At 40.9% G+C, this 62,470-nt stretch overlaps 2 protein-coding genes across 3 annotated transcripts in view; one reads left to right on the forward strand and one right to left on the reverse strand.

Moving 5' to 3' along the window:
* Nucleotides 1-6,302, forward strand: part of crmp1 (collapsin response mediator protein 1) — a 10,126-nt gene extending 3,824 nt beyond the window's left edge. The window contains exons 7-14 of one of the 2 annotated variants that reach the window (XM_030729702.1): nt 582-650; nt 735-855; nt 933-1,089; nt 2,587-2,728; nt 2,820-2,990; nt 4,104-4,283; nt 4,637-4,802; nt 4,916-6,302. In XM_030729702.1, coding sequence (XP_030585562.1) covers nt 582-650; nt 735-855; nt 933-1,089; nt 2,587-2,728; nt 2,820-2,990; nt 4,104-4,283; nt 4,637-4,802; nt 4,916-5,007 — 1,098 coding nt within the window. In that variant the 3' untranslated portion in view covers nt 5,008-6,302. The remainder of the gene's footprint in view (nt 1-581; nt 651-734; nt 856-932; nt 1,090-2,586; nt 2,729-2,819; nt 2,991-4,103; nt 4,284-4,636; nt 4,803-4,915) is intronic. The other variant, XM_030729711.1, reaches the window with a different exon arrangement.
* An 11,178-nt stretch (nt 6,303-17,480) lies between these two features.
* On the reverse strand, nt 17,481-60,197 carry LOC115784556 (protocadherin-7). Its single transcript, XM_075074396.1, is given in 13 exon segments — nt 17,481-21,548; nt 23,112-23,313; nt 49,183-49,962; nt 54,735-55,911; nt 57,856-57,973; nt 57,976-58,098; nt 58,101-58,335; nt 58,337-58,724; nt 58,726-58,952; nt 58,954-59,046; nt 59,048-59,086; nt 59,089-59,130; nt 59,132-60,197. Coding segments are annotated over 13 exon segments (4,113 nt in total). The 5' UTR covers nt 59,282-60,197; the 3' UTR covers nt 17,481-21,009.
* Between the last annotated feature and the right edge of the window lie 2,273 nt (nt 60,198-62,470).

Consider the following 62,470-nt stretch of genomic DNA (forward strand, 5'->3'; position numbering starts at 1 on the left):
TGCCTTTTTAGTTCCCTCCAACATGCACTGCAGCTTAGAGATATTCTTGTTACATAATGCTGCAGCTCTCAGAAAGAGAAAGCAAGGATTAATACTGCTGCAGCTGCAGCTGTTGAGAAAGACAGGTTTATCTCAGGCCACCATTGACTGTTATTATACTAATGATGATGATGATGATGTAATGGTGATTAAGTAGGTAAGGGTGAAGGTGCTGATAATGCCATCAGAAGTGATGACAAGTATTAGGTGTGGTCATGGAGATGATGGTCCAGATTAATGGGACAATTATGGCAAAACCCTTGATGTATGTGAAGATAAATTGTGGTAATGAATGATAATTATAGTGCTGACAAATGATAATGACATATTTGTTAAACTAACTGCAATATAAATAGGGGGATAGGTGATGAAAAATCATATCAACCCCATAGAGAACAAACAAACAAAAAAAGGAGCAGGGTGGGGATCTGGTTTTTATCTAGCATTTTAGACAGTGACTGAAGCATGCAGGAGATTCCCATTGGGCTCTAGCATTCAGAGATTACAGTGCATATTTAAATTTTTTTTTTGTTTTGTTTTAGGAACAGAGAAAAATCCTCGGAATGGGAATTACAGGCCCGGAAGGGCATCCTCTGAGTCGTCCGGAAGAGGTGATTTTTCTACAGCTTCACTTTTAATCAATTCATCTGTCACTGTATAGATTCTTGACTCTGGTTAATTCCCTTTCCGTGCAGGTGGAGGCTGAGGCGGTGTTCCGTGCCATCACTCTTGGCAACCGTGTGAACTGTCCTGTCTACATCACAAAGGTGATGAGCAAGAGTGCAGCTGACACTATCACTCAGGCCCGGAGGAAAGGTAAGCCTTAATCATATAATGTTCATTTCTGTCTTTATTATGGATGAAATTTACTGCTCTGCTGTCCTTCTGTTCAGGTTCGGTAGTTTTTGGAGAGCCGATTACAGCTAGCCTGGCCACTGATGGTTCTCACTATTGGAACAAAAACTGGGCTAAGGCTGCTGCCTGCGTGACCTCTCCACCTTTAAGTCCTGACCCGACAACCCCAGACCATCTTCACACTCTGCTGGCCTGGTACAAGTCAAGTTCTTTTGAACAATGAATGGATATTGCAAAAAATACAGTAACTGTAGCAATTTCAAGACACTTTTTTTTTTTTTTTTAACAGAAGACTCCAGTGCTTTACAACAAAAAGTTTTTATGACGTGTGAGAAAATGTTCAGTGTCAAAAGTATTTTATAAACACTAGAACAGGTAAAAACTTTGAGAATTTATGTACAGGCAGACAAAGAGCTTAATTTAGCTGCAGTATGACCTCCGCTCAATGTGAGATGCAAATGAGCTGGAAGACACAAAAGGAGACACTGCAAGGATCTAATGCTTTTTTTTTACCCTCACGTACTCTTTGGTATTCATGCCACAAACAACTGTTAGTATTATGCAGAATTTTAGATCAGCCTCAGTGAAAAAGAAAAACAGATGGAGAGAAGGTGAAGGTGTGAAGAGAAGCAGGAGAAAAGGGAGACTTAATTACAGACTAAGGACTACATAATCATTTAGAAGTCACTTTACTGCACATTCAGTCAAGTACATGATAATGGTTGGTTAACTTGTATCCATGCATGAGTGTGTGTCAAGGCTGAACTCGCCTCAGGTATTACCTCAAACGTTCAGTACCCACACCCATCGCACACAGACAATGCACAGAACTTCCAGCTGCACACTTTTGAATGCCCCCGATTCCACAAATAGCACTGAAACTAGAGTCCTCTATCATCTGTTGCCTTGACTACCAAGTGTCTCCCTCCTCCTCCTCCTCTATTTCTCCACCCTTCGTCTGAAACTCCTACTTCTCATGGTGGGTCCATGCTGTCAGGCTAGTGGTGTGATACTGCTGTTCTCTCTGAGCCTCTCCTGAAGCGACAGGGTGTATTTTTAGGTTCGTTGTCAGAGACATGAACACAAGAACGGCACTTTTTCTCAGATTTCGGCGAAGCCCATTATTTACATAATAAGCACTTTCTTGGCATTAAGGTGATGATCCCACAGCTCACCATTACAGGGTAATCACTGTAATTAACAAATAAATTAAAGGCTTTATGTCTGAACCGTGACAAGCGCAGTTCTTTATCAGCCAGATTCAGCCCCATGTATTCAAAGTTAAAGTGAGTTTAAGTCTTGTCAGCTTTTTTTTTAATGATGCAGACCAGACTAAACATTAGTCTAGTTACTGATTAAAGGAGAGATGCTGCAACTGTGTTGCACCATTCTGAGTAGTTCAGCTGGCTGTTTATCTGCAATAGGCCACTGCATGACTTGACATACTTTAATTTACATGCTCAAGGAGGACACCTGGTGGATAGTGGTAAAGAAAATCTGCGTCTTCCGTATGGATTCTTTAATGTAAAAACGGTCTTTTTTTTATTTGCAGCCATTTCTGCAGACTGAACTCCCTGTATTCAGTAGACATTTAAAAAACTTGGTAGGATGCCTTCTAACATTAGACAGGTTAATTAATGCAGCCTTAAGTGTTTGCTGATGATTTCAAATCATTTTGTTGCCTTGACACAGCGGGGACCTCCAGGTGGTGGGCAGTTCTCACTGCGCTTACAGCACTTCCCAGAAAGCTATTGGTAAAGATGACTTCACCTTGATCCCCGAAGGAATCAACGGAGTTGAAGAGCGAATGGGCTTTGTCTGGGATAAGGCTGTGGTGAGCAATGAGGGCGTGTTCTCTGTGTATCTTTTGTGTAGCTGTGAGGTTTTTGTGTAGCACCCTAAGCATCCACTTCTTTTTCTCTAAGGCCATGGGGAAGATGGATGAAAACCAGTTTGTGGCAGTCACATCTACCAACGCTGCTAAAATCTTCAATCTGTACCCACGTAAGGGTCGGATAGCTGTGGGCTCTGATGCTGACATCGTCATCTGGGACCCTGACAGCGTCAAAACCATCACTGCCAAACTTCAGCAGTCGGTGAGGACAAAAAGAAAAGAAAGATGATGAGAGAAAAGAGAGGGTGGGTAAATCAGAGGGAGTAGAACTAATAAAATAGGGGAGTGGGGGGTGGGGGCAAGAGAGATCAGAAGGTTTCATGGGAGACTGCAGAGTGTAAAATAGGATAAGAACCAAGTGGAAGATCACAGGGGAAGAACAGAAGCTTGAATAATAATATGCAGTCAAGTCTAGCCTTATTTTGCTCAGTATATACTATAGATGTGTGCTTGAATAGTATAAATAGTACATTATATATAACCTCCCTGTTTTAAATGTTATTACCTAGATTAAGTTGGAATAATATTTGGTAAAGTCACATGAGACATTCTTATTTTGCTCAGGCTTTAAATTAACACGGGTCTGAGCACATGTGCAGTCAAATGTGCATTTCTACTCCCACTTAAAATCAATGATGGCCAGTAAAATTCCATATTGTGAAAGTGACACTGAATCTATTGAAAATGACACCAAACAATAACCAGCTCCAGCGTTCACACTGTGGACTGTGGATTATCAGGACATTGTTGTTTTAATCCTTTAAGCATCACAGATGAAGCCTTTTCACCCTCTTCATGTGTGAATGGCTGCAGATGTCACACAGACAACCTTCACCTCCACAAATAAGACAAAATCTATCTGCAAAACAAAATATGCTATAGAAACATGGCAAAAAAAAAAAAAATTGCCTTGAGCAATGTAACACAATACATAGTAGTTAATGTACTTCGGTCTGTTCTGCCACTCCCAAAGGCCCTAATCCAGACTGGAGCTAGATTTAAGTTATAATCCTCCTTCACCCCTCACCCATTTTGTCATCTCTCTACCCATCCCCCTGAATTCATACTGTCACCCCTCCATATGCCCCCCCCCCCATATTTATCCCCCATTTTCTCAAATGCTGCATTTTACTGCATCTATTAAATGCTCCTACAAAAAAAGCTAGCTCTGACTGCACAGAGAGGCTAATCACTGTAGATACTGCTGCTTTGAATGGGGAGCAGTATTTGGGGAAAATGAAACAACTTTCTTTTTTCCCTTCTGTTAAAGTCCCCTTTTCTGTCCTTCTTTGTCTTGTTTTTTCTCTCTATGCAGGCTGCAGAATACAACATCTTTGAGGGTCTGGAATGCCGTGGAGGGCCAATGCTGGTGCTGAGTCAAGGTCGGGTGGTTTATGAAGAAGGAAAGCTGCATGCTCAGCAGGGCACCGGTCGATTTATTCCACGCAAACCCTTCCCAGACTCTGCTTACCAGCGTGTAAAGTTCAGGAATCAGGTATAGTATCTCTATCTATCTATCTATCTATCTATCTATCTATCTATCTATCTATCTATCTATCTATCTATCTATCTATCTATCTATCTATCCATCCATCCATCCATCCATCCATCCATCCATCCATCCATCCATCCATCCATCCATCCATCCATCCATCCATCCATCCATCCATCCATCTATCTATCTATCTATCTATCTATCTATCTATCTATCTATCTATCTATCTATCTATCCATCTATCCATCCATCCATCCATCAGTCCTGTAATATAGTGACTAATGTGTTACAGGCTGTTTGCTTCTAAAGAATGAATAATAATTTGTTTGTGTTTCTGTCTATTTTCTGTTCAGGTAATGCGTAAACAGAGTGTTACTCGAGGGATATATGATGGCCCTGTGTATGATGTTGCTCTTACTCCCAAATACATTACTCCTGCTCCGTCAGCCAAAACTTCTCCCACCTCTCACCAACCACCGCCAATACGTAATCTTCACCAGTCCAACTTCAGCCTTTCGGGTATGAAAAATAATATATTTTGAAAGAGAATGTACTGTAAATATCCAGTTACATTAAGGATTTCTGCTACAACTAGATACATCGAATATATGAATTTTGTCCTCATTTCTCAGGTGCGCAGATTGATGACAATGTCCCCCGTCGGTCTGGCCACCGCATTGTAGCACCCCCCGGTGGTCGCTCCAACATCACCAGCCTTGGCTGAACACATGCCTGCGTGTGAAGCACGGCTGGTGTGGGGCTTCACCTCTTGAGTGTGTACGAGTATATGTGTATGACTGAGTGTGAGCACGCTGGCATGAATGAATATCTCTGCATTTTTGTTTTGGTACAATGTGACATGCTCTTTGTAGACCGTTACGGTTATATAAGTTTGTCATGGTCCCTTAGAAAAAGCACATTTCTATTTCTAATACAAAAAAAGAGTGTGAGTTACAATCAGCTAAGTAATATAAAACAATCAAAAAAATTCATGTTCAGGGCACACACACACACACACACACACACACACACACACACACACACACACACACACACACACACACACACACACACACCAAGCAGTGACCCCAGTGTTATGTCGTATGTTATTTCCTTACCTGTGAGCATGACTTCCTTCTTGTTCTTCCTCACCTCCCACATCTTACTGTGTGGGTCTGATATGGTGCTCCTTTCCACCCACATGGTGGACAGCTCAAGAATTAGCCGATATTTTTTCCTGCACTTGGTTTTAATATCGTGGCAATCTTTGTTTCATTGTGGCTCAAGCGGATCAGTTATACTGCATGGACACGTCTTTAGATGTTACACTACTTGTGGTTTATTGTTGCAATGGAGGAACACTTAAAAATATACCCAGAGCACATTTGTATTCAACAGCAGAAATGTATTCTTATATTGGTATATGTACGCTTTGAAAGACCCTAATGACATCCACTGTGGGTAGAGACAGTTGTTACCTAGTTAAAAACGTATTCATGCAATTTAACATTACTGTAAGTTGTGAAAGGAATGCAAAATTTTCTCCACCACCAGATACTATATGCAAATGTGTCAGTATTCTCGTACACTCTGTGTGAAAGTAGATAAGCAGTAGCAAATACAGAAGCAAGTGAACTAAATGAAGTTCTAATTGATGCACTTACATAATGTAGATTTTCACAAAAAGTGCGTGCATAGTTTTCTGCCAGTCACTCTCACCAGGATAAAAACTTTGTTGTAATGACATGCTGAACTCATTGCTGTAAAATGACTTCAGCTTCCATCACAGGTCTTTAAAACTTCCCTGAAAATGTTTTTTTTTTTTTTTAAATCTCTTCTTATTCCAGTTGATTCATTTGGGCATTTTCCTCATTATGGTACATTTAGTATTTCTGTGCCACACTGGTTTTGTTACTTTTGTCTGGTGTCTCCAATGGAACGCTTAATAAAGACTCGACTGTTGTCAAAAATGATTGTAAAACAAACACACTTGTGAGTTATTACTGGCCATAAATGAAATTCACATCATTTTTTCATGCCCCGTCTTTGCCTTTGCTGAGTTCTTTTTGGCAGTTTAGGATTGGTGAATACATTTTGTCGGGTTTAAATCACAGGTGTCATTTATGGTATTATGGCTGCACCATAAAAGGAAACTTTAGCACAGCCGGTTTTGGTAAGTTGCAATCATATGAGCTATAATCAATTTGACTTTATCAAAGTATTTTTAGTGTATTGTAAATTGTTTAGGATAAGAGAATATTGAAATTCATTTCCTCTTTTAAATACTGTATATTATACATATGTGCATTATGATAAAAGCAATCTGATGATCTTGGGTGTCAGTGTGACACAGGAAAATCACTGCCAACATAAACTGCATGTAGATAGTCATAAAAATTTGGGCATCTTGGGTGTTAAAAAGATTTGGATACAAGCCTAGAAACAAAAAAATAACTTTATAAGTATTAAAAAACTATAACTGATGTATAAATAAAATTATATAATTTAATATTATAATTTATAATATTAAATTATATCATTTTATAAATAAAATGATATGATTTAATATTATAATTTATACATTTCAGTGGAAACAGCTGCTAAAACTGACCTTGAAATGAAAGGAACACAGGAATGAGAACAACAATTTGTTACTTCAAAGGCAAATGTTTTTCTCTATGAAATTATTTTTTCTTTTGTCTGTACTTCTTGTGCCAATGGCCCATAAGCATATTCAATACAAGATGACTCAATTCATATCACAAGTTTCTTCAGTTGTGTTTTAATATTGCATTTCCTCTGCCAATGAAAGCACCAGAAGCTAATCTGTATCTGTGTGTAATATGGGAAAGATCAGCAGAGGGCGTTCTGGGTGGGTTTATTTGTCAGTACACAGCTCTTGTAGCATTACGGTCTATCCAGCTTACAGTCAATGGTGACAGCAGGCACACAGTAGGGTTCCATGTCTGACGAAAAAGCCTTTCATGTCTATGATGGCAGAATGTTGGGCTGTGCTGAAAAGCTGTGCTGCTTCAGAGAAGTCTGAGTAACTGTATTACTAAAAGATGTTCTTTCACTTAATGATGGAGTAGATCAGTACCAGTGAGGTATTTTAGCAATATTTTTATGCACTTCTGAGGCATCATCATCAGGCACATGATTTATTCAGTTATTGTTTGCCATGGGTCCCAAATTAAAGTATCACACAGTATCAAGGGAGGCAGGTGTACTCTGTCAGTTATTTGAAAGAAGAAAAAGATGACATCGCTGCATTCATCATCTTGATGGGGAACTTCCCAGACTGGAAGCCATCAGAATGTTGGAGACATCGGCAGATTTATCAGAGACAGATAAATATCCTGGTTTAGCCACACATGAAAAAGAGAACTGATGCTGCCTCATTCTAATCCAAGCAGCAGTGACCCTCCTGGGAGTGAAAAAAACCTCCATCTGCTGATGTGACTGTCCAATGCTCAGCTTGAAAATCTACTTGAAAAAGGTGTTACCTTTACTGCCAAAACACAGACAGGAAGGTAGCAACTGTTTGCTCCTCCTGTCACATGCCAGCATGCCCTGAGCAAAGCATGAGGTAAATAGTGTCCTGTAGCTACCTGCAGTGTGCGTTTAGCTTTAGTTGTTTTTTTTTTTTTTGTTGTTGATGTTTCCTGTCTCTGTACAGCCACAATGAGAGTTGGTTCACATTGCCAGCAGTAAGTCACACATGTTCTGGTGGGTGCTGGTGTCCACCAGGGCTGCCATTTATCACTGATTCTGTTTATTGACAACATTTCTCGATGCAGCCAAAGGGTGAAGGATGGAGGATTGAGGGTGTTGAGTTTGATGGTCTTGGAATCTCATTGCTGTTTTTTGCAGAAGTGCTTCTCTTGACTTCATCAAGTTATGACCTTCAGCAGGCACTGGGGTGCTTTGCAGCTCAGTATAAAGCAGCTGAAAGGAGAATTAGCACCTCCAAATCTGAGGCCATGGTTCTCAGCCAGAAAAGAGTGAAGTGGCCTCTCTGGGCTCCGAACAAGTTGCTATCCCAAGTGGAGGAGTTAAATATTTTGGATTTTGTTTACAAGTGAAGGGACAGTGGAGCAGGAGATTGACAGACAGATTGGTGCGGTCTTGGCAGTGATGTGGATGCTACACTAGTCTGTTGTGGTGAAAAGAGAGCTGAGTGAAACTGGCTGATCTGACCACACCCTCCCTTATGGTCAGGAGCTCAGTGTAGTGACTGAAAGTCAATTCAATTCAATTTTATTTGTATAGCACCAAATCACAGCAAACAGTCATCTCAAGGTACTTTGTATTGTAGGTAAAGACCGTATAATAATACAGGGAAAACCCAACAGTCAAAATGACCCCCTATGAGCAAGTACTGGGCGACAGTGGGAAGGAAAAACTCCCTTTTAACAGGAAGAAACCTCCGGCAGAACCAGGCTCAGGGAGGGGCAGTCATCTGCCGTGACCTGTTGGGGTGAGGGGAGAGAGACAGGACAAGAAACATGCTGTGGAAGAGAGACAGAGATTAATAATAACTAATGATTAAATGCAGAGAGGGGTATAAACAGGGTAAAAAGAGGTGAATGAAAAGAAATACTCAGTGCATTATGTGAACCCCCCAGCAGACTAGGCCTATAGCAGCATAACTAAGGGATGGTTCAGGGTCACCTGATCCAGCCCTAACTATAAGCTTTATCATAAAGGAAAGTTTTAAGCCTAATCTTAAAAATAGAGAGGGTGTCTGTCTTCCAAATGCAAGCTGGGAGCTGGTTCCACAGAAGAGGCGCCTGAAAGCTGAAGGCTCTGCCTCCCATTCTACTCTTAAGTATCCTAGGAATCACAAGTAAGCCAGCAGTCTGAGAGCGAAGTGCTCTATTGGGGTGATATTGTACTATAAGGTCTTTAAGATAAGATGGGGCCAGATTATACAAGACCTTGTATGTGAGGAGAAGGATTTTAAATTCTATTCTAGATTTAACAGGGAGCCAATGAAGAGAAGCCAATATGGGAGAAATCTGCTCTCTCTTTCTAGTCCCTGTCAGTACTCTAGCTGCAGCATTTTGGATCAGCTGAAGGCTTTTCAGGGAGCTTTTAGGACAGCCTGATAATAACGAATTACAATAGTCCAAATACATACATACATTTGTGTTGTATAAATACAACACAATCAATGTTTACTTGAAATGACTGAAAACTAAATGATATCAGAATCAAAAGATAGTAAATAAGCTGTTAAATAATAATGTGAATTGCATTTGGGATAAAGTTTTATAATAAAGCTGCAAGTTGAATTAAAGAAATGTAAAGATTTTCATTTTAAAATATATGTAAGTTTAAAAACATACCAATGATAATCTATTTTTTCTTTAGATGACATTAATTATGTAACTAATAATGCTTTAAGTAGAAATAAGGTTTGCTAATATATCTGCTTCTTTTAAGTTAAAGTCAGTGTGCTATAAATTGATTATGGTTCATCTGTCTGATGTTTCATAATGATAATTTATCATTAATAACTTTGAGGTAACTAAAGTACATAATGAATAATAATAATAATAATGAATTAACAGTTTACTTTAAGTGCAAAACAGTCACATATGCTCACCCTAAATTGCAGCTGCTTGCTAACACAACACAGTCAGTTAAACTGCAATTCTGCCTTTTCATTAACAGTTCTAATAAAGTGCGGAAAGTAACAATATGAAAAAAAAAAATCATGTTTAAAGACAGCCCTGTGGTAGATTAGTGACCTGTGCAGGGTGTCCCCTGCCTCTCACCCTATGACAGCTGGCATAGGCTGGATGTTTAAGGACATGCTTTCTGTATTCATTCATGTAGACTGTAATTTATACAACCTTGTATTTAATAAAATGGAGTACTGTGTAAAATAAAAACCGAATGATCTCTAAATAATTTTACATTTAATTAAAAATAGAACAAAGATAACATATCAAATGTGCAGACTATGGATGTTAAAGCCGATTTTTTTTTTGTTGCAAAACAAATATACAGTACTGTGCAAAAGTCTTGAGTTATCCCTAATTTTTATATTTTTTGACAGGAAAATGAGACAAGGATTTATTGAAACATGTGCAAACATACATGGAAATACAGCAAAAACAGAGTTTCTACAATTCTAACAAGCCTAGAAATCAATATTTGCTACAATCACCTTTATTCTTCAACACAGCCTGAACTCTCTTAGACAAGCTTTCTTGAAATCTTTTCCCATGCTTGTTTAGGATTTCAGCTGCTAAAAAGATTGGAGGTCTCCTTTGTTATGTTTTTCATTTCATAATGTGCCAAATGTTTTCAAGGGGTGACACGTCTGGACTTCAGGCAGGCCGTTGTTATCCTTTCAGAATGTGGTTTGGCGTTGTTTTGCCAAATCATAATAAGCAAGGCCTTCCCTGGAAAGGACTTTGTCTGGATGGCAGCGTGTACTGCTTCAGAACTTTTATAGCATAGCAGGCAGGCTCTTAACAGTGACAAATGCTCATGAAGAGAAGCTATAGATGGACAGCAATTCAAAAGAAAAGCCTTAGTTTGGTGTTGGTGACCATGTGATGCCAGAACAGCCTGAGTGTGCTCTGGCAATAACATCCATCCATCCATCCATCCATTTTCTTAACAGCTTATCCAATTCAGGATCGTGGAGACAGCTTTCATCAGGAGACAAGTATAGCCCAACCCAGACAGGTTGCCAGTCTGTGTGAGGGCCCCTGGCAATAAAATATCTGAAACTCCATTGGAGAGATGGGGCACCCATGGGCACCCATCCCACCAATACCAAAAGATATTTCCTTGTTTAGTGTTTTGATGGAGAGTGCGGTCTAACAAGCTGGTCCAAAATCTCCAACAGTGGTTTGAGCAGAGATGTGGTGATTGCGAAGGAGATAGCAAATTACTGACAACATTTCCTTTTCCCCTTGGGGCCCTATGGATTGGAGCGCTGTCATCCTGGAAAAAAGGACTAATCATCATGATAGATATGTTAGGGTGAAGGTGATCACTCAGAGCAACTCTACATGAATTGGCACCGTGAGTCTGTTTTAAACATCGCTTCATCCAGTACATGTGTGTAGTGAACTACATAGTGAATCAGCCATTATGTAGCTTTGTCCCTGCACCCATTAGTATGGACCAACATGCACTGATGTTAGTTCCACAAAATGACTCACTATTCCTCATAGGATTGGTCAGTGAACTTTTCCCGATGTCACATGGCATTTTAATGTAAACATTAAATACTAAGAATATATCTTCTAGTGTGGCAAAAAGCCATGTACATCCAGATATGGTATATGATTAATTATGGTACATCTGTACTATATCTGCACCCATCTGTGTTCTCTGGGGGCTCATTTTCCCTTTATTGCAGTCCTCAACAATAACAGTTACTTCAACTCACTTAATTTTCACATTTCATCTGGAGATCAGTATCACTTTTTCTCAAGTGTTTCCTCAAAGGAAAACGATGTTGGGTGAGTTTGTTGTAAACTGGTGTTGTTTTTTGTTTTTTTTTAACTCACAACTGCATATATTACAGCATCTCAGTTTATTTGCTGTTGCTTCCTAAAATCCTAAACACCATACTGTACTTTTAGTGAGAGCAGGTTTGAAAATAATGATTATAAAAATTAATGCACAGTTTTTAAATGCTGCAGGGGCAGCAGTGCCGGGGCTTGCATTAGAAACAGTGGAGCAACTTACCCTTTGTATGATCATAAAAAACCTAAAGGTCAAAAGATGCTCAGCATATGCGATCTGAAATGTGAAAGGATTTTAGTTTATGTCATAAAACAAAGGGTTATTTTGTGAAAGCAATAAAGCGGACTAGTAAAAGCACATAGTTTGACATTTATTTGATCTTTCCACTAAAACTTTATTTTCTTCAAGTTTTTGAAGAAAATAAAGTAGACTATATATATTTGAAAAGAACATTTTCTGGCTGCTGGTACAGATGAACTGAATCCAGACAACATCACCTTCACAGAGACCAACCGAGACCTGCATGCTGCCGCTGCCATCTGCTCTGGGAGTAAACCAAAGGGATGTAATATTGAGCTTCTGAGGCTGAAATTATGCATGTCTTCCTATTTTCTGCTGCGGGTGTTGAAATCACAGAAATGTAAAACACTGGCTATGTGAACATAGGGTTTACAAAAGTCTGAACACGTGCCATAACAATGCACTGACTCGCCGTCCCTTAAAAGAGTATGGACCGTTTCGTGGGCATAACAGAGGACTGACTGCATCCAGGCAAATTACTGAGCCAGCTGTGCTTTCGTCCTACCGCTATGGTCCCACAGGCCCCTACAGTGCATATTTGAGCTGTATCCAGCATCCTTGTAATAAACAAAAAAATATGCTAGTTCTCTTTAGAATTTAACAATATTATGAGTGACATCCAGTTAAAGAAAAAATAAAAGAAACATCGGGATAATGAGTGGTACATCATTTATAGTTCTAAAACAGATATTTTTGGATTTCACAACATCACATCACCATGTAAAATGCATCATCATCATCTAATGCATTCAGCAATATTTGTATAGTTGCCCTCAATCAAATCAATAATCCCATGAATTCCTTCAGTGAAGTAAATCACATCTACCTGAGAAAGTCAAACATTCTGCATTTTTTTTTTAACTTCCTTTCGTCCGGTTGGTGTCCATGTTGACCTCTGGAGAAAAATGAACATGTACACAATCTTAAATGGGTGCATAATTCATTTAAACCTGAGCTACAAAATGAGCTTTTCTCTTTGCTTCAGCAACAGGTATACCTGCATTTGCTGTATGCCTGACCTAAAGCTTTAGGACAGCAGTTATTACAGTATTCTTTTTCATCCCCTAAAGAAAGCATCAAGGTAAATGATTGGAAATAGAAGCAAGGTATATAACGTGTAAGGTGTAGCCATCCACCCTTCCACTTTGGTACTCTTTATCCCACTTGGGGTCTCATGGAATGGGGCTGGAGCTTATCCCTGCTGTCACAGGGCAAGAGACCAGAGTGGATGTGTTATTTATTAACATACACACATTACCATATGTAGTAAATTTCAGTGATGAGCTGCGCATTACCAGCTCACAATAGGGATATACTGCCGCAACTTTCAATTAGCTACCCAAGTAAAAAAAAACCAACTTATTTTGTGAAGTTAGAGCAGAAAATAGCAAGAGAGTGAAGACACATTTGGAAACCAGGAGAACTGGTCAATCAGCAGATGCAATCACATCTCTGCAATCACTTGAAACAGCAACTCACATGTCACCACTTGCAGGTCATCAGCCACACACACACACACACGCACGCACGCACGCATGCACGCACACACACACACACACACACACACACACACACACACACACACACACACACACACAGAGGGGTTTTATTACTTCCTGAGGATTATGAGCTCAGACTTATCTGTGAGGAAATGGCACAAACAAGGTAAACACACTCGTGGAGACCCATGGGGTAAATTAAAAACCCTGAAACGTAGTTTTGTCTTGACATCATTGCACCAATCTAAGCAGTGCAGTCCTGCAAACATGGAAATAAAGTTACTTTGTAAGTGTCAAAGTGAGCTGTCTCAAAATCCCGTGATCGTTACACAAAAGCCGAGCAGGCGCTGCGGTCAGGTTCTGTTAGAGTTCATCAGTATGCAGTGAAGAAATCCGAAGTTCACTTTAAACGTGAGTGTAAATTAATGCTTAATTTAAAAGTCCTTTCCAAAGAATAGACTGAATATAAATGTATTCAATCAGAATGAAACTGCAAAACCTCAACAACATATACCAAGAGTTTTCGTGCTGATTTAGCTGCTTCTGTTTTATTCTTCTGAAGAACTCTTCCACCTGTTCTGCTTTCCCACAAATGCTGCATTGCGTATTTTCTTCCCTGCTGAAACATATTCATCATAACAAGTCCTGGTATAGTGACCGTCACGACGTCACGCATTTGGTATGGCGTGGCTCTGCAGTGTGATCATTTCATTTCCTGCATATATTTTTATTTTTTGTTTAAGATGGTTTGTGTCTTCCAGCCTTTCATGAAAATGGAAACACCTCCAACATATAGAAGCCTTTAATGCATTTTACAGTAACGACTAGCCTCACTTATTCAGTATATTGACATTAATGCCGTCAGAAACAAACTAGCTTTAAATAGTATCTTCATACATTACAGCAAGCACAAAGTTAAGCAAAGGAGACCTCTTCCAAAGAAATTATATATTTTACAGAAATATTCAGATAACCCACTTTTCATCTGAAAGTTACTTTTATTGTGCAGTTCTAGGCAGATCTCACCCAGCTAAAAGACATGCTTTCATATGAAATTGTGCTGTATATGTGTTATTTCCTGCTTTCACCAAGAATGCTGATGGCACAGCTTTGATGAGTCGAGGCTGGTGTGACCATGAAAAGATGAAAAGACATAAATGGCAGCCTATTGAGGAAGATGGGGAGGATCAAATCTCACATCATCTGTCTGGCATATTGGTGAGAAATAATGTTTACAGCTCTGCTGCAAGGTTCCCCTTAACGCAGGAACATTGCACTGACAGAATTTATCACACCCTTAATGCATTATCTTCTGTCCTTATGCTGAATGTTTGGTGTTGAAGAGTTGCAGAACTCTACTGTACTTAACACCTTCTGATAGGATCTCATCGGTTAGCACAAATAAATAAGACAGGCAAATTTCAACATGTTATGTGAATGTTTTTTCCACTTTGAAGCCATAAGCCCAAGGTTCTCTGTGCATGTAAAGGCAATTCAAAGGCAATTCTCTCTAGCTTTCTTTCACTCAGAAGAGATGGATCTTCTGAAGCCCCTGAAAACACCTGACAGCTCCAAAGACCATTTGATATACTGGGCAGTGTGCAAGGAGGTTAACATGCTGGGATTTATTTCGCAGGGTGCCTCTGCAACATTTTATTCTGTCGTTATAACAATCAATAAAAATGTATCCCTTGAATTTAATTAAGAGTTTCACTAAATTAACTTTCTCCTTTTCTGCATTGCAGAAAATTCCTTATCCAATTATCATGTGCAAAGCCTTTCATGGTGAGTGCTTATTTGAGATAACATATAAGTGAAAGTTGCTCGATGTGACCCCTGATGGTTCTGATGTTTCAAAGAATGGTTTAAATGGTTTAATGAATGTGTGCTTTTATTTTTTTATCGCCAGCTGCAGAAGAATTTGTCCTCTTGGGATGCTAATGTCTAGGTGGCTATTTTCTGAAAAACGTAAAACTGTGGTCAGTAGTTCAACGTTATTTTTCGAGATGAAAACAGCCTTAATAATATGCAGTAATAATATGAGCGCTTATTCTAATTGATGACAATAAGGACACACAATTATATGGCTTTAGAGTTGATCAATTGACATTTTTTCACTGAGCCCTAAATCAAATGGGAGATTATTATAAGCCATCGGCATAGAAAAAAAAACACATTTTAACAGATTTTTTTCAGCCCTTCTCTCAAACAGCATAAGTAATTCAACTTGTGATATGAATAATAAGTTAGAATTTTTTAGAAAAATCAAACTGCGGTGTAGCAGTGGAATTGCATTAAATAATGGGCCTGTAACCAGCTCAAAGTTCAGGAGTAAAAATCCTGGCCTGTGAAAATGGAAAACAGAGTAGAGTGCAGGATTTGACTTAGTTGTTGCGATGCCCCTGAAAACAAGCACTCAGATATTAAAATGTGCTTGTTTTCATAGAGTTACTATTTTCCTGAACACAAAATAATTTTTAAATCTTTAATATTGCATCTATGATACAAAAGCTATATTGTATAATATATAAATTTGAAGAGCCTTCTCATAAAGGATCATTTCCAAGATTCAGAAACATCACATTTTTGTATTTTAGTGTATTAAATGATTACTCCAGCATGGTGCCACAGTGGTTAGTTTTGGTGCCTCGTAGCAAGAAGGTCCTGGGTTTGAATCTGAGATCTGGCTGAGGTCTTTCTGTGTGCAGTTCGCATGCTCTCCACGTGTCTGCATGGGTGCTCAATCCAAAGACATGCACTTAGTGGGGTTGGATTATTAGGCGATTCTAAATTGCTCATAGGTGTGAATGGCTGACTGTCTCTCTGTGTTAGCCCTGCGACAGACTGGCAACTTATCTATGGTGTACCCTCCCTCTCACCCTATGGTAGCTGGGATACGCTCCTGCCTGTGACCCTGAATTGGATAAATTGAAGAGAATAGACGTTTGGATTATCTATAGCTGATATGTTGGCTCAATGACAGGATTTGACTGAAAATGACATTAAAACTTCTGCCTTTTATTGCTTTTAAAAAGTGTGTTGCCCTTCACTTCTGTATGTTTGAAGTGACTATGAAACAGAGGAAAAGCCATCCCAGGAAACTGAAGTAATACTACACACGACCATATGGTGTCAGCGTTGCATACTCAAACCAAACACAGATTTCTCTTTCTTTTCTTTTCTTTCCTTTTTTTCCCTGACATTTTAAAAGTCCTTCAGGCTAATCTTTGTAACCGTTAACACCTGTGAAGCATTTTCAGATAAGTCTAAATCCAAATTGCTTCTACATTTTAAACTTTTCTTGTAACAGGGTCCAGTGCAGAATATTTACCTTTCAAAGACAAAGTCGATAGATTCGACCACCTTTTAGTGATAATCTGGAAATATTTTCGGCTATCAGCCAGCTACAAAACTGACAATGTACGAGAAAATGAAAGTATCATCTTTCTGATATAACTGCATGATTAGACTGGAAGACAGACAAAAGTTAAACTTCACTGGGCATTCTTGACTTTGAAAAATGTAAATGATGGAATGACCTCCACACTTGAGTCTGCTGAGGAAATTATTCTGAAGAGTTTAACTGCAGTTTGCTTTGCTGTTATGAAACTGAGAATATGGACCAAGCTGACCTTGTCACCAGATTTGTGCCACTTTGGAGTGAGGCTTCCATTACCTGTATTCAGTGCCTTTATTAATGACCAGTACTGATGTAGTCAGGTAAACATCACCACCATATCTGCTGCTGTAAGTATGAATAAATGAATAAATTCATACATTTGCCTAAATTCTTGATACAAATATTACAAGTTATTTTGTTTGGCGTCATTACAGGCGTCACGCCTGCTGTTGCTCTCACTGTGTGAACTGATCAGAGTGAAAGTGCTGACAGCCAAACGGGTATGTCTGAAGTTTTTAATGTCAAAGTCAAACTTTTACATGATTAATCATCATACCAAACCATTCGTCAAGAAGCTTTTCTTCCTCATCATAGCAAATGCAATTAGTTGTGTAATTACAGGGTGGGATTGGCAAAAAACAAACAAACAAAACAAAACAAAAAAAAACCTGGCGCCAATCCCTTTAGGTAAAGAAAACAAAGAAGAGGAAAACAAAAGTAACATTTTTTTTTTCCATTTTTTTTTAATCAAGTGCAGATTTGAACCTTAAGCATGCCATCGTTTGTTATGGTTTCCAGTTGTCTGTTCTACAGTGTAGTTTATTTGTACATGGCTAGGGTAACAGCACAAGGGGGATGACAGGTACATGACGTCCACTGAAGTGTCTCTTCTCAAAAGTGGCTTGATTAGTAGGCGGTGGATCTCAGACATGATGCCTTTCTCTGTCCCCCCCCCCTGTGTTTTCCAGTAGACTGAAACATCTTCATGTTTAAACGTGCAGTATAAAAAAGGACACACCCACACAGATTCATTTACATAAAGTTTCCTTAAATCCACACTTTAAGTGTTTGAAAGGTGCCATCATGGAACTGCCATAAAACAGCAGTTTGAAGAAATATTTGCCACTTTTAAAAGGCAGAGCTGTCTCAAGAGTCTCTTTCCAAAACTCGCAAACGGGTTTCTCCACGGGTTCTTCATGACCTTTAAGGGTCTGAAACCCATTTATCTCAACTCGTTCTCCCAGAGAATGAGCATGTGTCCTTTTGTCTCTCAGTACATGTACCATGCAGGATATTATGATTGTTTTCAATCCCCATGAAGTCTCCAAGAAGCAAGAAATCCCAAATGTTAGGGTTTGAATTATGTTACATCCTCAGCACAGTCCATCAAAAACAGAGCTCAGTAAGCAGCCATATTGGGGTATTTGGGGGAGATGAAGGCTTTGGGAGTAAATACAACAGTGGACTCGAAGCTGAAGAGTGTTGTTTACAGAGTTGTAAAGTTAAAGGTATATACAGGTATAGAAAATGTATCCACACACACAGTGCCTTTCTTATCCTTGCAAAAGGTGATTCCTGCATTAATTCCAGTCCAGTTGCCTTTCAGTGAGGGGACAGTCAAGCAGCAACTCTGTGTGAGTAAGCTGAATCTTACTGCACATTTGAGATGGGCTTTACTTTTGTTTCCTACTTTCTTAAAAAAGATGTCTCAGTTCGCGCTTATGATCCAAAACAACCAGAAAAAAAAAAAAACTAAGAGACACACTGGCAATTTTCCAGCAGTGTTACATTCCTCTATCCAGACATTAATGAGATCAGTACAGATCAAGGGAGGAGAAGAGAGGAGAAAAGAAACTCATTAAGACCACAGGGACGACCTAACCCTATTATCCCTATCACACCACTGAGCCACACACTGATGATGGGAATTAAGATGTGTTGGCCTCAATCCACACCCACTCTTTAGCCCGATGCAGTAGAGTGTGTCGGAAGTCGTGCAGTAGCTGACGGGAAGGACAAAATGTGAAGGAGTCTGTTATCTGTGCAGTTCAGCACAGCAGTATGGGCGTGTTCAGGTCAGCACAGCGTGGCGAAACGGGTCGCGGCACAACTCTTACGCTCCCACTTCACTGTGTTCTTTTCTTGATATAGCCTCTGGCATCCTTTGTGCCCAAAGTGAGAAAAAGGCCCAAGGTGACTCCAAACTCGCTCCACGATAAAAAGGAAACGTGCTCATCCGCTGACGCTAACTCCCTTGCTGCCATCATTATCTCCATTTCCCTGTGAGCACACACATTTAGTACAGATGTATCCAAATAGTCGCGGTATTCAAAAAAGCATGTGGTTTAAAAAAGAGAGGAAAAAAAGTAAGCATAATCTTTCTTTCATGCAGTTTTTTTTCTTTTCTTTTTTTTTTTTCTTACAGAAGTTACAGAAGTTTGGTTTTTCTATGAGTCCTACGTACAGCAGAATAGCTCCTGTTTTCACATTTGTCTATCATTACTTACAGTAGATGTGACTGAAATTCCCTTTAATGTAGTCTCACACATCAGTCAGAGATGAATAATTACTAAATACATTTCATATTTAAATACTGAATGGAGGGAAGCAGGCAAAAATGCTACAGCTAGTTCAATGACAATGTTAAAAAATTATGATTAAAAGCACATACATACATAGTGCATATGAACTACGCATTGTGTACATCTTTATATGTCTCATGTTTAAATATGCCATGTGTGTATTGTGTGTGCAAGTTGTGGTTGTTGGTGTGTTCTCAATTTTTTTCTGTATGAAAGTTAATGCATGTTATTACATACTGTATGTTACACCGCCACTGGATTGTGTCATAAACGGTGGCTCTATGCATGTCCACATTCTGTAAATGCACTGTATGAGTTTGTGTTTACATGCTAAGCTCTGTGTGTAAGCGCTTGCATGCGTATGTGTGCATGTGTGTCCACATGTGTGTGAGACAGCACTTATCATACATGAACACCGTTGGGGTACCATAGATGTGTAATGAACTGCACCTCAGTCGAGCCTGAAACGAAGGACGGTTTGCAGAGCGATAATACTGCTGTTTTTATCAAATACTGACATACACTATATACATACAGACTGGGTGTAAAGGTCAAATGATGAACATATATTCTCACACACGCCCGAATACTGTGGCAATACGGACACACTATGAGGACATTGTATTCTGAAAAATTACATTTGATTGTTAGAAAAGTCTATTTTCACATTGTTGCTGTTTGTTCTGGATCATTTATGTTTTTAACAACTGATTTTTGAGATCAGGACTTTTTTTTTCTAGTGTGTAACTTTACAGTGATCCCACTTGTTGGTACTTTATGCTCTATTTACGACAGAAAATTCTCAAGGGATTAGCTGTTTGATTGGTTAATATCCCCTCTTGTGTTATGATACAGTTGATTAGACATTAGAAAAATTGATTGGTCTGAATTAGATTCAAAGAGCTCAATCAAAGACCCGTCACTTCATTTTTAATCTGTTTTGACTTGGATGAAACCTCAGTGGTTTTTCAGCAGATGGCTCGCCAGTTGAGTCCAAATATGGTCTGCTGTAGCCTCAGTTTTTATACGCACCCAGGAATTTATAGCATCAGAATTTACACTGTCTCAGCCTCTTTCTTCTTCATACAGTTCCCTCTGTGGGATAGGGTCAGGCATGCATCAGATTCAGGTAAAAAGAAGAGAAGTTTGTCCTCCTCCACACTGTCATAAGAGGATCTTTGCCTGTAGGTAACTTTCACTGGTATTTAAAAAAATGCTTTAGAAAGTGTTCTTGTTCAGAGCTCTCCTAGGAGTTGAGCCATGATTTTTCTACATTTTAAGTGCCTATAAATATTAGTCAAAATCCAAAAGTATTTTTGGAAAACATCTTTTCTGACATTTTCACATCTTCCCAGGTTCCAAGTCCTTTCACATTGATGATTTGCCAGTGAAGTTTTAACCCTCCTTCTTTGTCAGAAAAGGGAGTAGCGGCGAAGACTGCAAGGCTGTCACAGGTAGACCTCACGGCGTGACAAGGTCAGGCAGGATGTGGTCTTGTAGTCCCCTCCTGTCCGCGTCAGTGGTATGACCTCGGGTGGGTTCTGGCCTTCTCCCCCTCCCTCCTCTTGTTGGCGCCTCCCGAAGCCAGCGCTGCTAAATGTGTCGTAGGAAGCCGAAGTCATCTTGCGGTTTAGAAGGTTACGGTTGTGATCACCCATGTTCCTGTTGCGGTCTCCACTACCCAGGGTGCCAAGTGGATCCCCGTTGGCTAGAGGTAATCTCTGACCTTCTCCACCGACGACCAGTCCGGGTTCGGAGCTCCCTGCGCTTCCCGCGCTCTCGCTGTCACTCTCATGGTCGTTACCACGTAGATTGTTGTTGTCATCTCCAGGGGCGAAGGTTGAGAGTCGTGGGGGGTCACTGCCGTGGCGCTGACGCTGCCGTGGCGAAGGGCGGACGGGCATCCAGCAAGTGTCAGAATGGCCAAACTCATCACACTCCCTGGTACACTTTCCCGTCAAAGCTACATCTGGCAGCTGTCTAGCATCTAGAAACAGAAAAACAAACAAACAAGAACACACAAAAAAATGCAAAAGCAGTTAAAAGACAAAGAAATAAAGGTTTTTGTTGGCATTGCTACCTTAATTTAAAAAGTAATGTCTCACACCGAAAAGAGAGAGAAAGGGGAACGTCACAATGAACTGACTTAGGGTACTACATACTATAGACCACCAAATGATGACGAATCAAGGAAATAAAAAAGTATCAGCGACAAAAGAGAGTTGAACAATGGGAGAGGAAGACAGAAAATAGCTTAAAAAGGATGGGTTTAGACAAAGGTGGCAAAGGAGGGGTTGAATTAAAAGGAAAAATGCTGTTGGAGCAAAAAGAAAAACTGCTGACTTCCAATGAATGTATAAAAAAAAATCAGCTGTGGTTCTGCATTACATTAAAGGTAAAAGGTGATTTCAAAGCAAAAAAAAAAAAAAAAATAAATACTGGCAACGGAGAGATTTTAATTATAAGAAATCTGAATGGCAAGTCAGAATTTCTTTATGTGGAAGGGAAAGATTAGGTCACATATTTGTAACATCCCTCTAGTGCTTGTTCACAAGGTTAGTGAGGCTGCCTGGGATTTAATGCTGCTGTACTGTAGCATCAAAAGTTATGGGTATTATCTACGCAAACCAATCATTTCTCTTTTCATGTCTTGTCACATCAAGTAATACGTTCATTTCCTGTTCGAGCTCCTAAAGTTGGCCTCACTTGAATTTACCGCAAGAAATTAGATATTTCTGCTGTGATCTGATAGCAAAGTTTTGTTGAATATGTAGAGCAGCAGCAGTAAATTCATGCGAAACCAAACAAGCACATACTTGCGCAGTATAATTATAGCCAACACAATGAATTCTCTGTTCAATTCTTCTCTCCATCTGACCGTGACAAAAACTTATTAGACTCCACAAAATCCTCAAGATTTCACACACTGGCAAGAAGCAGCATTGAACTGGAAACTCACTGAAAGCCACAGAACTAGTTATTCACCAAGGTCATAGTGACCGTGGTGTGTTGCCGATGCTGTAGCGGCCCCGGCGTGACCACATACAGAGGAAAGATGAGTGGAAAAAATTTAAAGAATAACTTTTTCTTTTTGCCCTCTTGTCATCCTTGACAAAGAGTTCACACAAAAGGTGAAAACACAATTTCATTGGTGAAAAGGAGGCTTAGGCAAGGCCTTGGATGGTTCTCTGGCATTACATACTAACACATATTAGCTTTTATTTAAAAAAAGGAAAAAAATCTTCACATAGTACCCAGAAACACACTGTGTGTGCAGTGCAAGCACACATACACACACAGAACAAGTGCTTTTTTGTATAAAACAGATTTCCATCATGTGAAGAGAGAAAAGACTCCTGAGACCTTGACAGCAAGTCGAGGTTTTAATGAAAATGTTATTGTGCGTTTGTGTCAGAGAAAGTGGAGGTGAGAGTGTGTGTGTGTGTGAGAGCGAGGGACGGAGAAAAAGAAAGCTACAGATAGTGTGTATAAACATGTCTAAGCTTTCAGAGTAAAACCTTTTTGAGATCTGTTGTACAACTGTATGTACCATTCTCCACATGTTCTTCTTCTCCTACGCTGCCCTCAGGTGTGGTTCGCTCATAGCCTTCCTCCGGAAGTGGCAGGGCTCCCAGCCGAGGCCCCGATGAACTCTTGCTGCTCGGAGTCTCCGAGTCCTCCAGGCCACTGTCATAGCAACCACCGTCCTGTGGTTGGCTCACTACCGAGAAGGTCACCCGGCGAAGGGTCCCCTGCAGAAAACAGACAGACACACACACACACACACACACACACACACACACACACACACACACACACACACACACACACACACACACACACACACACACACACACACACACACACACACACAATATGAGATTAATCATCCAATATTCCTAATCTGAGATTCTAAATCTGAGGATTAGGCTGTTGGGCAGGGGTCTGCAAAGACATATTGGGATTATCGGAGGATGTTCGCCTTGATTATGGGCTTAGCTGCTACAATGCAGGGTAATAGTTATCAACCAAGTTTTCAGTTGGCTTTTAATCCCAGTTTAGATTAAGGTTTTTGGACATGGATGATGTTTACAAACCTCCGGACTGGCCAGAGAAAGTTGCTTTTCATCTGGAATGGTGCCTAGTAGTAGCAGCTGGGTAATATAAAGTTCACGCTCAAAAACAGCACCCGGTGCTGTACTGAAATAAGTGAAGGGTGTTAAATGATAAGTCTGGTGACATTTTACATTTTCCTGTTGCCAACAAAAACAAAAACTGAGGTAAAGATTTGCTGTTTGTTTATCTGTCTCTCAGATTACGCAAATATTATAGTGTCAAATTTTCAGAAACTTGGTGGATTGGTGGAACATACACAAAAAGAAGAACCCATGAAATTTCTGTGTGAATGTGGTTAACTCTTTTTTGAAACTGCAAAAGATGGTCTTGGTGGCGCATGTGCTCTCCAGTTAAAACAGCTTGTCTGTGTATCCAAAGACTCATACACTGTAGCTCCTCTGCTGCAAAGGATGACATGTTCCTTCAAAATGAATGACAGGCACTGTATTCAATTCAAACCAGTCTCTCTTAGACCATCCTGGTGTGTATGTGGGATTCACACTCTTACTAACTACAATATCCTGCATTTATTTCATCTATTTAAATTTTAAATTGTATATTTGTGATCAATTTTTAAAGATTTACGTGCTTTGGGCTGAGCAGAGATAGGGTGGCTGGAAACTGTAAAGTTACTGGTTAATAAATTGTTGGTTTTGGTCTTAGACAAACAACTAAACTCCAAAGATTTGACCAGCATTATCCTTCATTTTATTCCAGTTTGCTTTGTTATTTTAAAAGTAAGCCAGCTTATCATAATATGGAAATTTATTAGAGACTGAGTAGCAAAAATAAATAAAGAACTACAACTTTCAAAAATAGGCTGCACGCATGCTTGCAACAAAAACCAGTGAACCATCTCCCATCAACAACAAACAATCTAGTTCTGCAGCGCAAGTGGTTTCAGAAATGAATTACATCACTCATGCAAACTAAGCATCACACCTGCTCCAGTTTTAACACCCAAATCACACCAGTCTAGTTATCAGAGCAGTTTTCACTTTGGGGAGAGAAAGAGAGAGAGGGAAAAGATTGCTTTAAGTTCATGCTGAGAGTATATCAGTGAGAGTTAAATGACTCTGTCTGGCCTGAAGGGATCACTCTGCACCAGGAAGCCCATTTCTATACCCCCCCCCCCCCCCCCAACCCACTGACATATTCATTTATCTGTTCACAAAATTACATCCTTTTCAATCTAGATCTGCTTTGAAACATGCAGCTATAGGGAGGAAGTGACTGAGCAGAGGACGGAAGCAGATTAGAGTGGACAAAACTTCACCTCCGAAAGTCACCTCAGGATAATCTGGGTAAAAATTGATGGAGGGCTCGAATAAAAGTCCAGACTGTACCAAATTGCCCTTTTCTTTCAAACACGCACAAAAAGACAAGAAACATTTGAACAAGTTCACCTAATGAACGCACAAGACAAGATGAGAGGGGAGCACAGCAAAATTAATTAAGCAGAAACGGGAAATTAATGGAGCACGTGTTTCTTCTGCCACTTCTTCACAACAGTTCATAAAAAATGGGGAGCAGAAAAAGTGAGTCAGACAACAAAGATGGGAAGCATGAGCAAGAGAGAGGAAGAAGACATGATATTAGAATCTAATGGAAAACCAGTAGTTCTTGGAACCTCAGTGGCTTCATTTTTAACTCTCCACAGACGGAGCGATGTATTTTTAGAGCTTTCACTTGGATGAAGCAGCTCAACCTCCTTTCCACTTATTCAAACAAGGGGCAGCAGCTCACAGAGCAAATAGTAGATAAATGAGTAGAAGCTGGGTGGAAAGAGTCAGAGACAGCATGAGTAAGGAATATTTTTGCTTTTTTATTTTTTGCCAAGAAAAACGTGTGAACTCATCATAATAAGTGTGTTTTCTGGCATCAGAGATGTTGACAACAGGCTGTCAAACCTTTTTTCTTCTGACCATAAAATGACATTAACTCAACATTATGGCAGGATGTGTTTTCATGATCACGGAATTATTTTGCAGTGATAATGATGAAAAATGATAACAATTTCCGATCACAAGGCAACAAGAGAAGCACACAATCCTTTAGCTTTTCAAGGAATATAAAACAGGAAAAGAAAGATAGAAATTCTCATGGACGGCCGTGACATTTCTATCAGGCAACTAACCCTGAAAAGCCACGAGCACATTTAGAGCACGGTTTGCTGTCCTGAAGCTCTTTCCAGAATCCTTCAAGTTTTTTCTCTCATCCAGCTGAGAAAATATTCTATATCTCACACAAGAGAAGATTTTTCCAACCAGTATAATTGAGCAGTTGACATTTCTCCCTGCTCAATCTGAAAAATGTCCAGAATAAAAAAAAACAAACTTTTATTTTGATTGTGTTCAATAACAGCAAAAATCTTCTATTTTATCTACCCGACTGAGGAAATACACAACTTAAGAAACAAGAATCATAGTTTTGTGCAACTATGTTGCTTTAGGAGGCTACTAAAAATACTTTCCCAAAAGTTTCTAATGATGTTCAACAACAAGAGTCTACAGGCAAGCCGGCTGCTGTAAATCTATAAGTAAACAGAGGTGCTTAGAGTTAACTAACAATGAGAATGATAATATGCTTTATACCAGCTAAAGTGCAAAGAAATATAATATGTGAGCAACCTTCGCTAATTGAGCGCTAAGTATAAAATACAGCTGAGGCTGCTGTGTCGTAAGATTTGCAGATAATTAGCCCCAGTATCTGATTCAGCACACAAACTCTTTGTGCGGTTATTGAGTGATTACTCAATGTCTTCAATAAAGACATGAAAAGCTCAGCTATTTGTGTGTTACTAGTCTAGTCAGACTGGGGTTGTCTGTAATTGCGACATGAAGATCAGATAGCATTTTATGGGCAATCAATGTAGAGATCAGGGTCTTTCCAAAGGCTTAACAAACTTTTTCTTGCAACTGTGCTTCAGAAGATCGGATGCCTAGCTTTGTGGTTAAATGTTACATGTCAGCTACATGAGAGGGGATAGGATTACTGTATGAGTGTAGAAATCCAGCTTGCACCACAGAGCAGGCCTTGATTTACAAAGAGTGAGCAGCAGCTTATTGGACAACTGGTGCTGGTTGCTTTCTCTGTGTGTTTTATTACAGATCTCATCTGTTCAGCCATGATTCCGTCTAATTCAATTTCCCTCTAACCTTGTTTCTGCCCAGACCTGCCCCCTTTCATTCCTTCATCCTCGTAATTTTTTTATTTTCGATTTCTCTCCCGCTTCTCCCCCTTCTTTGCGTCGGCCAATTCTGCAGTCAACTCCGCTTTCCACAGCTGTAGCTCTCCCTCTTTCCTCCTCGCCTCCCGCTCACTTCCTCCTCCTTCTCCTCCTCAATCCTTTCTTCTCCTTGCCAGTCAGCTTTATGATGTGGCGATCGATGATGTGTCCTTGACCTCGTTATGAGTCCCTCTACGCTTCCCCACAGCAGGCTTTATTGACCCATAACTTCTCTACACTCCCCAAACCCCTTTTTTCCCACTTCTTCTCACATCCTGTCTTGCGCTCATTGGCAAACCTCGCTTCTTTTCTTTTGCCAAATCCCATATTTTGGCATCCACTAGTCATTACATTGTATGACTGTACACACATTCTGCCTCGGTCCCTCTCGCGTCTTAACATTGTCGTCTCACTTTTTTCTTTTCACTTTCATTCATACCTCTGCTACCCAGTAACCATTTGAACATTTTCTGTGAATATGGATTTCTTAAAAAGCTTTTCACATGTCTGTCTTCTTTGCTTATACCTTCAGTGTGACTCCCGTTTTTTTCTTTGCTTCTTTGCCAGGTTCTACCTCTGCACAGAAAATCCTCCTTGATGTTTTCCAACCTGACTGACAAAGGCATGTTTCGTATATGTGCACTTTCTTTAATTTTGAAGGAGAAACTGCAAAAAACCCAATTATTACAATAAGTATTATAGCACCATCCTGAAATATCTATTGAATGTGGACACGCATTTATGAGTGTTAACACACACATGGATGATCTGGCTAAGGTCCAGTGTGGCCTATGAATTCATGCCTGATGGAGTATTAATTGAGTCTGACGGAGGACATAAAAAAACCCTTCCCCTTAATCTGACACGGCCCATTACAGTTCAATACTGACATGGGAGCTTCACTCATCTGCACTCTTTCTGCAGTCACTCATAGAAGCTCATTTAGCTTCTATGAGTGACTGCATTTGATTGATTATGTTTTGGTATGTAAGTGTGCATGTAAAGCAACTATATTATACAAACATATGACTATCCTGGAAGTTAGTCTGAAGTTATTTCTGGCAGATCAGAGTGAATCAAATGGAAGCACGATGGGTCTGAACTAAGAATAAACTTAACCATCTGTATCTTGCAGCTCTGAAGAAGAAGAAGAAAAAGAGAGTTCCTAATATAGCTTTCATTTCAGGGCAAGAACCGTGTTCCAGTGTGTGTGTGTGTGTGTGTGTGTGTGTGTGTGTGTGTGTGTGTGTGTGTGTGTGTGTATGCATATGAGTGAGACTTCACACATTTATGCTTGTGTTTTATAGCTCTGTATGAGTGTGAGACTTTCAAAACCTGCAAGATGTGTTATGTCAGCCTGTGAGAGTAGTGGTGTGTGTGTGTGTTTGTAGAATGTGTGTGTGTGTGTGTGTGTGTGTGTGTGTGCGTGCGTGCATGCGCAGGTTGGCTCAGTCATCAAGGTAATTAGTGTGTAAACCTCCTTGCTGTCGGTTCAAAGAGAATTAACGAGCTCTAGTTAATTAACAGTCTCCCTCTCTTCTTGTTACATGTGTCTGCATATTCAACACATGTGTGTATCTGCACATCTGATGTTTCATCTGTGTGTGTGTGTGTGTGAGACAGAGAGAGAGAGAGAGAGGGAGAGAACATTTGGACTTGAGTGTGTTTGTGTTTGTTTATGCCCTGGTACACTCTGGTCTGCATAATGAATTGACAGGATGTGGCTTATGCATAAACCAAAACTACAAATATGGTTGTAGGACTGGAGCCACATTTCCTTTTTGCTCTCTGCTCATTCTCATTGATGTCTGATATCATCTTTGTATAGGTGGAGAGCCACTATGGCTGATTTTTTAAAATTACTTATTATATATTTTTTACAGTATATGCATAGGTGGCAAAAGTAAAGATATTTACTTAAGTAGAAGTACAGATACTTGTGTTAAAAACTACTTTGGTAAAAGCTGAAGTACTGATTCAACTTCTCTACTCAGGTAAAAGTGAAAAAGTACAGGCTCTGAAATCTACTCAAAATAAGAAAGTAAAAGTAGCTCTTTGGAGGAGAGTTCTTTCTATTTTTGTGCAAAGCTAACCGATTCTTGTGCTACATTAATATAATAATAATATTAGTACTTGAGAATACAAATATTATTGCAATCTAAATTCTAATTCTAATGAATGTACTCAGCTTGAATCTGTTATGTAGGACACAGGCAGTGAAAGGGAATTAAAAAATAGCTCTGTCCTATGTTGGCTTATTGTAGAGGGCGACTGCCTCCACACCTAAACACAAAAATTAGTAGAGTCGGGAGTTACAGTGGGATTCAACAAGCCTAAGATCAGTTGTGGTGTCTCCACGTGGGGAATAGAATCACAACTTTTTATTATGATTTCCTGTAGATTTGCTTTGTGTGAAGGCTGTGATCAGCTGACCTGTGCTGCTGCTGCTCTGAGGTTTACTGCTCTGTGTGGATGAACTGAATTCAACAAGATGTAAGCAGATGTTTCAGAAGCTATATTGGCTGACAGTATACTGCTGTCTTTATACTGACAGTATACAGTTGGGACAAAGGTTGATTTTAGTGAATGAATCTAAGCATCATCAGCTTAGATTCAAATGCATCTCTTCTACAGTTGATGTAACTAACTCTGACCATGAACACCACAGCCACTGTGTACCAGTCCAACACAGAGCTTTACTGTAAATTCACCACAGTACAGCAAACTAACCTGTTTATCCTGCTCTAAACTCATGAGTATTTTCATGCAACCTTTGAATAACGCAAAGTTGTATACCTCAGTTTGTTTTGCAGGACGTTCCACAATGTGTAAAAACCATAATTTCAGATCATATTCAGATACTATCTCTGTCACTGTGTGAAGCTTTCGCTCATTCTGGGAAATACAGCTGTAAGTTTAGCAACAGACACACTGTGTAACAAATATTTGTTCACTCCGCTCGAATAGCTTAAGCCTAAAGTAACAAGCCTGTTTTGAAAATGTAAGATGTAAAAAGTACAAATATTTGCACTAAAATGTAGGGAGTTAAAAAAAAAAGGTTGTCCGGGAAAATAAATACACAAGTAAATTACCAATACCAATACCAATACCAATATATTTGCACTTTGTTACTTACCACCTCTGAATATACGTGTAGGCCCTCTTTCATACAAACCAAGTGTGTTGGTTCTAACAGTCACAGACTTCAGTTATGGTGCATGCAGGCAGAGTGAGACCACATTTAGTAAACTAAACATAGACCAAAAAAATGTAAAATCATCTGCTATTGACTGATGTGACTTTTTAAAGCTGAAACATGATACCTGTATGTAATCATTAGCCATTAAAAGAGTTGTCTGAATGGACAACTGATAAAAGTCAGTGTAGTTAAATTAATGGCTATTCAGTAATTAGATTTCAGCCAAACATATTTAATTACCATAATATCTGTTTTCTTTTTTGCCTTCTTTCATTTATTCAGAAAACAAAACTATAAAAACAAGTGTTAAATGTAACAGACTTTTGCAGAAAAAAATATTAAATTCATCGACTGGAAATACTAGTGTTGATGATGATTAATTTTTACACAAATCACATAATGCTGTTAGTTGGTCCGACTGCACGGCATCCAAAGTGTTGTGATAGATTACGCTTTCATCTGTCATTACCCAACATATTGCTGCATGTTTGCATTTGCGCTTGTTTGCTAAAAATAAGAAACTGGATGTTCAAAAAACACGTTTGTTTTCCTGTGATGTTAATATATTTCTTTTGAAAGAGGCCAAAGTCAGTTAATTCTTCAAGTAAAATGTCAGTCAAGCAGACACCAAACACCCTGTTTGTAATCGCTCCTTCCAGACACCTGAAATTTTCCTCATGTTGACTGAGGGGTGCAGCAGTGTAATTTCCCAGGCAGCTCTCCTTGAATGGTGATTTAAGCCCGAGAACACATTATATCTGATGCCATGCATCAATATTTTTAAAATATGATTTTTTTTAGGCCAGAAATTGGATTGTGTGACCCTTATGGGATTCTGAAAGTCTCAATTAAAGACCAGATTTATGGAATTCTTTAAGAGGCTTAGCAGCTCTAGTGGGTGGAATGACCTCTTCAATGATTAGAATAACCCTGGTATTTGAACATAATATGAGTAATGACTATATAATCAGTCAGAAAAAAATTAATTAGTGATTAAGTGTTTACTGAGTACTATGATGGTGCCCTCAAAAGTTCTCAGCATACAAATGACTGAACTAAATAGCAATCTGTTTTTGGGTTGTATATAAGCTTGTCAAAAACAGGGTTGGTGGTTCAGTCATCTGCCTCTCCACCTGCTGAAGTGGCCTTGGGCAGGATTCTGAACTCTAAGTTGCTCCTGATGGCAGGTAAGCACTTTGTATGCCAGCTCTGCTGTGACTGGTGTTGGGTGCTAAAAGTGTAAAAATGTCTTAAAAGTGCAGATCATTCAACATATCTTTTTTTTTTTTTATTATTATTAAAGATTACATCACCTTATACCGATTCTCATAATCTGACAGTTTATTTACTATCTAAAAAATACCTGAGCTGATAAAATGTCAGTCTAATGCTTATTACAGCTATAACTGTGTGTAATAAGTAAGTTGATATTGCACTATACTACCAGAGCACACAGTGAAAACTAATATGCTCCTGTTGACACCACATGGGTATAGTCCAGACTTCATATCCGGAATGCTGATCAGTCAAAATGACCTTTGTTTCTGCTCTTTTGTTTTGCCACCGTTTAGAAATCATGTTGTGCTAATGCAGCCAGTGAATGTGAATTTGCTCGTACTTTAAGAGTAGAGGAATGAATAAGGGAACCCAATAACAGCAGGCAGATTACAATGCAAATATTATTGGAAAATAATGAGCTTGTATTGATCGCTTTAAAGCAGGCATCCTTACACTTTGCATGATTAAACTGTCATGTAAAGGTGCTTTGTGCAGAGACACGTCGTCGCTATGGATTCCACGCAGCGTGGCTCTGTGGACGACATGCTTCATGATTTGCAGTTAATTTCACAGCTTGCATTTTCCTTCCCTTTCTTTACTACTGTTTCTTCTGTACCATTTTAATTGCCGTTTAGATTCTCTAGCTCCAGATGTCTTGTTTCATAACTGTAAGAGATTTTTTTACAAGCACCTTAAGTGTGAAATTTGTTGGTGAAAAAAAAAAACACACAAAAAAGAAAAAAAAACAAAACAAAGCACATGAATGTCGTGTTTTCTTTTAATCTCATTTGCGCAAACAAAGTTCAATTCCACTCCAACACTTCGTTTTGTTGCTTTTCTTCTGTCTTTTGTCATCATGTCAAAGAGCCCAATAAGCTAAATGAAGCTAAAGTTTAGCTGAGAAACTGAGTTAATTGGTCAAATTTCTCTGATCTTAATAAACTCTCCAAGGGTTTATCAGAAAACCTTTTGAAACCTTTTGCTGTCAACTGTTAAGTTATGCATCAAAGGCAGCGAGGAGGGGAAACAGCGAAGCATGCTGACAGAAAGCATCTTGCAGCTACTGTGCAAACAGTACTGATGGGTTAACAATTTATTTGACAATGATATATTTACACTGTTTATTTAAATATAGAAATGATCTGAAACTTTGCTCAAGCCCTTAGTGGCGTAATGGAGTGACGTTTGCAGTGCTAGAATGCAGTTTCTTAAGGCTATGTTGAAAAGAGAAGACGTCCCGCATACACAGTGTCACCGTTGGGTCAAGCAGACAGGTACAGACATGTGTCAACAGACAACAAGAGAGTGACAGATGATAGATGGAACAAGTGATCAGAGGTGGAATGAGCAAAAAAAAAACAAAAACAAAAAAAACAGTCTGTTAATCAGCATTTGTGGCAGGGTAAATATATAATAATAAAAGGAACAGACAAGAACTCTGCATGACCACAGGCTGTCTGAAGTAGAAATGAAGAGCTGAGGAATGTTGTTCAGTGGGAGAGACGTTGGACTGTTGTGGCTTTTGCGGAATGCAGAAAATGGTTTGGAGCAGGTTGAAACTCAGCTCAGGGAGGGATGAAGCAATATGACTGGCATTTCTTCAGCTGTCTGGCCCAATGATGTTGATGAGTCAAGGCGCCTTATTATCACAACTCGTGCTCACACACTCGCGTAGACATACTCAGCTTCCACGCTGACACCGCAAATGCACACTTTAGCCACCCTTGCTTGCTCACACTCACACTTGCAGGTGTGCACTTAAACACGAACACCACACACACACACACACACACACACACACACACACACACACACACACACACACACACACACACACACACACACACACACACACACACACACACACACACACACATTTATAACTATGCAGCATGTATGTTGCAGTGGGACCACCTCTGCAGTAACAGCAATCCTCCCTTTTTCATGCCTCTGCTTTCCCCTGTTTTTTCCCCCTGCCATATTTCTCTGCTCTCTTTCACCCTTTGTTCCCTCTCTTCTTTCTTCCACATTCTCCCCTTTCTTTTCCTCTTTCGTCTTTCATTCCCCTTATTCTGCAGTTCACCGATCCCCCCCCCCCTTCCCTCCCCTCTTTCTTTCTCTTCTTTCCTGTGTCTCAGTCTCTCGCTCTCCATTGCTCCCTCTAGAAGCAGGTGATGTAGAAGGGTGCTCAGCAGTATCTGACTATCAGGCCTGACTCTGTGAGAGGAATGATAATCACTGTGCTGCACTGCAGAGAGAAAAAGAAGAGAGGGAGTGAGAGAGAGAGAAAGGGAGAAGAGGGAGGGATGGGGGTATGAGGTAGAAGAAAAAGGGGGGCAAGTGCGGCAGTAGAAATGAGGGGGCAAATTAAAGTGCGTGGGGGGCTGGAGACGTGGAGGGCAAGAGAGTGGGACAAAGAGAAAGGAGGCAGAAGAAAATGAGAAATATGGGGAAAAAAGGGTATGGAAGAAAGGAAGACAGGATTACAGAAATTGAGCAGAGCTTTAGTAACATGTTACCTTCTTGGTGTCACGCTCCCTCTTTCCCCTCACAAGAGCACCTTCTCTTGTTCCACTCCCCTAATCTTTTCTCTCCTGCATACACACTTATACACAATCACACTCACACTCCTCAAACAACACCACCCCTACTACCACAACAGCTTGTAGTACAACAGCCCCGCGGTATGAGGGAGAGCCTTAGCCTTGTGTCTGAGTGCCAGAGAACATTAACTGCAGCAGCGAGGTCATCTGATCGGCACTATGCGGACCCACTCGCTCCCTCTCTCCATAGTCCTCTTCAGACTGCTGCAGTCTGCTGCAAGCCCTCCTGTGGCAAACACCGGAACTACCAGCCCTGCTGACTTCTGACACGCCTGTCCCGCCTGACAGTTTTTGCTTTGAACGATGCACATTTGTGATGTGTTGAAGCTTTGTGGCCTTTAATCAATTTCTTTTTAGAAATAAAACCATGAGCCACTAGCTTTAACTAGTTGTTTTAAGTGTGGTGATGCCTGTGCATTGTTTGTAGGTATTTTGAGGATGAGCATTTGTGCAGAGGCACACATGCAGAGAGACTGTTTCACTGCCTGTGGATCGACTGTATCGCCATCCACCACAGCTTTATTACCATCAATCTGTCCACTCTGGCATTGTGCTTTCTCCCTTCTCTCTGTCTCCATCTGGGCTCTCCACCCTGCAGATACACATTGAAAATCATTGACTCTATTCACAGCATCGGCCCTTTGAAATGTTTATCCTTTTGTGCAGCCGTGGCTGTCTATAGGGGAAAAAACAAAACAGAAACAAAGGCTCATAGTGTGAGATGTGAAACGAGGCTTACCGGACAAATGCCCATGATTCAGATTAGCTCCTTTGTTGGTGTTTTTTGCGTGTGTGCTGGTGATGTTCATCACTTTCCAGTGCTAGTCCTTAAAACAGTCATCTCTTATAATATCCATGACAGCAGTCATTGTTAAGAAAGATGCAAACAGGATGGCGGCGTACAACTGGCCTTCTGTGTGCCTGTGTGAGTAAGAGAGACCATACATATGTATGCCTGCTATTTAGATGGCATTTACTACCAATTCTGTGTGTGTGTATATATATGTGTGTGTGCGTATTTGGACCATTAGACTAATAGTATGCGTGTTAGGAACAGGCTTTTCCCACCCACTGCTATTGTCCATTAAGGTTGACCAGATGAAGAGTGAACAATAGCATCTCTGTGGGGGCCAGTGTATGAAAGAGTAAAAGTGAGGATGAGGCTAAAGATACGTAGTTTTCAGCAGAAGGCCGGCAAACAAGAACACACATACTTGCACACACACAAACACAACCTCCCTGTTGAGAGTGATTAGGAGTGCTGCTGTGAACAATGGATAGAGTCAATAAAGGACCTCAGAGATATCCGGATACAAGAGCAAGGTCTCTTTCCCCATACTCCCTCCACCACCTCTACCTCCACTCACGCTCCCATTTGTTCTCTTTCGCACCCTTTCGCCTCCAGTACATTTTCTCCTCTTTTTCCGTGCTGTGTTTTTTCACTGTCAAACCAAACCGCTCTTTCTCCTCGACTTTCCAAACTATTTCATTTGTCATATCTCACCCAGCTTTCTCCATAACCCTCTCATTTTCTTCTTGTTTCTTGTTGTGTCTGTTGCCCCCCCCCCCTTCCCGTCTCACATATACTTTGTCTCCTTTGTGATGCTCCTGTCTTTTGTGAAATAGGCGGACGGGCTGAGCTGACAGAGGCTGACACGATGGAGCGCCATGGCAAACTGAAATCCATCCTGTCAGTTTAGAATCAGTGTCACTCATTTTACAAGGTTAAAGATAGCTTTGCCTAATGTGCTGTCAGATACAAACAAGCACGTACAGCGCATAGGCCTTGCCACACATAATCACAACCCACATATGCGTACGCTATTACTCTGGCGCACGCAAATACAAACACACACTCACACATGCATGCTCTCACTCCAGGCGGCCGCCACATTAATTCACCTGCCTACATATAAAATGTAAGACAGCATATTTGTATATGAGTTTTGGATCTCTCAGACTGTGTATTTGTACTCTGCAGCAACATAAATTTATTTACACAATCATATTGTGAGGACCAGCTTCCCATTTGGGAACTGAAAGCGAGTCCCCAGAACATAAAATCCCACAATTTTGATGTGAAGACATTGTTTAAGGTTAGGTTTAGGTTAATGTTAGGGAATGGGTTAAACAAACAGCAGCTGTGATTAGCGTCAGAAGACATCTCCAGGAAACATTTAAATCAATGTAATGTCCTCCAAAGTGATTTAAACACAGTTGTGTGGGTGTATGTGCATGTGCAAACCCCTTTACAGCCCTATCACCCCCGTGACAGACACAGTGCCACAGAAATGTCTTGGGGTGCCTCGCCCAATGTCTTGACAATAGTCTCAGTGTGTGTGAGTGACAGAGAGTGGCTCGGGGACACAGAGGAGGCGTTATACTGGGTAGACGACACGCACGAAGATGCACAGGCTCACACACACACAGAGGCAGACACACACGCACATTAAAGAGAGAAGACAGTGCACTCTTTCTCTCCCTCTGCACTATTTCTCATTCGCTCTCTCCCTGACGCAGAGAGACTCAATCATTCTCGCACTCTGTCTCCTTTGACGCATAGGAAAAACACAAAATAACCGCTCCCTCACTCTCTCCCTCTTTTTTTTTTTTTGGCTTTGTGTATGTGTGTGTATGTGCGTGTGTGTGCAAACGTGGACTGTATAATTAATACAGCTTTCATTTTCTTTCAGCTATGAAGTATGCTTTTGGTATGCAAACAGACTTCTTGCATGTGAGCGTGCGCATGCATGTGATAAAGTGTGTGAGCGCATGCGTGCGTGTGTGTTCGATACACCAGAGACCAAGTGCAAAGTTGGGCCATTAAGCGGATGGAGAAGGAAGAAGGAGAGTTAATTAGAAAGCAGAGGAGAACCCAAAGCGTCCCTATCGATAACCTCACACCACACTTCAAGCGTATATATGTACATTGGCTTAATTTTGCAATCCCCTTTGAAAATTATGGTTCGGCATTAGGGTTAAGAAATGGCTCCAGTGAAGTCATATTCAGCAGAGTTTCAGAGAGCTGAGCCTTTTACTCAGAAGTCTGCCTGATTATTATGCGACTCTTGGCATTAAAAAAATGTTTAAAAGTTAAAATTATTCCACAGCCAATTCAGTAAAGTAGTTTAGAAGCTGTTTGTATATGTATATACTGCACTTTTATGTGTCAGTGTAAATGTAAACACGCCAGTATATTGATGTATGCGTACCTTTACTGATAGCAGAACCTTGTTAGGGTTCATTTGGGTGTATGAGGATTTATGTATAATATATTAAAATATAACACTATAACATTTGTCACATTTTCTTTATGTTCTTATTCAGTGGTTTTGTTTTTAGGCTTCAGGGCTTAACTGTAGATTATTTTCACAACTCATTAATAATTTAGTCTCATTAGCCCGATAGGCTGACAGAAATTGCCATTTGTAACCAACCAACAGTCCAAACTAAATATTTAGCATATTGGGATAGAAGATTCAGAAACTCCAACCTCATTGTGTGCCTAAAAATTACATAAATGATTAATTATTGAAATTGTTTCAGTCCACAGTTCTTGCATAGTGTCCATCTGCAGTGGAAACTATGTGTCTGGAAAGTATTGATCTTTCAAGCCTCCTTTTAAGCCATGACACAACAATCCAATTACTTTTTAAAGATTATTCAAGGAAGAAATGTATTTTTCAGCCCATTAGGGGGATTTAATCCCCTGCTTTATCTGAAAACCAATTTCATAAGACAGTAACAAAACCTATAATGTAGACAATTTTTCAGTGGCTTAAGTACTACATATCCTGAAAGCTCAAAGTTTGAGTGGAGCACTTTGTAGATGCAAATACATTCCCTGATCGCTACATGAGTTCAGACACTAGCTGCGCAATTTGGCTTCCTCACAGTCCAGGTCTCACATTCTACACAAATCCCCATATGGGAATAAGGAATGAATTATTAAACCATTCATAATGATCATGCCATATGAGAGTAACATCACTTTGTAAAAGACAAATAGAGCCACCTACTTCCAGGAGGAAGTAGGTGGCTCTATTTATATATATATATATATATATATATATATATATATATATATATATATATATATATATATATATATATATATATATATATATATATATATATATATATATATATATATATATATATATATATGTATATATATGTATATATATATAAAGCAGCTTTTTTCATATTCGATTAAGTCAACAATTTTAGATTCAGTGTTTGATCATCCAGAACTATACTGTTGCTGCTGTTGGTTGAGATCTACTAAAACTGCAACCAGGCAAGATGAGCATGCTTAGCATCTGTCTTTTAGAAAATTCAGGAAAAAAAAGAGGAAGAAGAAAAAAAAACCTTCAGAGCATCTTAAGGTGAAATCGTTGATTCAACATATTTTTGACGGAAGACTCCCTGCAAAGGCTCTGCTGGATTTAAAAGGGCCGCTGTCAGCAAAGGCCGGCATTAGAAAACACTCTCACACATCAAATTCTAATCAAAGCCTGGTCTTTTTAACAGCCGTGAAAGCTTTCATGTTAACACGACACCACGACCAAAGCTTTATTCACGCTTTTAAAAGAGACTGACCCAAGCGTGTGTGTGTGCCTGCACCTGACAATGCACCATATCTGTGTCAACACACTCTATCCTTGCGTCTCATCTTACCGGTGATACCGTGTGTGACTCTCCTAACCATGAATAAACTGTCTGTGATCCCTGCCTACAAAGTGTACACCTGTGTGCGTCTTTGTATGCATGCAGGTAAGGATGTGTATATTTTCCAAGCCATCTCAAGTTGTCGGCTCGGATGTGAGCATTCTTTTATCCGGCCAATTAGAGGTTGCCATTTCATCCCATGGAAACCTGTTTGGGGCCCTAATTGGCAGACATATTTGCATGACTTTGATTTCTTTTTTTTTTTTTTTTTTTTTTGTGCGCTTGTTTTCAAGCTTGTGTGTACATATGTGGATGTGAGTAATGTTGAATAAAAGTGGGTTGTCTTTTTTCTCCCCTTTTTCCTCAAGCGCTGTTAGTTACCATCTTCATATTAGTGCTGTATTTCTGAAACAAGAGGAGAACCTCTTAAATAATGTAGGCCTGATTTGTACCTGTGCACTGCTGACCCATTAAGAACCAACTTTATGGTAATGCCGTGCTATTACTGTGCTATATTAGGAGAAAGACTTTGCCTTTAAGTGTAGTTTGATTCATCACGTTCAGTGCGTTTCTGTTTGAAGTGTCTGCATGCAAACATAAATCAGTGGTAGCTTATATGGAGGTAGTTCTTCATTTCCAAAGTCCAAAGGTACAGGAGTATGTGATTACACAGCCTGTGCGAAAATGTGTGTGTGTGTGTGTGTGTGTCAAACAGGTCCAACTGTTTTAACATCTTTGTTTGAAGGAACTGGTTATTTCTTGGGCCTTGGATCAACTAGATCTTTTAGTCTGCATGTGAGTGCGTGTGCATGTTTAGATGGGAAGTCTCTCGTCTCGTTTATTTCTGACATGAACAGGCAAGTGGGACTAAACAAAGATCGAACATGTACACATAGTATACACACTCACATGCACTGGGAGAGGTTTGGGTCAGTGGTATAATATGGAGAAATGCTGCAGGCAGAGGCATGCCCACTCAGATTTATGTAACTTTTTCATTAGGGCAGGTAAAAAAGCTCTCATCTCTCTCTCTCTCTCTCTCTCTCTCTCTCACACACACACACACACACACACACACACACACACACACACACACACACACACACACACACACACACACACCAAAATAGCCTGGAGAGTCTGAGCTGGAGCTGGCTTTCCTCTCAGAGTGAAGCTCCTTCCCTCCTCTCTTCTCTTCTTCTAACCCTAGACCCATATACCTCATTTCTATCTTTTTCAGTCCATCTCCTCCTTCTCTATACTTCCCTCATCAGCTTCCCACCCCTAGGCAATACCTAAGAATGCATTTTCACTCTGTAGCTTCACATCTCCCTTCACCACTCACTGAAGCATTGCCTGTTCTCCCACTCACCTTATTTCTCTTCATCTACCTACCCAAATCTCCAACACCCAACCACCCACCCTACACCGCCGCCACCACTATTACCCACCCTCTTTCCTAAGCCAGTGGTACTGACCAGGAATTTCTTTGCTCATCTTTCATTATTCTCCTCCTCTTCCACAGTCTTCATCTCGATCTTCCGATTTATCTATCTCCCACCAACAATTCTAAACAGATGGCTACACGTAGCCTGGAGCAAAAACATTGGCTTTGGACTACAGCGCTACCAGGGCCAGTCTTTTGCACTCATGCAAGATCTAATAAGCTGATATCCGCCGAGAAATGTGCTCTGATTCGCCAGTGGCAAAAATGCATAAACCATATTGCAGAGTGCAGATATTCACACCTTAGGCTTGTTCCTTGGTAGCATGCTTAATTTTATCCAATCCCCCCAAAAATGAAAAGCAAAGATTAAAGCTGATTTTAACTATGGTCTAAAAACAGAAGAAAAAGAGGGCGAGGAAAATGGAGAGCGCCGTTAAGAGTCATTTGTAAAATTTAAAGAAACTATTAAGTGTTATAAAAAAAAGTTTGGAACCATTAAAAACACGTTTTAAAAAAGATGGATCCAGATGGAGAGTGATGAAAAGAGATGAAACCACTTAGGGAGAACAAAGAGATCAATCAAGAGGAAGACAGACGGAGGAAGATGTAATTGTGTGTGTATGGGAGTGGGGAGGAGGGGAGGCAGTCAGACATTGGGGATGGAGGATTGGAAAGAGACACTTTTTTTATTGGACGATTTACACAGCCCTGAGCTCTAAAGCAAATATCGCAGGCAGCTACTCTGTACAATAAAAAATAATTGTTTATAAGTGCATTCACAAAAAGTAGATTTTTGCCACCTCAGTTTTGTGAGTTTGTACATTTAAGTTTAGATCTGTACCCTTTTTAAGGCTCAAAATCAGGCATCTCTCTGTATACCCTAATACTTTAACTCATCTGGATATCCACCAGTGTTAATTTCGTTGACGAAATATTTTCGTCATAGTTTTCGTCAACGGCCCTTTTTTTCATGACGATAACGAGACGATAACTAAATAAAAACTACCTAAAATGATAAAAACGATGACGAAATTAATTGACACGTTCGTCAACGAATGAAAACGAGACAAAAATGCTTGGCGGGGACGACATCCAATCAGAACTGATTTAATTTTGTGACAGGACGGGACAAGTTAGAAAAACATCCAATCAAACGCACACTTGCGCAAATTTGCTCTAAACCCGGGAAGGACAAACTAGCCTGTGATTTGTCGTTACTTCCAATAGAACTACAGTAAGTTATGTAAACAATGTCAGCAGGGAGAAAGAGAAGAGCTGATGTATGGACACATTTGTCCTTTGATGCCGTGACAAATAAAACGATGTGTAAACCATGTGGGGCGACTATCTCGGGTAAAAACAGACAAATCTTAAACAACATCTGCAAACCAGTCACCCAGATCTCCATGCAAAGGTAAGCATTTTAATGTCATGCAGGGTGAAGTGTTTTTACCTGTTTAGCGTTTGTGTTTAGAGAAAATCTCCACACCGCGGTGGATTAGCCTTTCCTAATCTTAGTCCTGAACACTGCCCTGTACCTTTCAGAGCGTGTCCTGCTGTAAAACGCTGTATTATCTCAGTAAGGTGGTGTTAATGATCAGGTGTGCGGGAAGCAGGTGAAACGCTAATGTTAATATTATTAATAATATTCCATAACTTTTAATAAATGTTTAAATTTGTGTAAGTGTGTATAATGACTAATTCAAGGGAACTGAAGAAAAACCGTTTACATTTTACACCCTTTATATTTAAGTCGACTAAATCCACTGTAGATTTAGTCGACTATATTCTTACGATAATTTCGTCGACTAAAACTAGACTAAAACTAAAACTATTCAGATGACTAAATTATGACTAAAACTCAATTACATTTTTATCAAAAGACTATGACTAAAACTAAATCAAAATTTGCTGTCAAAATTAACACTGATATCCACTTCCATTGCTTCAAGCTTGATTGTGATTAAAAAAAAAAGTACTTTGTCTACATGTGTCTTCTCAGACCTTTCATTGGACAGGTATTTGAGGTTTGGTATTTTTTTTTTCTTCCAAAAGACATCTTAAGTTCAAAACCCCGTTTTCAGCATATTTTAACAAAAGCATACTGCTACCGTGTCAGTCCACTCTATATAATAGAATCAGTCAGTCACATACTGCCCACTGAGCTGTCTCCTGGAACATCCACTTGCAAAGTTAAACCAATTTTAATCACGTTGACTCACCCTTGATTGATTCAGTTTGAGTTTATTCAAACCGACTTGATTCCACACAATCTGAATTATTCAATTTAGCTGCGCTGGGCTCAGTCCAGTTCAGTTCAATTCTAAATCCATTCAAGCCAATTTAATTCAGCTCAACTCAATACCACTTAATACACTGAAGATTCTTTTGTGTAGGTGGATAAAACCAGTCATAGGGCTACTAAGCTGTCTAGAATCCCTGTCTAGTGTGAGAAAGAGTGCTTTTGTTTAGCGATATTGGGTAAAATTGCTCAACCCACAGACAGCCATTAAGGTAATGCTGGAAGGCAGATGAGCTGAATGCTGAGCTGTACAATGCGGAGAGGAGTCTTCAAGAAGCAAATAAAAGGAAGCATCTCAGTGAGGGGCTTGCTATGTAGATCTTTGTGTGTGCTCAAGTGTGTGTCTATGTCAGAGAGTTAAGGGAGAGTGTTTGTAAGCCTCTATGGATGTGTGTGATTCTAGGAGGCAGAGTGTGCCCAGGCTTGTGCATGTGATTCCAATCCAGAGGGAATGGAAGAAGAAACTGATGTAAGAGATGGAAAACTTTCCTATCCACTTGTATGTCATCATATTCTTATCAGAATTCATTTGCTTGCAGTGAAAAGTGTGTATGCATAAGGACCTGGAGGGTGGTGGTGGTGGTGGTGGTGGGGGCGTGTAATTATGTGCTATTATGTACACACAAAAGTGTTTCAGTGGGCACGTCTGTGTGTGTTAAAATCATAATTCTGACAGTGTCCCTGCCTCAGCTTGCCTGCGTGAGTGCATGTATCTGCTGGAAAGACATTCCCACATTCTTGCATTTCACAGAGAAGTTGAAACAAAAGCTGAAGGGAGGAGCTGTTAACACGGTAACATTATCAGCTGAACAGCCCGTCTGTATTATCTTGTGTGGTAAACAGCTGAGACAGACAAGGGACTTCTAATCACATTCCAGCTCTGGTTGACCTTGATGTGTAAGGAAACAGACAATTTGTCTCCTTTTGCCTCCCGCAACCTCCCTCCCTCTGACTCTCTCCTTGCTTTGTCTTTGTCTTACTGCACTAGGCTGCCACACATGGAAATACACATGCTGTCTTTGTGACTTTAATTCAATGAATCCTAAAAATAATCTCAACCTTTCCCATTTTTTTTAACGTTCACATTCTAATCTTGAGCCAAAACATTTTAAAGAGCAAAGATGAGCAAAACATCACTTTAGAAATCTTCTCTTCATCCCACCGAGGACATTTGGACCGCACCTCGTCTACACTGGCTACATTGTGAAAGCAGCATGCCAGCCCAGCAGCAGTAGCAGCTGCAGTTCTCAATCATTTTGTGTTCAGGTAGAGCACTGCTGTGCAATCTGAAAAGTTTCGGCAGCAGTCACGGCCCAATACACTCTACACAGTCCAAGAGAAAATAGCAGAAAAACAGGTGTGAAATGGCAGCTTCAAAATGAGACCAAAACAGTTCTTGTGCAGATGCAGACTGCAGGGCTTTCACATTCACCATTTCTGGTAAATTTAAATCCGAATCTGGTGTTCAAGGGAAGGAGTTACCATTTCCTATTTGTAGCTTTGTTGAATAAGTCAGTCCTTTGAGGAAGTGTTGGCAATGCAGATGAAGATTTTTTTTTGTCCATTTCTGTCAGTATGTGTTTTATTTGTTTCAGTTAATTTTATATGAATATTGCTGTTCTAACAATAGCAAGGTTCAAACAATTGGACGATTTTGAAGTGAATGTGAATCCCAGTGAAATGAGACACGGTTCTGCCCCCGATATACTGTACTACACTGTATCCAGTAAAAAGATTAAATAAAAAGATATTTTTTTTTATAAAAGCTTAATTTGTCCAGTGATCTTAAAAAATAAGACTAAAGTGTTTATTTTTTCCACATTTGTAATTATTATTATCATTAACTGAATGATGATTTTATGACCAATGAAGACCAGTTTTCACTTTTTAATCTAATCTCCTTGTTTAGGTTGCCTAAATCTAGAATCTCGACTATAAATATATGATATGATATGTGAATGAATTTATAAAATATCTATTAAACAATTATTGTTCCATTTTTAGCTGAAGTTTCTGAATCTTAATTTGAAGGTGCAATCTTAATTTGCACTTCCATACAACTGTGGCTCTTCATGCCGAGAGTCCACAAAGCACTGCTGAATGGCAGGTCAACAAAACTGTCAATAAAAGGAAAATTCACGTGACTTGATGTTTACAAATGTCAGTTTGTAAGTTTAATAAAACAAAAAAAAAGAGCTCGAGCACCTTCAATGCACCTTCAGACGCAGCCCATTTATGCCCACATGATCTCAATCAAGTGGAAAATCAATGTTTACAGGGTAAGCAAGTGTTCTAACTCTACAGCCAAGCACCTCAGAGGGGAGGGTGTAATGGTCAAGCTTTTCTTAGTCTCCTTCCATCATTTAAACCTCTCTAACTCTGTCTCACTTCATTCTGTCTGGCTCATGTTTCCTCTCTGAAGTCTGCTAACCCCATCGCTGTCCCCTCCCCTCGCTCTTTACTGCCAGGTCAGCAGATCAGTTTTCAGTCTGGCTCAATGGGTGATCCCCACTTTGGTTACCTTGTCCTTCTCACCTCTTACTTACCCCCACCTCTTCACCTCCCCATCCACTCGCCCTTTGAGCATATGGCTGGCTGCATGGCCTGAACTCATCGTGACTTTAATAAATACCTCAGTGTGCTGGTATCATCATGACAAGGGTCACGGGATGGTTACAGTGTGCGCATTTGTGTGTGTGTAGCAGAGAGACGGGGAGGGGAGAGTGTGTGTGCATGTTTCTGTTTGTTTCTGGATGACAGTACCTTCACCTCTATGACCCAAATGCACGCCGCATGTTATCACAGGGGGCGTATGTGTGGATGCATTCATGTGGCATGCGTGAGCGGATGGCAGGGTGAATCTGAGTCTATGACAGACGCTCATCATATTTAATCCTGGAGGGATTTTGCTGAAATGAAAAGCTGCTTTTCAATTTTATAATCCAGTAGACCTAATCTCTCCACCCGCACCCTTCCAAACAGTCCAATTAGATGGACAAGACTGGCCGGATGAGTCCTATTCACCGCAAACTCATCTCCATTGCCATGTCCTTGCAGTGCCAAAACACTAAGGCGCCCTGTGTTGTGAGAGTCCAGCAGTGACCTTCACCAAGTGTTGCAGAAATGTGCAATGCACAAAAAACTGCGCCGTCAACCCACCTGTTTCCACTGCAGTCTTGGCCTTGTTAACAGGGCATTGATTGGACTTGTACTGATTTTGTGTGTGTGTGTGTTTAAGATGATATGTGCCTGGTTCGATTCAGCCTTTGTGGCACCGCGCTCTCACCCACCCCCACACACCCGCTGGGTTCAGAGAAAGAGGGAAACTGCACACTACAGTAAAAGAAGTCGCACTAGTGAAAATGCTGAGTCGATTTATTCTCAGAGGTCAGTTTGGCGCATGGAAGATGCAAGGGTACCAGAGGCAGGGTGTTTAGATTTATAGCTGGGCATATGGCAAAGAAAGTTAGAGACTGAAGGAAAGGAAGAGAGAGTGAGACTTAAAAGGAGAGGTGAGAAGAACAGAAAAGTGCAAAGTGCCTTCTAAGATTAAGTTACACTCTGCAAACAGGATTAAAACCAAAGAAAAGCGGAACACAATTGTTAAGTTTGATAACCTTTATTGTGGGTGACTCAAGACAGCAGACAGGAGGAACAGTGTTGTGATGGATTGTATATTTTATGTGTGTGTGGAGGAGTTAAAGGGTGGAACGAGGCCACTTTGCCCATATTGACTGCAGTGCCATGTGACTGCTGTGATCATTAATGTGTCCTGATGCCAACGGGTATCCTGATGACCCACATCTCAGCAGTCCACTCTCATTTTCTGGCTGCCACCCAAACTAGACCTCTCTCTCTCTCTCTCTCTCCCTCCCTTGCTATCTTTACTCACCCGCTTTCCCTGCTTCTTGGAGGCATGTACTCATATGCTCTTTCTTACAATTTCTCCATTGCAGGTGGAAAAGTGAAGCTGCAAGGAGTAGAGGTAGCAAGGGACAATGAGTTTAAATACCTGGGGCCAGCCATCCAAAGCAACGGACAGTGCACAAGAGAGGTGAAGAAGAGAGTGCTGGCATGGTTGAGTGGGTGGAGACAAGTGTCAAGGATGATTTGTGACAGAAGGATAGCAAAAGTGAAAGGGAAAGTGGTAGTGAGACCGGCTATGATGTATGGTTTGGAAACGGTGGCACTGACAAAAAGTCAGGGGGTCGAGCTGGAGGTGGCAGAGTTGAAGATGCTGAGATGTGACCAGGATGGACAAGGTTAAAAATGAGTATATCAGAGGGACAGCTCAGATTGAGTGATTTGGAGACAGTGTCAGAAAGGCATGTGCAGAGGAGGATAGTGGATGTAATGGGCAAAGGATTTGAATATGAAGCTGCCAGGCAGGAGGAAAAGAGGAAGACCACAGAGAAGATTCATGGATGTAGTGAAGGAGGACACGCAGAGAGTTGATGTGACAGAGGAGGATGCTAGGGGCAGGGTGAGATGCAGGCAGACAATCTGCTGCTGCAACCCCTAAAGGAATCAGCTGAAAGAAGAAGCTTGGTATTGAATCTTAGTACTTTTCTTGTACTGACTGAAGTCTGAGTGTTGCACAGTAGTGAAAGTTTGAGCTGAATCTGGCCAAATCTGTAAACTTGTTTTTTTTTTTTTTCTCCCTGCATTAATGAAATATTTAGTAATTTAGATCATATTTCCGGTTATGCTGACTTTTTATTCTTTTTCCCTTCATCATTTGCACCATTCATAAACAGATATCCTTTTTGCTCTCTCTCCTTCCTTGCTCCTCAGTGAACAATTTACATAAAAATAATCCAACACTATTAACTGAGCTGTCTTGTCATCTTGTTTCTTCTTTGATGCAATCTTGCATTTTATTCATGATGCCCACTTTTTATTACTCGGCTTTTTTCATTTATTGCCCCCCCCCCCAATTTGGAGCAGCTGAGTTGGTCTGATGATGTGCTGACTTCAAATGAACATCTTTTAATGTTTTCACTGACCCAGTAAAGTACCTTTGAAATGCAGAAGTTCTGCTCCATCTCGTTTACACCATCTTTTCCTTCTCCTAACCTTCTGTAATTCTCACCCACTCCTGATCTAATTCTATTCCAATTTCTGTTGGCATCCCAAATGCTACATCTGGCACATACACACCACCTATTACTCCTGGAGTCTATCTCTCACTTGCACTCATGTATAAAATGCATATGCCTTCATGAAATAAGCAGTCCCTTAAGCAAAGTGATAGGCACCCACAAACACAAACCTGCTCATGTAGCCAAACTGTTTTGAGTTAACAAATTTTGACATGTAAGCGAAACGCAGTCACGCATGAGCGCCCAAAGTCTTAGCAAGCACACACACTGCGTATGAAACCACTGGGTGTTGGATATTTTGGGGGTCGGCTTGGGGTAGAGAGGGGGCAAACCTCACTGCCACATGGGAGTTAATTACTCCGTACAATCAATAATTCATTACTCTGTCAGTTTGTGTGTCTGGGTGAGTCTCTCTGTGCTCTGGCATGTTTTGAGTGCACATAAGCATGAACACCAAACTCTCCCAGTAAGCATTTTCTTTCCCTGGGAATGGCAGATTAAGAGGATTGAATCCGTAATGGATTAACCTCTGGAGTTTGTGTGCGTATGCATATGTGTGAGTGTTTCTGTGCGTGTGTGCGTGTGAGAGAGACTGTGTGTGTGTGTGTGCGCGCGCGTGTGCTGAGTGGGATCAGAGAGCCCACATATGAACTGATTAGCCTAAGAAGCTGCTCTCCTTCCCTTTTAATGACCACATCAGCACTTTTCTCACCACGTGGAGGATAAATGTAGAGTTGTCTGTCAAGGAAATAAGATGCCGCCCCTTTAAGAAGGGTTAGCTGTCGCTCAAATATCAATCGTGGGAGTACTCCCTACGGACTCCGGAGACCCTGCTGTGTCAGTGTGCCTATGATGATAGATGGTGACTGTGTGTTTGTGAGTGTGTATATGTGTGTGTTGGTAGAGGAGTGAGTGACCATCTCTATGCTGCATTTATTTATCAGCAGGAATTCAGCTTTTAACTGCACCTTGTGAACTGAACACTAAAGCCAGTGCATCCATTAACTATATGACTGATATTGTTTATGGAATAAACATATATGCTAAATGAAAGAACGATAACAGCTTGACAAGGGAAACAAAAACACAAAATGACCAATTACCCTGCTGGAAGCAACTGTTCGCCCACTCCCCTCTCTGTTTTTACTCTGACTGATCTCCTCAGGGGTTCATACACATGGTGTCTCACACACACACACACACACACACACACACACACACACACACACACACACACACACACACACACACACACACACACACACACACAATCATGCATTCATATACTGTTTGGCTACAGTATGGGCTTGACTTATGTGCCCTGTAGTAGATCTTGCTAAACAGAGGGCCGATGTTTGACATGGAGCGCACGCAGTTTGACAGCAGGGTACCGTGATACTGCTCATAGGCTTAGCATGCTGACACAGACACACAAGTATGCGCAAGTGTGCACACACACTGACAGCTATTTTGTGGAGATAAAATGGTGTTTAGACATCAGTGACAGGGCGTGCATTACAGTATGTTAGCAAACATGAAGCCAGGAGGCTGAAGGAGGAGAGCAGGAGCCACATAAGCGGACCAAGAAACAAAGAGCCTGACAATTTTAAGACAGTTATAAAGAGATATAAAGAGGGAATAGTCAAAATACTATTCTATATCAATAGTTCCTACCTGTTTGCTGTACTTGTTTCCAGTCTGGCAGCCGTACTCTGAGCACTGGTCAGATCCCAGGGACATGGCATCCGCATTACCACTGCCTCCACTGCTGCTGCTGCTGGAGCCCGCACTTCCTACACACCCACCACTGCCTACAAAGGTGTTAGAGGGAGGCAGCTCCTGGACTGCCTGGTGCTTTTTTCCCTCTGCTGGAGGTGAGTGAGGCTGAAGATTCACTGCGGGGAGGGGTGAGCTGGATTTGTAGTGCCGGGCCAGATCTGGGCTTGACTGGTGCCTCCTGCCACCACCCATCCGTGGGCTTCCAGGGTCACCATCCACTGCACAGTAACGAGCTGCCAGGCGCTCACTAGCACTGCTCAAATCCTCTTCATCATCATCATTGGCATGGCGACGCAGCCCATTGACCGTGACGATACCACTGTAGAGTTGTCTGTCTGACTTCCCTCCTCCAACTCCATTGCCACTGCTTCCACTGCGTTTGTCCCGCCGAGGTTTGCGTCCACGGTCTGATCCCCCACCACGGCCAACTTGTGGTTGCGCCCCAGTGGGACCAAAGAAGTCTTCCTCGGGCTCCTTCTTGCCGGCCTCATAGCCATTCTTGCCCTGAGCACCACACTGCCGAGCCGTGACTACTAGAAGAATAACCAGGATGACTGCTGCGGCGCCTGCCAGGACACCAATTGCTACACTAAGACGCTGCTTCCCTAATGCACGCTCACTGTCTGGGTCCCCTGCAATGTCTAGTGACAGTGGAGCCATCAGGCTTCGGGCCACCTGGGGAGGAAGGGAATAAGGAGACAGATAAGATGCAAATGCAGAGTAAAGACAGAAAATGAATGCAGAGAGACAAACCATCAATAAGAAGTTCAGAACAGCGACTGTAAAAAGATGACACAGTGGGGGTGAGCCACAGAGAAACATCAAACAGCATCGTCATCTTAATTACACTGTGTTTTAGTGTGAGAGCTCTCCATTATTCCCAGACACATAGGGTGTCACTAAATATATAATTGCTCTTGCTTCTCAGTTTCAGCATTTCAAGTTGTGCCTGCAATTCTTAACGTGTGATCTCACATCTTCTGCAGTGGTACAGAAAATGCCTCGGATTATGCTGTTTAAAGTTGATTAAAAGAATAAAATGAAACTTCAGACACTGAGGTCACGGGCAGTTAGGAGAGCAAAAGTAGGCAAAACAGTCAATAAATGTGAAAATAAATACAAGAGACACACTATGAATACATCCTCTGAATGAAAACTCATCTACTGTCTCATCAATGAACAATGTCCCTATTGTAAATGATAGTGTAGGCGTGGATTTGTTAAGGATTTGGTATCACAATTTTTGCAATGCGAATTGGACAGTTAGACAAACGGGGGGGCTACTGTAAATATGTGAGCTCTGCGGAGTCATCTTTAGAGACATTTTTTTTTTTTTACACTTAAACGTCTTGAGTTTGTTCTGTTTAGCATAATGATTTTGTTGCAAGGGAAATCCATGCTAATCCATTTCAATATACAGCATATTGCACATATTTTGTCTCTGGGTTTAAGATAGATCTAACAATTATCTTCCTTTATGAACACATACAGGACTGAAGCTCAGATGTGCTCTGAGCTTGTACACTAATAAAAGGATCATTATAAGAAAGTGGGTTATGCTGAAACACAAACACAGCCATTAGTAGATATGGAGCCTTGCTCAACAGGAGACAATGAGGCTGTGGTGTTCTGGTCTGCACAACCCTGCTGATACTACAGGGTAAGCTCATGAATTTAAATATGGCTAATCAATACAAACCAACTTTGTAGGTAGAATCATTATTTAGACACACTGCAAATTTAGACAGACATGAACACTCTGATATCTATTCATACACCTACACAAGCCCTCACCGAGTGTAAGCTGTTAGTGAGACATCTCATTCAGCAATCCCGACACCTTGTCGCAGAGCTCATACGACAATTTCTTTGACCCGTCAAGGCTAAAAACTACTGACTCATGTAATTCCTGCTGCCTGCTGCTTAAGAATGGCAGATAATAAAGTGTGCAGGAATAAATGGGAGAAAGAGAAGTTAAATTTGAAACTGCCCTGTGTAACTTGCTCATTATATTATAAAAGGCATATAAGGCTTACTTATACAGAGGCGCACTCATTCTTTTTGTTATCCACAAGCTAAGAATAAGCCTGGCAGTGTTGTATTTCATTGTTTTATCACCATCTATCAGGGTTAAGTTTCATTGTTTTTCAGCGAGTTGCGCTGGTTCTATTCCATTATTCTGCTTCCACTGCAGAGGGCCTCTCTGCCAGGCTCCGCTCTCCCATCAGCCCCACTGTTCTTCTGCCTGCAGTATTCCTTTCCATTCTCATTCTGCTGGGCGTCTCTGGCATAGCACATCCCTGCACTGCCTGCTGTATTGTGTGTGCAGAACAAAGAGAAAATCGCAATGGTGTGTCATATGTACAGATCCCACTATGTGACGGTACACAAGTCTGTGTGTGTTTGAGTGTGCACACAATCATATGTGACAGAGGAAAACACGAAATGGTGCAAGGTGTATGCTGGTGAATCAACTCCTGTGTGTGTGTGTGTGTGTGTGTGTGTGCATGTGAGAAGATGAGACAACCCATGTATTGTCATTCAAGTGCAGACATGCAGGCTGTATGAGTGTACGGGCATACACTGGATGCCCCAAGTGTTCAGCAGTATAAGCAGCCAACTCTACCCCTACATTTGAATGCAACCTTCTGACGCATCCCAGAATCCCAGAGGAATCTTCTACTCCGCTGCGTGAGCTTTGTTCCGGCTGGACTTAACATTACCATCTATCTGTTTTACCCTCCAAGGATTCCACTATCAGCATGTCATCGCAGATACCGATGCATCCAGACAAGGAATTCTCTCCTGATCATACTACTGACCGAAGCTTGGAAAGTACCCAATCCTAGCTGGGGCTCAATGCATTCACAACTCAGATTAACAACAGAAAGTTTTTGTTTGGAGCGCATATTTAAAGATATTTTTTAAAAAATCCTACATTTTCAAGATTAAAAAACCCAAACTTTGATCTGAGATCAAATACAATTGGTCAAAAAATGTGAAAGCATCACGCTAAAAGCCTTCATCACTTTCACAGTATAGCATACTTTTAATGCACCTTAAGGGTTTCCATTTCTAAAATCTCACAACTAAATTCTTTCTCCTTCTAGCTCAAACTCTGCAGTATAATATTCCAGATAATTATCCAACACGTGGCTCACCCAGTACTGTTGGATAGAAAAGACTGGGGTAATTTTCTGCCGCGGTGCTACTGCAGCAGCAGCCGTTTTCGTTCCCTAATTGCATCTGGCATCCATCCACCACTCAGTTTGACTTCATTATGAGATGGAGGTATTCTCTCTTCAATGACTTCTACTCAATTACTCCTTCAAGTTCCTCCTTACAATCACACTAAACTACACATATTGTAATCAGAGACAGCTTTTTTATTTATCAGCTTGGATATATTACACCCTATTGTTTGATTTAAAGGCATGGTCATTTAGGCACATAGCAGTTAATTTTACTTGCCACGGCTATTGTTTCACCACTTACCAAGTGATCTTTTTTAATTCTCACCTCCTTGATTTCTTGATATTTTTTTTTCTGTGTTACATTCATAAGGTGTTATATTTACTGGCTTGTGGTAAAGTCATTCACTCTCTGTCTGTACTCATTTGTTTGACTCTATTTGAAAAGATAGAGTCTTTTCACATGAGGTGAGTAAAAACTTTCAAGCTGAGAGTATACAGGATGTTTTTCCCCTGCTAAAACGCAACATTTAGCTTTAAGTGTGGTTCAATACAATACAAATACGAGGATTCTGATTACTCAGAGGGCATTTTACGCAGAATTTTACTGTAGTTGCTATGCAACTGTCTAAAATAGCTATACTGACATAACTGAAAATAAGAAGTTAGTTAAAGTTTACATTTCTCAGCTGGCAATCATGTCCATTCTCCAACTGTCTCTTTTTTAATCATCTTCCCACCCAGAGAAGCAATACGCAAAAGAAAGCAGTTTGAGGTAGAGTCTGCATTGTAAAGTGTGCTCTTTACAGATCAAAATAACTTTTCCAGAGGTTAGACAGGGTGCAGAAGAACTTTTTGTGTTGTGCATGTTGACCTAATATGACCAAGCGTTTGTTTAAAGATGCTTTGCTGTTTTTTTCTTGGAGATGCATCATGTTACAAGCACAGATCTGACAGCTGAAGACCTTTTCCTGAGAGAAATTTGAGAATCTGTTCCAGACCAATTTGGGGTTGAAACCACAAGCTCAGAACGAACACTGTAACCACAAGGCCACTGAATCAAATAAATGAATTATACACCAGTACCAATTGCACACCAGAGATAAAATTTTAGTAATAATTACCTGTCAGCATTTATAACTTAATTGAACATTTTTAAAGCATAATGGGAAGCTCATTTGATTAATATGGAGGCGGAGGAGAAAGAAAGATTTCCACCAGTATAGCATAAGCTAAATTTGAACTCATACTCTTGCAGTTTTTTTTGGTATCTCAGTAATGTCTTTGAGTCTAGTCAATTACCTCTGCACCTCTGTGTGGCTCTTTCAAGCCAACTATGATATTGCTGTAAAGTCTTATGTTCCAGAAAACCACACAAATTTACTCAAGAAAAAGCAGATGAAGATTCTCTTCAGTCTCCCAGTAAACATTATTCCTTTACAGTTAGGAGTGGTTTACTTTACCTAATGTCTGCCCATGTCTCTTCTGCTCACAGTGTGCTTCAAAACACAATGCAGACTCCTAAACCTCATTAATATTCATGTTTATAGTTAAGAGACACGGCTCGAGTATAACTTCTATTCAAATGTATGAACATATTTCAACCTACTCTGTATTTCAGGGCCAAAACTGGGACAGGGCCATCGCTCTCTCACTGGCTCTCTAACATACTTACCCCTAATGCTCTCTCTCTCTCTCAACCCCCCCCCCCCCCCCCCCCCCCCCAAACACACACACACACACCTAATGCTTTCAGCTCTGAGTTCAATGTACCATAAAAGAAGAACCACTTCAGTAATAACAGTTATTTTAACCACACAGTCATTATAACAATGCATGCTGGACAAAGAACACACTACAGTAGGATCCAAACTACAAAGAAGCTGGCATTGCAGCAGCCTTCAAATGAGAACTGGGCTTCCTTATCTGGGGCAAATATAGGCACATTTCCCCCCCAAATTGTCTGAAAATTATACCATGCAGGCAGTAGAAACTCTACATCTTCATTCTACAGCCAGGGCTGCAATCAGTCAGCGGCAGCCTCCTCTACTGTAATGTGTCGTCATTGTGGCTATTTAAGTAGACCATCACTGTCAATATTTGTTATCATTACTAACAGCGTGGAACAATTGAGGTCTGCATATACCAGAATGGGACAGTAGGTTTAATTATACCTTTCACTTTAAGTTCTTTAACTTTGATGTACTTTACGTTAGAAATCAGTTTGCAAAAGAGTATATTAATGCATGCAGTTACCTGTGCATCCACTACTGTAGCGTTAGCCAAGCTCTCATTAATGAAGACGTGAACCAGTGCAGTGGCACAGAGAGACGGGATGCCACTGTCATTGACTCTGACCACCAAACGATGTAGACCCCTGTGGCGCCGCTCCAGAGGCTCTGCCAGGGTGATCACTCCATTGTTGTGGCCAATCTCAAACAGTCGGAAGGGATTTCCTCCTACTAGAGAGTAGTGAAGGTCAGCATTTGGGCCCGTGTCTGAGTCTATGGCTGTTACAGTTTTGACAATGGTACGGGCACTGCTAGCAGGTGGTAGGAGGGTGTAGGACTCGTTGGCTGGAGAGGTGATTGAGGGCGCATTGTCATTTTCATCGGTCACAAAAAGTGAGACGGTGGCAGTAGCAGTTTTGCGAGGCTCACCTCCATCCACAGCACGGACACGAAAGGTGTAGGTGGAAAGCTTTTCACGGTCGAATGATGCAGAAGAGAAGATAGTTCCAGTGTTGTTCTCAATGGAGAACAACTCTTCATGCTCTTTCTTGCCATCGTCTCCCTCCATTTTCTCTCCTGTCTTCTTCTCGTCAACTCCATCCATCTCTACAAAAAGACTAAGTTCTGCATTCTGACCTTCGTCAGCATCAGTCACAGTGACCATGCCGACTGGACTGTTAGCGAGCAGATTCTCCTTTACATAAAATGTGAAAATTTCCTGAACAAACTTTGGTGCGTTGTCATTGCGATCGGTCACCTGAACAACAACGGTCTCAGAGCCTTGTAGAGATGGGGTGCCTTTGTCCTTTGCAATAACCCGAAGTTCATATCGCTCTCGCTGCTCTCTGTCCAAAACTCCAGTGGCACGGATGTCTCCATTGTCTGCATCTATGTAAAACGGTCCATTAGCAGCAGGGTCCAACGAGTAAGCAATTTCAGCATTCTTGCCACTGTCTGCATCTGTAGCTACGACAGTGACTACCCTCTCACCAGGTGAGTTGTTCTCAGCAAAGTGAACTTCCACAACACTTTGGGCAAAGGTTGGGGCATGGTCATTGATATCTACAACTCGCACCATCAGTGAGCTGTTACTGGACAGACTGGGGCTGCCAGAATCTACTGCCACAATTGTTACACTGTACTCTTTTGTGGCCTCATAGTCCAGCAAGGCAGAAGTATGTAAAAAGTACTTTTTCTTGTTCCTGTGAAAATAATTGGAAAAAAAATCATGAATGCAATAGACATCTTACAAGGAAATGATAAAGGTCTCATCTCCAGTGCAGACAAATAATGATATTTCTTGTAAAAAATTGGCACTGAGACACCAAATGTTACAGAAAGTTAAGTAGCTATTGTCTTGTATTTTTTTAATAGGTAATGTTCTTTACACAAACTGTCACTCCATTTAATTTTAGAAAGACTGAGGTGATATCCTCAAAAGTCTTGTGTTGTCTAGCCAACAGTAAAAAGCACACAGTGATTTGAAACAAAAAAAGTGGTAGTCAATTATAAAGATGGGACAAGAGAATGTCTTGGCTTTTTGCTTAAAAATGGACTTAAAAATTAACCATCTGTCAAATAATTGCACTTTTAATGTCAATCAGGTCTAATATTTGCTACTTTAATAATCATTAGATTTTAAAACATCTTCCTGGATGACTGCAGTGATCTGCAAAGGGCCAGTAACACAGGAGAAACTGTGATTGTGACATTTTAATTAAAACAGTGTATCAATGTGCTGAAGACCTCGTTATCGTTATTGCTTTGACAAATTTCTTTAGTCAAGGACAGCCCAGCATTCAATAAAACTGCTAACCTCATTTTACAGGTGTCTTGTACTAACAGTAATATCCTAAGAAGGCTTTGTCTGTTTTCCTCACTCCCTCCATTCACTAGCTTAAGGGAACGTTCTTACACAACTGACTGAAGTGCACTGACATCTGTAGTTGTCACTGCTGGAATAATATTATTTCAAAGTACAAAACCCTTGACCGTAATGAATATTAATGCTTAAAGTTTACAGATTGGAAGATGGCTTCACTACTTTGTAGCTTTAGTGAATGAGTGACACTACTTGAACTAAGCTTAAGTGAAATTTGCATGTGACAACATTTGAATCCTCTTTGAAAACAGATATCTGGATGGAATCAGCTTGATGAATGTGTAGTTATTAATGTTAGAAAACACAGGGGAAAATACATTTTTATATGGTGTATATTTTTTAATCATGTCAACAATTCGCAACCAGTGGTTGAGTTAAGAACTATGGGTGACAAGTGTTTTGATAATGGTGACAGAGGGTGATGCCAAAATTTCCCATAGGTGTTCAACTGGGCTGGGATCTGATGACTATAAAGGCCATATGATTCACATCATTTTTATACTCATAAAACCATTTAGTGATCCCTTGTGCCCTATGGATGAGGGCCATCAGGACAGAAATATTTCATCATATGATAAAGATGAGGACTCAGAACAACTCTGTATTGATTTTTAGAGACCCTTGCCTCTAAAGGAACAAACCCTTCAGGAACATAACCTCCATAGCGTGACAGAACCAGCAGAACCCCTGATTATACGAATTCAAGAGTTTAAGTTTTCCTTTGGTTTGTCACCTGTCTGTGGTTACTCCATAACTGAATCAATCACTGTCTATAGGTGTTAGATAGCTGTAAGTACTTGAGTTCAGTGGAATTTTTACGGTACTAGTGTCTGATGTATATGGCCCTTTTCTTAATAAATAATGACCTGTCTGTTTGAGTCATTTTTATTTGTAATTTCGAATCAGGTGCTTAATGGCACATAGACATTTATTTGCTAATGATCTAGCTGTTGTTATGTTCTGTCCTCACTTAAGTAAAGTTGTGCATCACATTGAACTTTTGTCTGAAATGCATCATTACTTCATAATTACCAAACATTACTTACTGTTTTGTGTTATCTAAAAAAAAATGTCTACCATCCTTTGTAAGGACTTATTAGGATAGAGGTTCATTATCTAACAGTGTGTGCCCAAGTAACTTATTATCTAGTCTTTGATTTAGTGTTATTCAGAAAACGCTTAATGATAAGCACTTATTCTGGCACCTTTACTTTATGTTTCAGAATTTGTTGTAACTCACTGTGGTTAAATTTGTTCATCTTACCTGTCAAAGGCATCGTCTGCAGGTAAGGGTGGGAGTGCTGTTTCACCAGCTGGCTTGAGTGTGAATGGGACATCTCCTACTACTGTGCAAGTCACAGCTCCATTCTCTCCCTGGTCTCGTCTGAGACCTGAACCAGAGCTACTGGTGTGTCCACCAGGACATTCTCTGGTACCAAAGAGGCCCCATCTCGTACAGGGATCCGGCCAATTTTTCGTATCTCTACAACAGGGACGTTGTCATTTCATCCCGAACAGCCAAAACTACTGTTGTTCGGTCAGTGCGGGGAGGCTGGCCACGGTCTCTGGCCATTATTGTGAACCTCAGTTGTGCCACTTCCTCTCTATCAATCCTGTGAAGAACACTCAGCCATCCAGTTGCTTCATCCAGCCTAAGGAGTCGCCTCACAGATTCTGTCGCAGCTCCGAAGACATACTCCACCTGCCCGTTGACTCCAAGGTCACGGTCTGAAGCTCTGACCTGGAAGGACAGGTGTACCTGGAGGGGCATTCTCTGCCATTTCTGCTTCATATGTAGACCCTCTCAAATTGTGGGCTGTTGTCATTCACTCAGTGATGGAAACACGAAGCAGAGCTTGGGAGGAACGTGGTGGGTTCCCTCCATCTCGAACCTTGAGGACAAGCTCATATGAGTCTTTTTGCTCACGGTCTAAGGTGCCTTTCACAATGAGCTGTGGTTGTTTGTCACCATCGGGTATATCTGCCACTTGCAGTTCAACACACTGCTTCTTAGCCTCCTCCCCCATTATCTCCACTTCTACCCCTCCGTCCCCAAGCCCATCTACTCTAGTAATGGGATTTCCTCCTTGCGTGCGTCTTGATGAACTTGACCCAGCGCACCATCCTGAATGAGCTCATACGGTCAATGCCATTTCGCCCAAAATCTCTGTCTGTGGCAGTGGGAAGGAGGTAAAGGGTTCCAATCGGGCGATTCTCTTCAACTGAGAGCTGCAGAACAGGTGAGGGGAAGGAAGGTGTGTTGTCATTGATGTCTGTGATGACAACACGACCTTCAAATAGGTCTACCCAGCTCTGCAGTGGTCCAATCACTGACACTTCAAAGTCCAAGAAACACTCATTTTTCATCAAATATCATCTGGCACCTGCGGGAGTTTCTTCTCTGTCGATGCGCCGTGGGCCTGTTTGTCAGCTCACCTGTCACATTGTCAATCTTTGAAGTACTCTGAGCCGCTCTCTAGGGCGAAGGTGACATCCCACTGCCCGTACCTGCTGTGAGGCCAAGGTCTGAGGCTACGCTAACCAATCTTGACGTCAGGTGGACCCTCCTCCGCCACCCGGTACCGGAGAGCTGAGTCGGCACCCGGTAGCTGAGTCAGCAGCTGCAGCACTAAGACCACGAGGCTGAGAGCCTGCGCCGCGGAGGAGTGCACTGCACCAAGCCTCTGCATGACTCTTTCTCTTTCTTCTCTCGCTTCTCTCCTTCCCGCTCTGTCTGCCTCGTAGCTTGTCTCTTTTTTATTTATGTTCTGGTGTACCCTCACGGCGTGGGTGTTTGGTTTAATCCTTTCTTACCCTTTCTCTATCGGTCTCTGTGGACTGCTGCCTGAGGTCCGGGGAAAGCTTCGGCACTGACTGTAGTTCACTTCAGTAGCACAGGCTCCTTTCTTCTATTCTCCTCTTATACTGTGATGTTTAAAACTCTATACAACAGTACTCTTATCTTGCGGGCTGTTTAAGCCACAAAGATATAAAAAAATCCATCCTGCTGCGAAAAATAAAACTAATTATCAGAATTTGATAATCCACTTTTTTTCACTTCTTTCTCCCCCACAAACCGGAGAGCTATCCGGACAAAGGCGCTATCAGTTCATAATGCTATTTGTAAGTTCTTTTTTATTCCAGTCACATTCGGGACAGAGGCTTTTCTCGCGTTTTTCACAGTTAGAAACTGCAATGCAGCACCACTACACGAAAGAAAAAAAAGAGGAGAGGAAAAAAAAAAGAAAACACCGCTCAGCTCTCCGGATGGCGAGGAAAATTAACTCGCATCCCAGAAAGAACAAAAATCAGTTCTAAACAAGTCTTTGGGATGCTGCCAGACTGGATCTTTTCTTACCTTCAGATCCAGCTGCGTTTTCCTCTTTTTCCCGCAGTGGAGCAACGTGCCAAGCAGTCAGATTCCTTCACGCAAGTTATGTGGAGAGGAGTGTTTTTCAATGCGACTTTCTGATAATGTAATTTCTCTTAAAATAGAAAACCAGAGCCTCTCTTGGCTAAAGGGGATATCCCGATATCAGCATCAGTTTAGCATAATCCTGTGCAGCCCATGTTCGGGATGGATGTCTCGGTGATGGACCGAGTGTAGATGCGTCTTTTTCCAAGAGTCCCGCATTCTCTCTCACTCCTCCACATGCGCCTCCTCCTCTGGCTTTTTTTCCTCTCACCTGCACTGCTCGGGACTGCTGCTGCCTCCGGTCTCCAGCGATGCTGCAGTCTCTCTCTCTCTCTCTCTCTCTCTCTCTCTCCTCTCTCTCTCCTCTCTCTCTCTCTCCCTCTCTCTCTCTCTCTCTCTCTCTCTCTCTCTCTCTCTCTCCTTGCTACTGCAACATTTTCCCCGGCCGCGTACTCGATCGCTGAGCTGTAACGGGAGAGGCAGCAAGCAGAGGCGTGTTTGGTCGCTGTGTGTGTATGTCGGTTACTGGGACAGACCTCACCCCCTTCCTGTCATATAGGAAGATTAAATGGCTTGGTGTCCGGGCTGCTGACAGCTCCTGGTGGGGAAATATCTTTATTCACATGCAGACAAGAGAGTCGGATAGAAATGAGAGTGATCTGGCTCCAATACAAGTCAGTCCAGTGCCCAGTAATATTTCTGCTGGTGCAGCTCTTTTGCAGAGGCAAGTGTAGAAGGCTTCATTCATTCTTTTCCGAAAGAAGCAGAAATGACACAGCCTTTGTGCTCTCACGTAATGGGAATGATTGTAATATTTACAATACTGTAAAGGCTAGTTGCGCGGCTTGTGCAAACTGCAGCCTACAGTTCCCTTCCACAAAGCACTACCGCAACCAATGCCCTATTATTATGAGGTGCGAATAATAAATCCATAATATTAAATAGGCTTATAATTCAAAAAGTGGTAACATGCTGTACTTTTTGTGATTCGTCTTTACCTCAATTTGTAATTTTTAAAAAAAGTTTAGAGATGTTTCGGTTGTTTCTTTATTGGTATTCTACCTCTTACATAGTATATTCACAAAACGTGCAACACTGGTGTGAAGATGTTGTCTCAGCGGAGCGACCTGCTCGGTGAGAAGCGCAATGCAGCATCGGTCGGCTGCCTACTGAAACACTACCGGGATTTCCACGTTGCTGCTCTACTACATCACCTTTGCATTTCTAATTTCCAAGCTAGTCAGGCCGTTTGTTACAGGGCCAAGCATCCCCGTTTTTTTTTTTTTTTTTTCCCGGCCTGGAAGCAGGGAGTTTCCTTTAACATAACATTATTGACGAAGTGCGCCCTGTGCACCAGCCATTAGAGAACAGTTTATTGCTGACAGAGAGTAAACAAAGACTGACAAACGGCAGAGTGGGGTGACATGTTTCCGTTTCTACGCCGCTCTCCCCACGGACTTTTCCCTCTCCTTCTCGGTTTCTCCCTCTCCCCTCTTTCCCTCAGCTTCACCAGGAGCTGCGGGTGTGTAAGTGCTTATGGGCCAATGTGCTTAACATTCTGAGGCATGGACACTCGCCCGCCTCCAGCGCACTCACGCCCTCTATTGTCTGCCCCACGTGCGCGTTTGTTTCCCTCGAAATTAATCCTGGAATTCGCCTTGTGGTTTGTGCATGCGGGCATTAGCGCGCATATTAATTTTGGAGAAGAAATGAGAGAAAGAATAAACAGGCAATTAGAAAGAGAATGCATGTGCATGCCTGCTTTGTGTGAATTGTTCGGCGGCTGCTCGGGTCAGGTTAGTTTTCATTTTTGCTTCAGCTGATTTAAGAAATTTAAGTCTCATTTGACCTAATAAAAAATCATCTAATAAAATACGCTGATCCGAGCATGCTGTTATAATCCAACCCATTAAGATATAATTGAGCATGAATCCTCTTTCATCAGCAAATGAACTGCACTTTCAATTTGCATATTGAATGAAAAGTGACCTGTGGTGTGTGTGCGTGTGTATGAGTATGTGTGTTTGTGCGTGTGCGCGCACTTGTGTGTGGTCTAGTTAAACACAGGATGCTTTTTGGAGAATCGCATGTGTGCTGAGATGGTTTTTAGCCTAAAGGCTTAATCTACAGTTTGTATCACCACAGCAGCAGTCAACAGCTTTACATCATATTGCAATAACTACACAGATAAAGAAGGTAATATTAACCATTCCACAGCATTGATCAAAAAGGATATTCAAGTGAAGTATCATGGAACATGTTTGCTAGATGTCCTCTAGCAAACAGATAACATTTCAGCACCATCTTATTTAGAGAATGTGACTTTATAACCATTCATTCAAATTTGTGTGATCATAATGTTACATTGACAGATGGAGAACTAACTACACAATTCTGCTGAGCAGAACTCAGTCAGCCCTTACAAGGTGGTTATATTGTCTGTAAGCCTTTTATACCGTTTCTT

The sequence above is a fragment of the Archocentrus centrarchus genome, chromosome 1 (assembly GCF_007364275.1).
Source record: "Archocentrus centrarchus isolate MPI-CPG fArcCen1 chromosome 1, fArcCen1, whole genome shotgun sequence".
Taxonomy (NCBI): Eukaryota; Metazoa; Chordata; class Actinopteri; order Cichliformes; family Cichlidae; genus Archocentrus; species Archocentrus centrarchus.